Raw genomic sequence first — 72,089 nt, forward strand, 5'->3', positions numbered from 1 at the left:
TTGAAAGTTGTTGAAGCTGATCCAATTGATTGGGTTGTGACACCCAAATCTCACTGCACTCAGAACATTGGGATTGATCTTGAGAAAACTCCAGTTGAGCAAGCTGATGAAGGAGAAGAACAAGGACAGGTTGATACTCAGCTTAATGCTGAAGAAAAAGATCATGCTGAGCTGGATAATGTTGAGCACAATCAGGAGGCACATGTTGAACAAGAAGAAGAGGAACATCAAAGAGAGGATCTGAATGTTGAAGCCGAGGTTGAGGATGCAAATGTTCAAACTGACCCTTCACCTACAAAATCCAAGTCCCTCAAAAGACTGAAAAAGAAAGCTGTCAAAACCCCTCTTATTGATCTCTTGGCTGAGTCTCCATCTTTGGAGCAGATTACGGATCCATCCGAAATCCAGTTCGAGTATTTTTCCCATCATGTTGAGTCTCCTCCCAAGGAACCAGAGCAAAATCAAGCTTTTGTTACTCGTACTGAGGAACATGCCAAGACTCCACAGAATCCAAATCCGCCGAGCAAGTGCTCGAAGATCCAGCCACTCAACACGAGGAGAAAGCTATGGATCCACCTGTTCAACCTCAACATCCTGGTATTGCACCTCATCAAGACCCAATTACTCAAGCTAGTAAGCACCCAACTCCACCACCATCCAGCTCCACCTCCATTCCTGCGTCTGAGCCAACTTACATTGAGCAACATGCATATCTTAGTGCAACTCAGTCTGGCCGTCGAATCATAGAAACGGCTCAATCCCTTCTCCAGGAGTTCACCACTTATGATGCTGCTAGGTCTGCTCATCCTAAGTCAACAAATATCTCTGCCATCACTCAACTTCTTACTGAAATTAAGGGACTCAAGGATCTTATCAGTGTTGTAACCACCGTCCAATCACAGCAACCTAAGCAAGATCACATTGCCAAACTGATTGAGCTATTCCTTCTGATGATAAACCACATGAACTCCCTTGAAGGTAAAATCACAAATCTCTCTGCACCTACTCCAGGATATGCAACTTCGGCTGAGTTAGATCACCACTTTGCCAAGCTGAGAACAGAACTGCCCAACCTTGGGACAACGGCCAATCCTGAGTATGCCACATCTGCTGAGTTGCAGGGATGCTTTACCAAGCTGACTACTGATCTCACTTGTACACGTGAGCTCATTTCCTCCACTTCTCAATGTACAATTGATCAACTCAGTGAAGCCGTCAGTCTTCTAAATGTCAACAAAGCTCAGATGGACGTTGATCCCAGCACCAATGATAAACTTTCACAAGGTATTCTGCAGGCCATTCGCTATGACAGTGCTCAACGCATCTTCTATGATTCTGCCCTATTGAAGATGTATCATCAATCCTTTGCTCAGATTACCAGCTCTCTTACTTGGCTTAGCAAGTCCCATGAGTGTATTATCAACCTGATCACTGGATCCATCCCACTTCCTCGAAACGTTCGAGATGATTGTGTTCCTGTAATCGATGGCTTGAGTGAGAGCACAAAGAGATTACAACGCTATTCCAATGTTATATCCTCTGCTGCATGGAATGACACCTTTGTCTACAAACCCGATGCTGGCAAAACGGGGGAGAGAACTCAAGATGGAACTCAACAAAAGACAGGTGCATCAGGGAGCAAAGTAAAAGGAAAGGGTAAGGTTGTAGAGTGAGAAAAGAAAGGGTTAAGACTGTGCTTGAAGCACAAGTGAATCTTAAGACTAGTGAAACTTTTTTATGACTCTATTTTATGTGAGCACAAGTATTTTGCATTTGTATGTTTTACTCTAAGTTCCAATGAACTGTGTTTTTCATTCTGTTCAAATGCCATGCTTGTCAATACACATTAACATAAGCAAATTGAACAAACAAATACTCAGTATACATAATGACGAGTAAATCAAGCTGAGTATTCAAGTATTTCTGAAAGCTGACCTAGACTCAAAATAAATTAGAACTGAATCTAGTCAGTACACACATTCTTAGTTTGTCTCAAAATAAATCTTGGAAGGTTTAAGAGGTAAATTAACAGATGCAACCCTTACGGGGGAGAAATTTCAGAAATATGAAAAATAAATCAATCATGGGGAATTTCAAAACTGAGTTCCATAATTATGCATTTTGCCAACATCAAAATGGGGGAGTTTGTTGAAACACCTTTCCACAAGATTTTGATTTGACAAAATCATCCATGATTAAGAGACAATTAAATTTAAGTGCTTTATTTTAATTGTACTAATCCATTTGTTCAATGTTGAGTATGAATATAAATAAAGATAAATATAAAAAGTAAGACAGGTAGAAGTCGGCATGAAGTGAACAAAACAAACCAAGTAGAATGAAGGTCAGCATAAAAGCCTAAAGTATCAAGCTGAGTAGAATCAACCTTAGCATCAAGAGACTAAGACATAAAAGTCCAACAAAGAGAAGCGAAATGCAACTCAGCATAAGAAACAGCAAACAACAACTGTCTTACGAAGCTGAGCTTACTAAAAGCATACTTAGCCCAGGAAGTGCCAAAGACAATGATTTACGCGATAGAAGCTGAGTTATTCTTCAGGACAACATGAAAAAGTTGTTTACTAAAAGACAATGATTACCGCCCCTCTGTACCAATAATTGAATCCTTGGAAATACGCAGAAGACACATTCCGAGATGTATGGGTCAATGGATTATTGGTAAAGGACAACTAGCATAAAAAGACAAGCCAGACGCAAGAAGACAAGCCTGACGTCTGAAGGAATGCAGAGGAAGGGAATGGCCGAAACAGTCTGAAGCTGACCAGAATCTGTCCCCTAAAAGAGCCGTTTTAACATCAACGGATAAATCATTTCAAAATGATCCATCACAGATTTTCCCTATTTAAGGACAATCAAACTTCTTGGATCATTGGCTGAACTACAAAAAGAAAAATACAAGAGAGAAAAAAATACAAAAGCACTTAGATACAAAAAGAGATCTTACACCCATCTTCTATTCCTTGTGTAAATGCTAGAGTGATTGCTTGTAATCTTCTAAAGTGTTCTTTATTTGAAAAGGAACAAGTGTTTATCAATTGTAAGATTGAGAGTGTTGTGCTGAGTGTTTGGTTGTAAACATTCAGTGGTAGAGAAATCTAGGTGCTGGGTTGTAGCACTTAGTAGGAGTTGAGTAGACGAATAGAGGAAGGTACTCTTGCATATTCAACTGCCTTGTAATTGGTTTGTGCTCTACCTTTAAAGAGCTCAGTATTGGATTCTAAAAGCCCGGAAGACTCTGGGGAGTGGACGTAGGCGGAGAGGCCGAACCAGGATAAGTGATACTGAGTAATCTCTAAACTCTCTCTCAATATAAATATGTGCATGTGTTGTGTGTGAAGTTTACTCAGCATATAAAATTGTTTAAAGTTGACTCTGAGTAATTTTAAGTGCTGAGTTAGAAGCTGACCTCCAAGAGTGTCAATATCTAACTTATAAATAAAACAGCTTTAGTCAATATCCAGCCAAAGCTGTCTTATAGCATATCTGGCCAAGCTGACCAAAAGCTGAGTTGACAAACTCGCAAAATAACTAAGTCAGCATACAATTAAACGAAAAAGTTATATTAGTTCCTAACCCCCCCCTTTGGAACTAATCACAAGGGACCAACATTATGTTAATTACTATTGTCTTTGAAGAGGTTCCTTAAAAGTATACCTGAATTTTCCCTTTACCAAATGTTTTGTGCCCCACAAGGATATCATGCCGATTATCATGCAGTGCACCAGCTAAAATCTCACTTGCGCTTGCACTCCCCTCATTTATCTGTTTTTAATAAAATAAAGCAAGAACCAAAGTGAAATTGCATTTCAAGTTCCTCAAGATCTTCTCAATTAACTTGCCACATAAATGAAAAAGTAAGAGTGGGATCTTACAAGCACAACAAGCGGATCATGTGCTATAGCATGACCATTCTGCATGTTGATAGGAAGCATATTTCCATCCCCATCAGTTGTGTTCATAAGAGTCTCATCTCCATCTAACCACACTTGAGCAACATAAAATAGTTTCAAGTGAACTGAAATTACCTTCAATAAAGGGAAAATTACAATTGAAAATACAAGTGAGATATGGTTTCTACTAAGGTCCATTTAAATTACAAGTGAAAATCCATAATCAACCAAACAAATAAAGGGATCATTAGTCTCTATCTCCTGTCTCTGATTTTTGGTGAAATAAATCAAAATAACTTCTAAAATAGAAAGTTATAGTGATTAAAAAAAAGAACCAATAAAAAACACACTATCATCATGTGAAACAATATGTAAAAATCCTGGATTAGAATAGCAAAAGAATTCCCAACTTGGAACTGCTATATAATCTTTTCAAACATCCCAAAAGAAGTAAAAACGGTCTTCTAGCTAATATCTACACAGAATGAAAATAGATTTCCACGAACCAAAATATTGGGTGAAGCCTATCCCTACTTTACTTACATTTCAAATGTATTCTATGATCATGTATCCAAAACAGATTCTCCAACCAGATTCAGGCCTAAGAGTAACAGAGAACAAAATATGAATAAATAGCTAAATATGACTCACTACCATTGATTATGTCAAAACCAATCCAATGCCTAAAAGACTATTACCTTTGAAGCCATGGCTAATCAAGTCATAGTTTCAACTTGAAGCCATTCGACAAGAAATCATCTCTAAGAAACAGAAACCAATCAAAATCAACTATGGAATTATATATGCATATGCACATTGTAAGAAATCAAAAGTACCTCTTTTTCTTTCCCTTGCTACTGCTAGCTTTGTTGGAACTTGCTTTCTTGGTATTAGGTTGTAGGGAAGCATTGAGAGGAACAAGACTCCGATGAAAAACATGACCTCCAAATGGATATCCCACATCAGGCATCTCCATAAGCTTGACAGTATTCTCTTTGAGATTGTACCAGACAAGGTTTCTTCCCTGCATTCCCATTAGAAATTCATCTCCATTCTTTGAGAAAGGTAATGTTGTCATACCTTTAAAATTACATGAGAGAAGGTTTGGTCTCACAAAACCAAGTTTACTCCAAGACTCCTTCACTCCATATTCCCTCATCACCCAAATCTCAAAGCCCTTAGGAATACCATAGCTTGCATATATTGCCAGCCTTCTTCCAACATCCATGAAAGAGGTGATAAGAAAGCTCAGTTTTACAAAGTGAACAAAAAACCCTAAATCAATCGAAAATTGGGGGAAACATACTTAAAATGGAGAATCAACAGCAACATGATGTCTTCAATGAGGTCAGGCGACTCCGATCTATATCTGATGGCTCCGGTGATTCCTCGTGGCACCTGTCTATATAGTTGTAGTAACAATAGTTCTCAACAAGATTTGAGAGAGTGAGAGAAAGAAAGAGAAAAGAGAAATTAGTAATATAAAAAAGATAAAGCCCAACAATACTTACCAGATGGATTTGAGAATGGCCGGAGAAGAAGACATCTAGAGATGCTGGGTAGATAGATAGGATTCCAGATTTCAGAGATAGAGATGGAGGGAGCAAAGTGAGATGGATTCTAGAGAAATGGACAGACAAAATGAGAAATTAGGTTTTCATTTTGCCTTTTATATCCCGTCTAAAAGATTGGGCGCGTTAAAATTTTAGGAACTTTTTTCTCCCCCGCTTTCTAATATTTGGTTGCCGCTTTTTTGGTTTTCAGTTAACAATGACAGTCATTTATATGGAGTGTCGTCTGATGATGAAGTGACTTTTCCATCAAAATCGCGTTTTTTTGAGATCACAGAAGACTGTAATCGTAATGTCATCTGAGAATCGAGCGCGTTTTTAATTACGCCTTCAGATGACATAATGTTAAAATACTGTCACGAAAAAAATTCAGACGACACGAAAACAAATGTCTGTCATGTATCTTGTGTCATATGAAAGGGAAAATGACATAGTGATCTGAGAAATAATATTATGAAGTGGACTAAATTGTTGACTTTCTTTTGACCGAATTCAATCCAATTTGATAAAAAAAAATGTCAATAGTTCGGTCCAATTATGCATTTTTATCCTCGATTATTTGATCCAATATTCTTCCTCCGTTCTGAATTATATGTCGTATAATAGATGGAGAAAATTTCTAAATTACAAGTCGTTTTTACTAAATTTCATTTATTTTCTCAATTTTACTCATACTAAAAATGGCCGTTTGTTTCACGTTTTTGTAGATTGGTACCTTGTGGTTTGCCAAATTTTCATTTTTTGGACTAAACTGTTGAGTAACAACTTCATACATTCTGAAGTAAACTCATATTCTTCTCTCTATTGCACTTTTACGTCCACCGCAATCATTCTATGATATACGAGTTATTCAAGTCGCATCCTTAAGTTTTTCCATCGAACTGAATTATTGCTGCAAAATTGCCCGATATATATTGGTACTTTCACGTTTCAATTCTCAGTAACCACTAATTTATTTGAGTCAATTCTGACGATACATAAATCCAAGAGAGGAGTAAGAAAAACATAACTAGAACAACTAAGTTCGAGTAGAAGTCTAAGATGATGATATCAGAAAAGTCAGTGAAATTTTTATAATGAATTTGAGACAGTAACTTTTATTTAACCACAACCAACAAATCTTTTTTCTTAAATCATACATGGCACATCACACATAGTGTATATAAGTAGTGCATATATTACATTTTCCAAAACACGAAAGTTATGAACACAGACAGTCCGCGTCTTGGAGAAACAAAAGGTTAAAAAAATAACATCTGAATATTACTGCCATCATTAGCCATGTGGTTCCATCCCAAAATATATCTAGAAGTGATCAACGACTAATATTTGAAGTTGGTCAAAAAATTTAGGGTTTCAATGTTATTTATAACATTACGAATAAAATTACTTTTGACTAGTAAAATTAGAGATAGTTGTATACATTTCCTTATAGATAGTGTTAATAATACTGTCTGGTTTTATACTATGCAACTTTTGATATACTCTAATATTTATTTTCTGTAAAAAAAATATTATTTAATTTATATGTTAATGCATATTAGAATTTATCGTTATGTAATTAAATGGTGGAATATCCTGAATTAGAACTGTGCACGTATTCTGAAGATACTAGATTGATTGAATATCTGAGAAATAATATTCTGAAGTGGACTAAACGATTGACTTTTTTTGACCGAATTCAGTCCAATTTGATCAAAAACTGTCAACAGTTCGGTCAAATTATGGATTTTTATCCTCGATTATTCGATCCAATATACTTATTCCGTTCTGAATTATATGTCGTTTAAGGGGTGAAGAAAAATTCTAAATTATAAGTCATTTTTACTAAATTTCACTTAATTTCTCAATTTTAGCGTTACTAAAAATTCTTCTTTGATGACGCATTTTGCCAAGAATATGGAAAGTTATAAGAGAAGATTGTGCCACTTTACCGATTTGCCTATTTTAATTGTATTATAATTAATGAGAAGAGAGTGAATATTGTGTGAGAATTAGTCATTAAAAAGCCGATTATAGAGCGGTTTATTGAAGGGTTGCACGTGTTGACTCGAGTGAGCACTAGTTGTTAGAGGCTTATAGCTTGTTAGAAGAATTAAGGATTTCAAAAGTTTTTTACATATTGGTATGTGATTTATCTAAAACATATTAGATTATATATGATAAATATGACTTAAACAAAATAATTCATTTTAACACTTTTAATATGAATTACGAAATTAATATCAAAATTTAACATCTTAATTTACTAGATTAGTAGTTCAATATGCAATTTATGTCTCTCCTTCGTGAGAGCTTGAGTTTGTTTCTTCCTTTATTTGTGTGGCCGGTGAACGATCGCCGGTGTGTTTGCTACCCTAGTTAGCCTTTTGCAATACCTTTAGCCTTTTTGTTCGTGGCAAAACTGCAGAAACCTTACAACCTCAATCTATCTTGCTTCTAAAATAGTGTGTCTGCTCCTCATGGAACACGCACTAGAAGGTCTATCAATCACGGATGATGAAGAAAACGTCCTCGATTTCTCTGATAACATAGTATCGGCAGAAATAAAAGCTCGAGACCTATCCATGATTGGAAGTTTTGTGTCGGACAAAGTAATTAACTTTAATGCAATGAAAAATCGGGTGGCCAGTCTGTGGAGACTAGGGAAAGGAATCGCGACCATTGAGCTGGGACCAAATCTTTTTGAGTTCGATTTTTTTTCATGCTCTGGACCGTGATCGAGTGGTCTTAGGTGGACCTTGGTCCTTCGATAACTACTTATTAGTATGGAGTAACTGGCCTGATGGGGTATTACATGAGGATATTCCGCTTCATTCGACACCTTTCTAGATCCAAGTTTATGACTTACCAGAAGGGGCAATGGCAGAAAGCATAGGGAAGTAGATTGGCAACTATATAGGAGAATTCCAAGAGTATGATAATACTGATGGGGTGGGTGCCAGATGCACCTTTATGCGAATTCGAGTCAAAGTGGATGTAAACCAACCTCTTAAACGCTGCAAAAAATGAAAAAAAATCTCAATAGGAATGGTCTTACATTCATTTTAAATACGAATGCCTCTGCACCTTCTGCTACATATGTGGCATCCTTGGGCATTCTGAAAGGTTTTGTAGTCAGATGTTCAACATGGACACTAAACTGGTCAAGCAGGAATGGGGAGAATGGCTACGAGCCCCCATGAGGAAGGGAGGAGAACAGATTGGAGCTCGATGGCTACGAGACTCTAGTGCATGCATTGGAGATAATCTTGCTCTAGATAACCACATATTCGGACTGTCTAGGGGCTTTGAAGGCAGAAAATAGTCAAGCCCTATGTTGTACACATCTACACACTAAAAGGAAACTGAGATAGCTATAGGTGAAGCTCATCCAACCAGCATAACAAATACTTCAGAAAATATGAAGTTAGAGGAGGATGTGGAGCTGGAACTTATAAAACAAAAGAAAATGAGACGAGGCCGAAGCAACAATGAAAATCACCATAACAAGCAGGATGGAGATTGCAACATCAATCAATTCTGAACTTGAGTCTTCTGAAGGAAACAAGGATAACTCAAGCTCTCCAGGCACAGAAACGGTGAGACCTGCGAATTAGGCTCACCTAATATTATGAGTTGTCTTAGTTGGAATTGTCGAGGTGTAGGGAACCCTCAGGCAATTCGTGCACTAGGTGAGTTACTCAAAACTCACAACCCCACTTTTGTGTTTCTTATTGAGACACTGGTCAACAAAAAAAAGATTGAAGCAATTAGAAGACAGTTTAAGTTCGAAGGATGCATGATGGTGGATTGTATTGGGAGAAGTGGGGGATTAGCATTGTTGTGGAAAGAAAAACAAAGCATTTCAATTCAGAGTTACTCACCTTATCATATTGATGCGATTGTTTATAATATGGTAGGGGGAGACTGGAGGCTAGTAGGCTTCTACGGTTATGCTAATAGGGTAAGACATCAGAAATCATGGCAGATACTTCGTCAACTTGCCCCATGATTGAACTTACCATGGGTTCTGATTGGAGATTTTAACTGCATCACTAGTTAGGAAGAGAAAACGGATGGTATTCCTTTTCCTAACGATTTGATAGAAGCGTTTAGTGTGGCTATTTCAGACGTTGCTCTTGACAAACTTAAATTAACAGAAGGCCTATACACATGGGAGAGAAGTCAAGGAACAGAGTTCTGGATCAGGGAAAAGTTAGACAGAGGGTTCGGGTCAGCAGGTTAGGTCGAGAAATTCCCAGATTACAGCTTTGATATCTTATCATCGCCATACTCGGACCACACCCCCCTTTTGCACCGACAACGGTTTTGATTTGAAACTGCTTGGACCAAAGAGGAAGGTTTTGACAGTATGCTGAAAGATTACTGGTTGGCAGACAGATCATGAGCCATTTTACTGAAATTGGTTGCATATGCAGTGTCAATGGAGAAATGGGGGTGCAGGTTTAAGACTCATTTCACATGCCGTATAGCCTATTTCAAGCGATAAATGTCTTCTTTACGCGATAGAAGTGATCAACACTCAATTGAAGGTTTTTTTGCAGCAAAAAGGTAGTTGGATCACTAGTTGGAGGTTGAAGAAGCCTTCTAAAAACAAAGAGCTAAGGCATTTTGGCTCACAAAGGGCGATGGTAATACACGGTTCTTTCACGCTCAGGTCAAAAATCTTCAGAAACGAAAGTATGTAAAGGGACTGAGGGATTCAACAGGTACTCTACAAACTGATAGACATGAAATGAGCCAGATAGCTCCAGCTTACTTCGAGCAGCTGTTCTCGGGTTCAGCAAATCAAATACTTGACATTTTATTAGTCATGCTTTGGGTAGTCTTGGATGCTGCCAACGCAAGTCACATGAAATGAGCCAGATCGCCATTCAACATTAAAGAATTCAGAACCGCTGCTTTCCAAATGCAGGCAGATAAATCGCCAGGGCGAGATGGCTTATCTCTAGGATTTTACCAAAGGTAATGGGATTTAATTGGAGAGGAGGTTTTTAGTGAATGTAAAGGATGACTTGATAGAAAAGAGTTCCCAGCTGAGCTAAATGACACGATTATCATTTTAATCCCAAAATGTGATAATCTAGAATTAATGTCTGATCTTCGCCCTATTTCACTTTGCAATATGCTCTACAAGATCATCGCTAAGGTACTTACTAATTGTCTTAAACTATTTCTGCCTAACATTATTTCTGAGTCACAATCTGCTTTTGTCCCGGGATGTTCACCGGTTGATAATGTCCAAATTGCTTTTAAATCAATCCACCATATGAAAATAAATACCAGGGGATTGAAGGGAGAGGTGGCTTTAAAATTAGATGTTAGTAAAGCGTATGATCAGGTTGACTAGAACTTTTTTAGAGCAGTAATGGAGCAGATGGGGTTTCATATTACATGGTTTGAGTGGATCATGTTATGTGTTTCAACAATAACCTATCAGGTTTCGAGTAGTGGGGTGTATGCTGGTCCGATTAAGCCAGCTAGAGGCCTACGTCAGGGAGACCCTTTGTCTCCATATCTTTTCATTCTGTGTTCTGAGATCCTCTCTCCGGCTAATTCTGCAAGTTAAAAGTGTAGGATTATTGCATCGTTGCTAAGTTAAAAGAGGTGCCCCTAGTGTAAGCCATATATTATTTGCGGATGATAGTTTCCTCTTTTTCTGTGCAAACATCACTGAATGGCAGGTCATTATGGATATCCTGGGAAAATATGAAGAAGCATATGGTCAAGCTATAAACCACCATAAGTTTGGCAAATTTTTCAGCCGTAACGTATCTGCCGAACTGAAGCAGGAAATCTCCTCCTTTCTGCATGTCTTTAATCCACTAGATACAGGCAGGTATCTTGGGTTACCATCTTGGGAAGTCCAAATCAGCTGTGTTTAGTTTCCTTCGAGAGCGCCTTAAAAAAAGACTTAGCGGCTGGAGCTTTAGATTCTTATCCATAGTAGGGAAGGATGTACTACTCAAATCGATGTGTCAGGCCATCCCTGTATTCTGTATGAGCACTTTTCTTATCCCGCGGGCAATATACGAGGACCTACAGAGAATGGTGAATTCATTTTGGTGGGGTAAAAAAGAGAATGGAAAACAGAATATCCATTGGGCAAGTTGGAAGCGTTTGAGTGTACAGAAGAAACAAGGTGGTCTCGGGTATAGAGAGCTTCATGAATATAATCTATCATTACTGGGTAATCAAGGATGGAAATTTATTCAGTTTCCACACAAATTGGTAAGCTGTATCTTCAAAGATAAATATTATGCCAATGGTGCTTTCCTTTCATCCAAATTGGGCAATAATCCCAACTATGTTTGGAAGAGTATGTGGAGTTCAAAAGCGGTTTTAACTACTGGCATTGGAACGAGAAAGCTGATTAATGTTTGGAATGATCCCTAACTACCTTCAAATCATGATTTTAAAATACACCCAGTTTGTTTTGTAGGGGCAGAAGGAACCTGTGTGTCTGATTTGTTTATTGAAGGATCGCATATATGGAATAGAGGTAAGATTGATGGGATGTTCAATCCGACTGAGGCCATAAATATCTAGAAGCTATTAATTCTTTTCTCAACCCGTGATGACCGATTGATCTGGCATGACACGCGCAATGACATTTACACTGCCAAATCTGGCTATAGGGCGCTATCAAACACACAATTGGAGAATGGGCAACAAGAAGGTTGGGTAGCGCTATAGAAGGTAGATGTTCCGCCTCGTGTGAAAATGTTTCTTTGGAAGATTGGCGCAAATCTACTACCTACCAGATGGAGATTGTCTAATAGACACGTCACACTTGCACCAACGTGCCTTCATTGCCCATCGGACATTGAACACGACTACCATTTGTTCCTGGGCTGTCCGCATGCAATCGCGTCATAGGAAGCTGTTGGAATACCAAGACCTGTGTGTGATATGGAGAATTTTAATGAATGGTTAATAAACACTTGCATGTCAGTTACTAAAGAGCAGATGCGCAGCTATTCCATCATCCTGTGGAGCATATGGCAGCAGAGGAACTTACTGTTATGGCACGACAGATTGGAACCTTGTGACGTTGGTATTTGGCGAGCGACAAGTTGGTTCGCGGAATGGTTATGTCCCACCCGACCCTAAACGACCTCAATCGGCATCGGGCGTGAAATAGAAAGATTATAATTAATACTTAGAAGTCTCCAATTTATCCAAATATCATTATATTACAATTGAACTACCAAATTTCTAACCATAATTCTAATAATAAGCAGCCAACTTCCAAACCTCGCCTAACCGGTCGGTAACCTGCTCTATATCCTGTACTTTCTCACCTAAAAACATTAAAACATTTAAAAACGTGAGACAAAAATCTCAGTAAGAAACTATCAGTTATATAAACCAACTTTATTTAACATAGCTACATATATACATTTATAAAGGGATTTAATCAAAACCTTATAAAATATACTCAAAACTTAAGTTTATAATATAATCATCAAATCTTATAAAATATACTCAAAACTTAAGTTCATAATATAGTCAAAGTAGTAAACCAAAAACATATAAAATATATAATATTGTATCTATTCTTGAGTTCAAAACCTTATAAAATATTGTAATCAAATAAGTGTTTAATCAAACCAACTCGTATTTAATCAAACGCAAAACCTTATATCAAAATCAATCATAACCGAAAACATAATCCAAATAAACTTTATATATATATATATATCTATATACATAAAACTCAAAATATAGTTGATAGTTACTTACCTTGGCTATTAATTGAAAACCACAAACCCGTTCAATTCTCCTCTAAATTCTGTCTAAGCCATTTCCCTCCAAACATTGCCGAAACTCAAAAACTCTTCGGCTAGGATTTAGATCTATGCATAAGGATGCTATACTTTAAATTTCAAGTGATTCGGACGGTCGAATATCCGTAAATCAAAGAAACGGTGGAGAAACGGTCGAAGAACGATGAATTGACAGAAAACAAAAAAAACAGCAGAAAAGAAAAGATATACATCGCCCCCCTCTTCAACTTTGTAAGATATATATATACAAATTTGATAAATATCATATTTGATCCTCCATCTTTCTATAATCTTTTAAAAATTATCCTAACTTTTAATTACACCTAAAACTATCGAATTAACTCCAAACTTTTCTCATGACACCAAATAAAAATCATCCAACTACTAATTGTAATATATATTACTATCAAGGTATAAATTCTAGAAATTTAGACCCGGACGTGACAGGTTAGCTGCACAACAGGAGGCAAAATGCATTGGAGACCCTCAAAACTAGTAGGCCGGCTATGAGTTCAGTGACCTGGAATCCACCACCAAATGGAGAATGGAAATGCAATCTTGATGCGGATCTTTTCCGGAATGATGATAAATGCGGCCTAGGCACTGTTTTACGAGATTCAGAGGGCAAATTTGTGGCGTTGCACAACTTAGTTTGTGCAAGGAACGCCGAGGTGAAGCTTGTCGAAGCGTTGGCCCTAAAGCAGAGCATCCAATGGATCAATGCAATGAATTATCAGCGTGTTTCCTTTGAAACGGATGCTAAAATTGTAGTAGATAACATTCGATCAGCAAGAGAATATTTATCAGAGTTTGGCCAAGTTATTCAGGACTGTAGAACTATGTTATGTTCATGATCGGATTTTTCTGTGTCTCATGTGTCAAGGTTAGTGAATGATGGGGTTGCGCACATTATTGCACGCAAGTCCTGTTCCTTTTGCTAGTTCCTATGTGTCTTTTACACTTGCTAGTTGGTTAGAGAAATTCATTTGTATAAATTATTTGAGTATTGAAAATAATAGTTGATTCTTTATTTGAAAAATAAAAAAGCTGATTATAGGAAAGTATTATTATTTTAACCTTATTTAATAATTTTTTTTTTTTTTTAAGATTTATTTAATGACTTCTTAATTTATAAAAGTTTATTTTAAACTACATTTATTTCAAAATGGAAGAGTAGTATTTAAAGTATTTGTGCCTCGGCCCTATCCTAAATAACATATAATATAACTACCGCCTCTCATTTAAATTTCTAGTTAGCAATGCAGAAAAATTTTAATCTTCAAAATAATTAAGATGAATTATTATTATTATTATTTTAATTAAGATGAATTGTTAATTAGGGAAGTTCTATTTCTAGTATACACAATATATGTAGTGAGTTGAAAATTCGTTGTCTAATAAATTGGAAATTACGTTTTTGGTTATTGTTGGTCAAAGCAAAGTTGTAACTTTCAAATAGGTCAAGCAATAGTAAGTGTACCATGTTTAATTTATTTCATTTTTTTTTAAATAAATTTTATTAATTAATTAGTGACTAATAAGGTATTCTCTACAATTTTTTCTATTAAACTTTATTGGGGATAAAGATTAAGGTTTCGTTTCACAATTAGTTGTTAGTTGATTATTATTTTTACTAATTGATTGTGTAAATTTGTTGGGTAAAACTTAGTTGATTGTTAATAGTTATTTGTATAAAATGTCAAATAAGGACATTATAAAGCTTTTATTTGGGGTTAAATAGTAGTAGTTAGGAGTAAAAATGTATTTCAAAAGAGATGAAACAATAAGCTAATTGAAAAAGCTTATAAACCGGTTTTTTCAAAATTAGCTTTTTGCACTCAATAAGCTCTTTCAAAACTCTCTTCACCAAACACCACTATTAGAGATTTGACTAGTTAAAACCTCTAATGTGGCTCAAACCTCTAATGTTATCCCAAAAAGCTCTTTACCAAACAGGGGCTAAGGATGGCAGGTTGTTCCCTTGGCCAGGACGTCGATGGCGACCTCCACATTCATCGATTTGACTTGCGAGGACATATGATGGAACGTGCTAGGTAGCTCTTGAGGGGCTCGGTCAACCGCAACTTTGCGTTATTGAGGTCAGAGTGGATCCGTTTGCCCTTGATTGCGCCACCAAAACGGGCTACGAATAGGTTCTTGAGCAGGTCGAAAAAATCAACGGATTTGGTTTCCATGCCATTTTATCATTCTTGCGTGACGCCAACCATGGTGGTGGGAAAGACCTTGAGCATGACATGATCTTCCTTGGAATAAAAGGGTGATCATGCTCATGAAGGTGGCATAGTGCTCATTGGAATAGCGTTTAGCATTTAGCGTTTCAGTCCAAACCATAGGAAATATATCGTTTGGTTATTTTCTCTAGAAACTGTAGCGTTCTGGAGCGTTTCAAGAAAAGCTGATATTCGAAGTTTTTCATAAACAGCTCTTTGTAGTTATTTGTTATTGATAAAATTATCCTTCTTATTTCCACAAAATATGTCTATTCTTTAATGTTATTTATATTTCTACAACATAATTACCAAAAGAACAAGGTTTTGTAATAATTTTTTTTATTTTTTATATAAATTATTTTTATTAATTTGTGTAACACATTTTTTATTTTATAATAGAATAAGGTGCAAAAATACCCCTAACATTTATTGTTAGGAGCAATTTTACCCTTAACATTGAAAATGATGCAATTATACCCCTAATATTGGCAACCAAAAGCAATTTTACCCCTAACATTTATAGCTATGAGTAATTTTACCCTTAACGTCTAAAATGATGCAATTATACCCCTAATATTGGCAGCCAAAAGCAATTTTACCCATAACATTGACAAATTGGATCAATTTGAGAAATAATTTATCAAACTGACTTCTTTGTCATGAATATTAACATCCATACTTCACATGTGCAACATTTTATTAGTAACAGATCACATACATATGATTAAACGAGAATTTTTCTAAGAAAATAAAAAATATATATATTGTCTTTTGTAGAAGTTTGACAAAAAAAATTCAAATATTTCGTCGAATATATAAATATTAATTTTCAATTTTATTATTAAATCACAAAAAATATAAAATCTATGTTTTCTAATAATATCTTAATCGACCCAACTTACCAATGTTATGAGTAAAATTGCTTTTGGCTGCCAGCGTTATAGGTAAAACTAGTTTTTGGCCCGTACGATGCATGGATTCATCTTAAAATCCAAAAATATAATATAATAATTACAATTAATGATATAAAGATGCTATATAAATTAAATATTATTATTTTATTTTCACATTTACTTTAAATAATCTTTTTTATAGATAAATATAATAATATAATTAAAAATTAATATATTATATTATATATTTTTATCAGTAAAAAATGAGGAAGTGACAGCTCAGCTCCATCGTTACTGTTTATATTATATATAGATATGCAAAGAATTAGAGAGATTTTAAGGATTAATTTAAATTCTGTAAAACTCTTAGATGTAGTACGGATAAAATCTATTTTTTATAGATAAATATAATAATATAATTAAAAATTAATATATTATATATTATATTATATATTTTTATCAGTAAAAAATGAGGAAGTGACACCCCAGCTCCATCGTTACTGTTTTATATTATATATAGATATAGATATGCAGAGAATTAGAGATATTTTAGAGATTTATTTAAATTCTGTAAAACTCTTAGATGTAGTACGGATAAAATCTATCTTTTTATAGATAAATATAATAATATAATTAAAATTAATATATTATATATTTTATTTTATTTTTATCAATAAAAAAGGAGGAAGTGACACCTCAGTTCCATCGTTACTGTTTTATATTATATTATTATATATAGATATGCAGAGAATTAGAGAGATTTTAGGGATTAATTTAAATTCTGTAAAACTGTTAGATGTAGTACGGATAAAATCTATCTTTTTATAGATAAATATAATAATATAATTAAAATTAATATATTATATATTTTATTTTATTTTTTATCAGTAAAAAAAGGAGGAAGTGACACCTCAACTCCATTGTTACTGTTTTATATTATATATAGATAGATAGATATGCAGAGAATTAGAGAGATTTTAGGGATTAATTTAAATTCTGTAAAACTCTTAGATGTAGTACGGATAAAATCTATCTTTTTATAGATAAATATAATAATATAATTAAAATTAATATATTATATATTTTATTTTATTTTTTATCAGTAAAAAAGGAGCAAGTGACACCTCAGCTCCATCGTTACTGTTTTATATTATATATAGATATCTTAATCGACCCAACTTACCAATGTTATGAGTAAAATTGCTTTTGGCTGCCAGCGTTATAGGTAAAATTGCACAATTTTAGACGTTAAGAGTAAAATTCGTCCTAGTTGTAAATGTTATGGACATTTTGTCACAATTTTCCTTTTATAATTTCATCGTTGATTTAGTTAAAACATGTCAATTTTAGACACTTTGAATCCGAACAACAACAGTATATAATTTTACCAAACACTAGTAATTAAACACCTAATAACAAACAACTAACCGCTTACTGCAATTGCAAACAACTAACAACACCGCATCAGCTATTAGCTAACAGCTGAACCAAACATGTCCTTAATTTGCTGAAATCAAAATCAATTGCTTTTCATTTTTTTGAAGGATTAATACTATTTTCCAATTCTTCTCTTCTTTGTATCTTGAAAATAATTTTTTATTTAATTCTTTTCATATTTTAATACATATAGTTAGGAATCTTAATCCATTTTTATATATTTCTATTTTTACTTCATGAAAATCTATTTTATAAAATACTGTTAGTATATATTTTCACTTGTTTGGGTTTTGAAAAAAAAAGAGAAATATATCATTATGAAGCATTTCTCTAAATTGTTTATCACGGTTAAATATATTAATTACAATAAAATTAGATTTTGTATCATTCAATATGATGTTGAGTTATTTTTATAACTTATCCTTATTATGTCAGTTATTAACATTAACATTAATATTATTATTTTGATTTATGTATTTACTTCAGTTATCTACAAATGAATTACTAACTGGTGATTAGTTATCTCTAATCTTTTTTTTTTTTTGTTTTTTTTTTTGAGAAAAGTTATCTCTAATCTTGGTGGTAAAAACGAAAAGGGTTTTATTTATTTTTAATAATACATAGTATTTTAAATTATCCTTGAAAGGATAAAATAGTCAATTCATAAATCCTACAGCAAGCGATCCCCCGTTATCCTCTAATCCCCTACTAAATTCTCCCCTAAAAAAGTAAATACCGAAATTACCCCTACTAAATTCTCCCCTAAAAAAGTAAATCCTCGCCTTAAGCTTCTCTCCTTCCATGCAACCCTCTTTCTCTCATTCTCTCTGTCAAAACTTCTATATTTATAAGCTGCTAATTATACCTGTTTACTTGTTTTCTCGCTAACATACAACCTCCGGCGAAAGTGGCGGTGGTTTGGCTGAGTCATTCGCCATGACTCGACGGTGTTCGCATTGCAGTAACAACGGCCACAACTCACGCACCTGTCCGACTCGCTCCGCTGGTGCGTCCTCCTCCTCGGCTTTGGCGGCAGCGGGCGTCAGGCTTTTCGGTGTTAGATTAACGGATGGCTCCATTATAAAAAAGAGTGCTAGTATGGGCAATTTATCGGCGCACTACCATTCCTCGTCATCAGCCGCCGCTTCTCCAAATCCTGAATCTCCTTTGTCAGATCATATCCGCGATTCTGGTAACGACGGATACTTGTCCGATGACCCAGCCCATACCAATCGACGCGGAGAGAGAAAAAAAGGTTAGCTTTCTTTGAATTTCCCAAACAATCGATTATTATTACTTTTCAGTTGCTTATATTCAATTTTTTTTTAATTTATATTCGTACATAAATTTCTTGATTCCTGTTAGTAGATGCCCAAATTTCTGTTAATAATACTATGAGATATCACGTTATTGGGGATACGAATTATACTTGTTTGTTGCTTATCAAAGTATTAGGCTGAATCATAATCTGTTTAGAAGGCAGCTATGTGTTAATTAATTGATGTTTTGTAATCTATTCTAAATGAATTGGAATTCAAATCAGAAATTAATAAATGACCTCAACAACTTCAGTTAGTTGTTGATGGATTCTAGAGAGATTCTGTTATGGGACCATATGATATGGCTAATGGTGGCGCTAATATTAAGATGCAATTTCCTATTTTTGTTTCTCCAAAGCTTAGGCGGTCTGTGTTCATAAATTTCTATGAAACATCTGCTTTTCCCTTTTGATTTAAGAAAAAATATTTGTTGGTTGTGTTTAAATAAAAGTTACTGTCTCAAATTGGTTGTGGAAATTTCACTCTGACTTTTATGGGATCATTATCTTAGGCTTCAACTCCAAGTTAGTTGTTTTAGTTATTTCACTCTGACTTTTCTGGGATCATCATCTTAGGCTTCAACTCCAAGTTAGTTGCTCTAGTTATGTTTTTCTTACAAAATTGAATCAAATAAATTAGTAGTTAGTGGGAATTGAAAATTAGTGGGAATTGAAAATTGAAAGTTCCAATCTTTATTAGTTAATTTTACAGCAATGGTTCAGTTCGATGGGAGAAGTTAAGGATGTGACTTGAATAACTCATATATCATAGAATGATGTTAAGAATGATTGAGGCGGAGGTAAAAGTGCAATAGAGAGAAGAATGAGAGTGAGAACAGCTTCACATGTAACTCATTGCCACATCAGTTCTTTCTTCTTTTCTGACCTTTTCTTTCCCCTGCTTTGGCTTCTTTCTAAAGTTGCTTGAGAAATGTTCCTTAGAGCTTTTATTGTTTGGGAAAAATGCTGATTTTGTTTGTCTCTGTCAATCATCAAAGGGTAGATAATAGTTTTGGTTTCTGGAATGTGCTCTGTCATTTATAATAAGTCATTTGTTCTATTTTGACCACAAGGCATGTGGTTTAGTATTATCTTAAATGGAAGTTCAGGAAAGTCGAGCACATTATTATTTATTATTTCCAAGGGAGCAGGATGCACCTGTTTGATTCAGAGAATTTCTTCTTTCCTCCATACCTGGGATTCTTGCTTCTTAATCATCTGATAGGCTTTTGCTGATTGTAACTTACCAAATGAAAAATATATGTTCCCTCTTTGTATCTATGAATAAGAGACATGCCTTTAATTCTAATATAACACTTTTTGTAGATGGAAATTGGAAACTGTTTAGTTTGTATTGAGGTTTTTGGGGTGGAATTCATGAACATTGATTCATTTTACTCGTGGATCCATTGGCAGACATGCATTCTAACTAGATTATTCTTCCAATAAGAGCAAGTATTTGATTGGAAATAAGTCTGCATTCTAAGGTGATTTCTGTTGAAAACATTTAGTTTTCCTTTGCATTTGATGTAGTAAGCCCGATGATTCCCTATGTGTTGGTTGATGAGACGAAAGAAGGAGTGGAGATGAAGTTGGAACTATGGAGGCAAACTCTAGAATCTAGAGGCTTTAAGTTGAGTCGAAGTAAGACAGAATATTTGGAGTGTAAGTTTAGCGGCCGTAGGAGTAGGGAGGCAGGGACAATCACCCTAGATGGGACAGTTGTTCAGGCCTCGGATTGCTTCCGGTATTTAGGATCTATTATCCAAATGGATGGAGAAGTAGATGGAGATGTTGCCCATAGGATTAAAGCTGGTTGGTCGAAGTGGAAGAGTGCTACGGGTTTCCTTTGTGATTCCGGCATGCCTAATAGATTGAAGGGAAAATTCTACCGGACGGCAATTAGACCAGCATTGTTATATGGTACGGAGTGTTGGGCAGTGAAACACTGCCACATCCATAAGATGTCGGTGGCGGAGATGCGTATGTTGAGATGGATGTGTGGTCACACGAGAAAGGACCGGGTGCGTAATGAAATAATTAGGACAAAAGTAGGGGTCACATCTATTGAGAATAAAATGAGAGAAAACCGACTAAGGTGGTTTGGCCATGTGAGACGTAGAGCGCTTGATGCGCCGGTTAGGAGAACCGAAGAGTGGCAAAGGGATGTAGTGGTGAGGGGTAGGGGAAGACCTAAGCAAACTTGGAGGAGGGTGATCGAGAGTGATATGAGTTTATTGGGAATTGAGGAAAATATGGTAGTGGATAGGACGGAGTGGAGGGAGCGAATCTGTGTCGCTGACACGACTTGATTTTCACGGTTTTATATGATGGTTCATGTTAGCCGACCCCGAATCATTTCGGGACTAAGGCTTTGTTGTTGTATGCTACTAAACAATGCACAATTTTCTCGCTAATAATTGTTTTTCTTCAGTGTTTGACCTTTTGTATCATAGGAAGTTAAGTGGTAAAAGGTGTTGTATTTTTTCTGGTTTTGCAATTGTGGTGGTTATATCATTATGCATTCAACAATTTAAGAGTTGGTTATGCAGTGAGACATGTCATATTACTCTTGTATTCTATATGTTAACTCATTTATCTTTATATTGGATTTTAGGTGTCCCATGGACAGCAGAGGAGCATCGACTATTTTTAGTTGGTCTTCAGAAATTGGGGAAAGGAGATTGGCGTGGAATAGCTCGAACATATGTGGTTTCTAGAACTCCTACTCAGGTAGCAAGCCATGCTCAAAAGTATTTCATCCGTCAGAATAATGCCATTCGAAGAAAGAGACGGTCAAGCCTTTTTGATATGGTTCCTGACATGGTATGCTATTTTTTCTTTTTCTACTTTCTGTACCTTTTTTTTTTCAATTACTTGTTATAAACATATTTAAACACTGGTACCTGGCTTTGCATGTTGTGATTCAATAGAATGCCAATAACAATTAGCTTTAACCTGGCAGTTGGGAGTTGGGATTCTGAAAATACAAAATTATTCAAGTAAACACCATATTGCGTAAAATCCAACTTATAATTAGTTGGCTGTGTTTCATCAGAGTAATTGTTATTTGGTGCCCTTGGGATAAATGTGCTATCTAATACAGAAACTATTGTCATGTCAATATCTGGTAGCACCAGATGGAGATGTATACTTATGTTATTTGTACTGTCTTTGGACGCTGAATTGATCAAATTATGTCTGTGATTGACAATGTGTTTGCAGGCCACTGAACCCCAACCAGTACCAGAAGAGCATGAGTTGTTGCCACCATGTCATGTAGAAAATGACAATGCAGATCTGCTGCCTTTGCTGAACCTCTCTTTGAAGCCAGAATATGAACCCATGGAAACACAATTAGAGGAACCTGATGAAACAGTAGCAGCTTCCAATGATTTTAAAGAAACTGTTCCCCAATTAAATGAATATGCACCAGCAGTTACTCAGTTAAGTGAATTCAAATCGTTTGTTCCTGGGTTATACCCTGCATATATGCCGATCCCTTATTCATTTTGGCCTCCAAATGCAAACCCTTTTGAAGAGGTAAAAAGTTCAGAGACTTCAAGTCACGAGGTCTTAAGGCCGGTGCCAATGTTTCCCAAGCAGCCTGTCAATGTAGATCAACTAGTTGGGTTGTCTCACCTTTGTATAGGTGAGACTGAAAGAGGCCACAGAGAGCCTTCACCCCTGTCCTTAAAGTTAATAGGAGAACCGTCGAGGCAGTCTGCCTTCCATCCTAATGCTCCGGTAAGCGGGTCAGAATTGAGCCAGCGCAAGGGTAGTCCTATACAAGCAGTTTAAATTGAGTAAAATGAGCAGTTGAACCGTAGATTTAGTTTCTTCTCGTGTAGAATCCAATTTTCTGTCGCCTTTTTTCCTTTCTCACAGCGTCAAGTTTTTGTGGTTCCTTGTAGCATATAGGGTGAATTTGGTCTCTGATATTTTATTCTTTCTAACTGTAATCAGCTAGAAGTGTTAAATAATTGAATGTGTATGGCAACAAATTGCCATTTCTTTTTTCTTGTTTTTCATCGGTGTCAAAGGTTGAACATGGATACTCCAGAATTACTGTAATGCAGGTGTTAGGATTACTGTTCCCCAAATGTATGTATTCTATGGAGTTGTAAGTTATTCATCAGAAGTTCACAAAACTTTTTAGTATCTGTTTCTAAAAACTTTAAATTCTTTTTATGACTATGAAAAACTAACTACACAAAATATATGTTTTATAATTGGACAAGTTTAAGGGGTAAATTGTTACAATTGAAAGTTGAGGGGGACAGTTGCAACATTTGGACGAGTTCAGGGGGTCATTTGTGTATTAGGCCATAAATAATAGTCAAAGTAATAACAGTGTTATCTTAAATAACAGGTAGAGCATTAATGTGATAACTTGAAAGTCAATAACAATAACAATGTTATTAAATACAATAATAACGCTATTCACACATGATAATAACATGGGAATTTAAATACAATAATAACGCTATTCACACGTGATAATAACATGGGTATTTGGCTTACAAATTAGTGAGTTCCAACCCATCTTCTTAAAAAAAAAAAAGTTAGCCTTACATTTGCAAAATTGTATGCACTTCAAACTGGGTGTTAAAAAATGGATGGATTATTACCCATCCAGCCCACTTAATTTCATAAATGGATTATAGATGGGTCGAAAAAAATAATAAAATTTGATATTGATGAGTTATTATTAGGGATGTAAATGAGCCGAGCCGCTTATGAGCGGTTCGGTGTTCGGATCGATAAAAGTTCGGTTCGATTTGGCTCGATTTGTAAACGAGCCGCTCGTGAGCACGATTTATTGGTTCAGTTTGTAAACGAAGCTCGGCTAAAAAGCTCGCGAATAGGCTCGATTAGAACATTTAAGAACAAATTTTGGTTCTGTAGAAAAATATATAGTTTTGTGTTAGTTCACAAATATCTAAACTTAATATTATTTCATTTGCTATTAGATTAGTTCGTTCACAAACATAATAAATAACTAATAGACGAACTATTTGTAAGCATCTTGTTTATTTATTCACGAACTTTGCTTGTGAGCTTGTTTATGTACAAAATTAAAGAGTTATTTGCGAGCAAATTTCACAAATATAATTAATGATTTACTCACAAACAATTTATGGTTAGATAATTTTCTTAATGAACCAAGTCCAAAGAGAATTTTGGGCTCGAAACAAGCTCGAAGCTCGGCTCGAGCTCGTTAATTTTATAGCAAGCTTAGCTCGGACTCGAGCTTGATAATTTTATAGCGAGTCGAGCTTGAGCAGGTCAACAAAGCTCGGCTCTGCTCTGTTCGATTACAGCCCTAGTTATTATAACCGACGCAATGAAATCATCTACCTCACCAGATATATGTTCTCTACCCATTTTTCCAACTAGTTCTATGGGATCCAACCAAAGTATAATAATAGAGGGTAAACAGTATTTAGAACTTAAGGTTGCGCATAGCACTAATTAGTCCTATCATTTTAGAAATAGTTATAAGGTGCCTCATTTTTAATTCTGTTAAATTGTTTAGTCTTTATACAAGTCTTCCGTCCATCCATATGTTACTCAACAACAAGAAAGGTTTAATTAAATTTCGAAAAGGCAAAAATGCCTCTAGCTTATTTGAATAAAAAAAAGAAATAGAACATAGCAAATAAAGTAATAGCAATGCTAAAAATATCATAAATTCTTCGGACACTCGACAAAGAACTGCAATCAATTATAAAAAGAGATTGACATGCTGCTCGAGGCTCTCGCCTAGAGTTGCCCACAAAGCGAATAACCACCAGAGGCCTCACGAGCTCTTAAAGAGACATGAGGATTCCAAGAGACCTTGCTACCAAGGGGAAATTCAAGTCATAAAGGAAGGAGTATCTATTTTCTAAAAGCAGCTCCTCAGGCAAAAGAAGAAAAAGGGTGCATGATAGTCACTAGCCATCCAACCGTCTCTCTACACCCCTATTCTGAAGCATTGGTGGTCACACTAGCCATCATGAACTTCAATATGTATATAATTCTAGTGGACACGAACAACTCTATCAACCTTTTAACTGGAGAGCTTTAGAGGGTGATAAGTGAAGTATATTATGTGTTCTTAAATTTTTATACCATGATAGTTCGTCAGTTTAATGCTAATGTCTAAAATTTCTCTCTGATTTTGGTGGGGAATTTCAGAAACTAGGATATTTTTTTAAATAAGTCATTATTCACAAACTATCTTTCCCACACACCTATAGAAAAAAACAGCATTTCTGAAAGAAAAACAAGACACACCGTTGACACTGTTTTAACCTTATTGGCTTATGCTTTGCTACCTCTGAAATTTTGGAATTATGCTATAGTGCACACTACTCGTTTATTTAATCTTATGCTAACTAAGGTTTTAATGTTTGAATCACCTTTTCAAAAGCCCTTCAAGAATAAACTTGAATTCATTAAACTTCATATTCTTGGGAGTGTTATCTTTCCCTTCTTTCTTCCCTATGACCCCGCACATAAATTTGAATTCCGATCAAAACTATGTGTGTATCTTGGTGACTTTCTGAATTACAATGGTCACTTCTTTCTTAATATTGAATCTAATTTGGTCTACATTGCCAAACACATTGAATTTTGTGAACATGTTTTCCCATTCAAGGATGTAAAGGCAAAATCTCCTGCATCATCAATGAAATCTGTATCCACATCGTCTGTCTCCGCTGGCATACCATCTCTACTCGGACCTATCTAGGTACTGTCTAGTGCTAATAATTCTCTCTTCCTACAGTCTATACTAAAATGAAGACCTTCATTTTGTGTTATGTGAATGATATTTTGAGACAGGAACTAGTCCTGGATTGATTCAGACTACCATAAAGGACATTTGAATAGAATTTCCCATTCGTAATTTGGGACGAGCATCCTACTTTCTAGGTTTTGAAATTCATTACACACCGGAAGGGATTCATCTATCTTAAGTATGCTGGTGATGTTTTTGAATGTGTGAACATAGTTGATTATAAACCATGTTCCACTCTGATGGCCACTACTCCCACTCTTTCTCGAGAGCTCGACACTAAGTTGAAATCTAGGGATTAATATCACATTATTATACGGGCATTGCAATATCTTACCTCACTCGTCCTGAAAAGTATTCTCTATCAATAAGCTATGCCTGGTTCTTCACTGTCGCATAAATGAGCATTCGAAAGGAGTTAAACGCGTTTTGTGCTATGTCAAGGGCTCTTAGCATCCAAGTCTTGGAAAGGAGTTAACTGTTGATTGTTACTCTGACAACGATTGGGGTGGATGTCTTGATGATAACCAGTCCACTGGTGCGTTCTGCATCTACCTTGGCAAAATTTTAATCTTGTGGTATACTCAGAAGTAACCCACATTTGCTCGATCTTCCACTGAAAGCAAAAATAAAGGCATTGCTAATGCTACAACTGAACTTCTCTGGATTTGGTCCTTACTTAGTGAACTTCGGTTTCCGATCCCTCAACCAGTTCAATTGTGATGTGACAACGTGGGGGTCATTTACTTAACTTACAACCTAGTTTTTCATGCTCATAAAACATATTGAACTTGATTACCACTTTGTTCACGAGCAAGAGTGTCCATTGGTTTTCTTGTTGTTCGCGTTATTCCGACAGTTATTGAGTGCTTGTTACAGTTCTATCGTCACCAACTTTGTGTGGTCCTCGTCTTGTAGGGGGCCGTTAGACATAAGAATTGAACTCTCAAACTTTATCCTTTATCTCTCTCTTATTACCGTAGATTATATTTGGATAACACTTTCTATCCTTCTCGAACTCCTAATTATAGTCTACTTGTATATATCTCGGTATATACATTGTTTTACTAAGGGAGTTTATTTATTTATTATCATTATCAAACACAGTTGAAGGGCTATTACTTTTTCATGTATTCTGGTTAGTAACATGGTAGGTCTATGGTCGTTTGTTTGTTGCTTCCATGATTAGTGTAAGAAGATGTTTAGGATTCTTATTGGGACGAGAAGAATTGATACTGTAAGAATATAATGTATGAAAAGCAACCTTAAAGCAAGTATTTTTCTTGCATGATTGCATCAGTCCCCACAAGTTTTTAATTATTCTTGATCATCACTCTAAAGTTTTATTTCTTCCGGAAGCTGCCCCTCAACTACCCTTTCACTCAGAGCTGCTGCCAATTCTGAAATTGCTCATCTTGCTTCCAGGATTAGTATTTTGGATCAATACATCATAATCATTATTCATTTGAATTTAGTGAAAAAAGAAAACCATTGACCCCTTAAATTTTAAGCATATCCGTTTTATAGTATTTCAAAAGTGATATCAAATGCCTCTTTTGTATGACGTGGTACCGCAAGTGGAGTAACAGACATTATAGACGTGTGAAGCAGAAAAAATTGTCCAGCAAAATTAGAGGTGATAATTTCATGTTTCGTGTCAAAATCGTGTTATCTCATATATATGTTCCATATGGTTTTATATGTTACAAATATTAGAAAAATGAGTTTCGCATCAATCGTATCGTGTCAGTCGAGTTGTCTCTATAAATCATGTTTTCGTGTTAGAAATTGTCACTCGTAACCAAAATTATACCTTACCCTTGTAATCTAAATGTATCGAATAAGCCTTTTCGTGTGGCAATCTCGTAGAGCCACTGGAAGGCTTGTCCTTTTGCGGATCATAGTTCTCAGACCCAATTTGTAGCTCAATTGTCTCAATGAAATTAGAGCTTCTTCTCTTTTGAAGCATTTCCTGCTTCGGCCACAGTGGGAATCCTAGCCCCCGCTAACTCATTTGCCCTGGCCGCAGCTTGAGCTTCGACAATAACTTCGTCTGAGGTAGCCAACAAAATTATCCTTATGTAGCATAATTCCTAAAGTAGGCCCAACAGAAGCCTCACCAAAGCCCATGGCTCAAAGTAGGAAATGGGAACAGCTGCAATTGGCCCATCCCACTCAGCAAACTCAGTAGCTTGAACCATGACTATAACACAATAAAATGAAGTATTAGAGCACTTATCTAAAAGGTAACTGAAAGAAAAAAAACTTCAAAAACTCACAAAAGGAGTAGCACCCATAGATCTAACCAAGCCCGAAGGAGTGGGTGAGTCTGTTAGACCACTAGGTAGTGAAGTGGAAGAACCACAAACTATTTTAGCCTCCTCTTCATTAGCCTTTCTGTTGGTCCCTTGTGAGGTTAGATTAGTTCCAACGGGGGATGGGTGAATGGAACTATTGGTTAATTTTAACCTTTTATAAATTTCTCACTTGGCATTAAATGGGTAGCACGGAGGCAAGCTTCAGAGTCAAAGGCAAGTTCACTTTATTGAGTGAATCAGTCTACTGACTTTGATTCTGCTTCTGATGAATGCACTCAGAGGACAACTCATTTGGTAGAGCTTCTGACTTATTCTCAAAATTAGTAGTTTAATTGGCTCACAATGGTCAGATCTTATATGTGAGATAAATAGGTTAGAGCAAGCAATATAATCAGAAGATATAAAGCCAGAGTTAAGAAATATGTTACTCAGTAGATTTATACTTATTCGGCCTCTCGCCTACGTCCAGTCCTCAGAATACCTTATTCTGAGCTTTAATCCACTAAAGCACTCTTTAACGGGTAGAGCACAAACCTTTATACAATAGACAAAACTTCTATAAAGTATATTCCTTTACATTCACATGCAGCTATCTATCTCTCTAGTTATTCGCCTATAATCGAAGCAAACAACAGAGCTTCTTATTTACAAATAGAAAGTTGGTTCTAATATAGAACATAGTTGAAGTACTATCTCTCTATTGGATTTACATAAATATTGAAATGAATGTGTATTACAATATTATTCTAGCTTTTCACTTGAAAGTTTTTATCTCTTTTCAGCGTTCATGATCAGTTGTGAAATGAGCTTGGTCTTGACTTTTATAGTAGAAGCTTTATGGAAAGATCCGTTTGATATTCAAACTAGTCGTTTAGAGGGAAACAACTTCTGTCCCTGTCTGCTTTTGACTTCTATACCAGTTACCCAAAAAGGTTACCATTGCCATAGTTTAGGCTCTATCTCTTGAGCCATGTGTTCTTCTGGCTTTGGTGTCATAGGCTTGCAGTCTGCATTCTTTCCATTTTCGATAATAAAGAGAGATGTTAGGGGACATGGATTCTGTCATCTGTCCTTTTTGCCAATTTGGGAAAGGTGTGATTTGACGCGATGTCAACGCCTTCTTTATTCCAGTTCTGGCTTCTAGGCTTCCTAATTTTGGGCCAAAATTAAGGCTTGGGACTTTAATCTTTCTAAGGCCTTTTTAGTTTGTCTTTAATTTAATGCTTAAGTTATAATCAACATTCAACAAACTAATTAGCATAAATCAAACTTAATTTAACTCTGAAATTAAATATTTTGGGGATCTAATTTTCTTAGTAATTATTTTTGTCATAATAAAAAAACTCGATAAAATTATTAGGGGATCCTGGACTTCCATGACAAATGGAGGACCCCCAATACACATTTGAACACATGTAGAGTGGACTTATATATTTCCACTTTTATATTTTTTAGTGGGGTAACAAAACACATGTCCAAATGTGATAGAAGATCTAGACCCTAATATAAGAACTCCAAACATTCATGGAAATTGTGTTTCAACACTTTCGTGCTGACAGTTGACGAGGTAGCAATTTTTTCCATACATTACTCATGTTAGAACCTACACACACAGGAATCAATAGATAAAAAAACAACAAAAAAGCATTGATTCCAAACCTGCAAATAGACGGGTGTATGGGGCTGTCCCCTCTCGGTGAACTTCACCCTCATCGACTATTAGCAAAAAAGGTCTATTCGTTGCTATATGACTCAACATCTGCTCTCGAATGAAAGTAAATCGCAAACCACTCAGATATCAAACATGTGTTGTTTAGCGACAGAAAAAGGAGCCACTTCACGAAAGTTATATTTCTTCATCACGACCTGTTTCCATGAGCACCGAAAGGGAAATTCAATGGGATAAAGTGAGGTCTCCAAAGTGTCACCACTTTTGTCCTTCAACAACCCTATTAGAAACCAACGTGGTTTGAAATTTTAGTTGCTGGAAGGTCTTTTTGAAACAAAAGTCGGAAGATGGGTATGAAGTTTAGAGATCCATAAGGAATCACCACTATCCCTCACGGTAGGAGTCCAAAGGTGATGAAACAAAAGGCCAATCAGTACGAAACCCAAGTGTTCACATAATTTAACTAAACCTAGAAGGTCCAGCCAACCGTTTGGTGATAGTTGCGCATGGCATATCTCCAGTTCCTCAAGAATGTTAAAAATGTTGTTAGAAAATGGGAGATGAGCCCCGTTCTCTAAAAAAATCTCATAAAAACCCAAGCATCCCTCGGGGACAGTTGTTATCATTTGGTCAAGAGTGAGAAAATTAACCCTAAGTGGGAGAATTTGGGATAACGAGACACCAGCTTTGTTAGTGAAATCTCGTATAGAGTATAGCGCTGTTCATGATTCCGAAGATTGGGAACTATGGGTTTTTAGATTCCCCGACATTTTTACCCTTATTTGTTTGAGACATTTTCCCTTTCCAGTTTGGAATTTCTTACCTTTCCTAGCCAACAAGCTCTTATGAACAATTACGAAAAAAGAAGAAGAGAATAAACAGAAAAAGGAAGTAATGACTTACTTAGACAAGATATTAACCACTTCCGTGAAAACAAAAAGATGATGTAGAATAAAAAAGCCAAATCAATCTCAAAAGAACGAAAAGAAGGAGTGAAGAAGATAGAGAGAAAGAGTGAGGAAAACAGAGAGAAATGAAGTGAAAAAGACAGATAAAAGCTTAAGAAGTAAAACTAACGGAAAATGAAGAGATGATAATAAAATGAAAGAACGGAGCAATTAAGGCTTATCATGAAGTCAACCGCTTTCTTATAAAGTGGGCCATCAGTGTGACATTCTAGATCAGGTGAAAGCAGGACACATCAGCCACGCATGAGGTAAGATAGCTGGAATTAATAGAAGTACGGATTTAAGTACAATTGATAAGGAAAAATCATAAAAAGGTCCTTCTTAAAAGCCTTTTATATCCTTAAAAGTACAAATCCTGAAAGAATATATAAAAGCCAAGAAGGGGGGAGGGGGACATCTGATATTATGTAAAATAATATCATACGTGTGACGTCAACACCACCCCCTTGAATTTTGAAGTCACATGCAAAAGAGCCTTTCTCAGGACACCGCTAAAGGCTTTGGACTCTTCCAGCAAATGAACCTTTGAGAATCCTACATGACAAAGGATTCCTCCCAGGACTTAGATTTTTTTAAGGAACATGGATATCTAAGTTCGTAAGGATTCTTAATCAATTGAAGGATTTAAGCTAAAAATACTATATATAAACAGGTATAGACCCAAGATATGGTACATTAACTACTATCTCACAACTTATCCATACCCTTCAATCCGATCTAAATCACAATCTCACTTAGGCATAAGAGTGGGTTTGCTAGACTCTGGCCCTGTCTGACCTCTGTTTCTCTTTTATAGGTTAATACGACGACAGATTACTAAGACGATTTGGACACGTAGGCAAGATCACATACTTGGTTAGTAGAAACAAAATGGCTTAATGCTTCTCCAGCCCCCTTAACTTGTCCAAATTAGTCATTTTACCCCTCAAACTCATCGAATGTCCTATTTACCCCTTTAACTCCATAAAAATGGTATTTCCACCCACTTAACTTGTCCAAATTTATCATTTTACCTCATTCTCAACTCATCGAATATCCTATTTACCCCCTTTACTCCATAAAAGTGGTATTTCTCACCACTTATGATCCTATTTATCTTCTTAACTTCATAAAAATGGTATTTCTTATCCCTTTATAGTAGTCAAAAAAATTGAAAAGAGAAAGAACGAATAAAAAATACAAATAACAAGAACATTAATATAAACAAGTTAAATACATTATATGTAGGGATAATGTACCAAAATAGGCCTATGATTTTTGGGGAAGTATCAATTTATGTTCCACTTACAAAATAGCATAAATATAGCTTTAACGTTTAAAAAAAGTTATCAATTTAGGCTTCGATAACGGATTGTAAGGGGTGAAAAATACCACTTTTATGGAGTTAATGGGGTAAATAGAACATTCTATGAGTTGGAGGGATAAATGGACAAGTTGAGGGGGTGAGAAATACCATTTTTATGGAGTTAAGGGGGTAAATAAAACATTCGATGAGTTGAGGGGGTAAAATGACCAATTTGGACAAGTTAAAGGGGTTGGTGAAACATTAGGCCAAACTAAATTGATGATAATAAATAATAATTAGAAAAAAACTAAACCTTACTTTTTTTAAAAATATATAAAATAACACTTTATTAGTCAATAGGTGTAAATTTATTAGTCACAGTCAATATTCAATAGTCAATATTCAATAGTCAATATGTGTAAGTTTATTAGCTTTCCTTGTTTAGGTTTTTACATCTTATATAAATACCCATAGCTAATCAATAATATGCGAGAAGAACATTTTTCAATCTCTCTATTGTTCTTTGTCATGGTATCAACGTCCTAAATTGGATTCAGAAATAAAAGTTCTCTAAAATGATTGGTAGTGGAAAAACCCGACCATCACTACTACTGCCACCGCCACGACCACCTCGACTGCCACAACCACCGCTACCAGGTTTCACCACAGAACAATGGGCGAGTTTGTTAGATTCTTTCGACCCTACTACTACTACTACCCCTAACCCATTGCATGAGTGGATAATTAAGACAGAATCTTCACACCATGTTACTTATGATGAATTTTGTCTGATGAATGTTAGGAAAATTTATCCATGCCCCATTAAGCTTCCGAATGGTGATACTGTGGTTGCTACTAAGGAGGGTGATGTGAAAATGACAGACACAATCACACTTCTTAATGTTCTTTTTATTCCTGAATTACGTTGCAATGTAATTTCAGTGTCTCGATTGAGTGATGATAGTAATTGCTTTCTCCAATTTAACTCTGACTTATGTACTATACATGACCAACTTTCAGGGGAGGTGATTGGGATGGGTGAGAGAAGAGATACGATTTATTACCTACTAGGGAGTTCAAACGTGGATTGGACGGTTTATGAGGATTGATACCCAACCCATGTTTGGACACTTCCTAATGATTTGGATGAGTTATCATAAGGTTGAGATGAGTTGTATGAACTTTTTTAGATGGGTTGGATGAGTTGGGTTAATTAGTTTTATTTCTAAGTTTCGATTTGGTTTATTTTGCATTTTTTAGGGCTAATGATTATCCTATATCTCAGTTATCTTGTAACCATGTACTTTTTTAAATTTAATTTTTGTACTTGAAAGGGTCAAGTAATCCTATATGAGAGTTTTCTTGGATTTTGTACCTTATGTTGAACTTTTTTCTCAAGTACCTAAAAAGTAACTTTATATATATATATATATATATATATATATATATATATATATATATATGCATGGCTATAGGAAGTAAAAGAGATAATACCATAATCAACATGACACCACATTATTGACAATAGAAATTGAAAAGTAATGTGCATTTGAATTAGGATTTGCATTAAAGTGTGTGTGTGTATATATATATATATATATATACTTACAAGACACTACAACAAAAAGAGCTATCACCGACGCATAAAATCAGTTGGTGATTGCCTAATTTGCATCGGTAATCGTGATCACCGATGCATATTGATGTGTTGTCGTTGACCTCGTAACTAACCAGCTGCGATAATTTTTCTACCGACATAAGAAATCAGTGACACAATTTTAAGTCGGTGTTTTGTGTCGGTCACTCTGGTAACATCACCGGTATAATATGAGTTGGTGATATTATTTTTTGGAATACTATTTAAATAATTTACCGACAGATATTGGTCGGAAACCGTAAATTATATTCAAAATAATTTTTACATTTTCTTTTTAGTCTATTTATTTGGATTGAAGGGAACTCATATATATATATTGCAAAATATATAAAAACTAAGAATTTGGTACAAATCGAAAGATGTTCTAGGCTTATCACACAACCATGGACATGATACAAACTTATATGCCAGAAACAAAAAATTATCTTATAAAAGACAACGTGTTATTCTATAAACATTCTCCACAATAGCCTTCACTTCAATAATTCTATCTTAGTCCTAAAACTGCATAAAGGTTACGGTTTCAAAGCGAAGATCAATAAGCTTATCAGCAACGGTACAAGTAATATCATCACAATGTTTTCATAATTTCATATTCTCTATAAAAAATTACATATTCATATTGACAGAACGTATCTTGAGAGTTACATATTTTTTTATATCAAATGAAAAAAATTTAACATAAGGAACACTAATGTGTGGCCTATTTGCATAAAAAGAGCATCAATGTTTGAAAGATTAGACAACTTCCGTCTAAATGTTAAAAGAACTAGGCTCCATTTGTACTTCCATAAGTCAAAACATGAACACAAAAATAACACTCAACATCATATGAAAAATAGCATCTCTAAACCATAAATAAAAGAAGAAATAGATTAATATAAGTAGCTCTTTGTGAGTTTTTTACATAATGTTTTTTTTTCTTTAAAAGTATATTGATTTCCTATGAGAAGTAAAAAGTAGATGTTTACATATTCAAAGAGTTGATTTTTGTAACTAGAAAATCCCATAGTCTCCTCTTCACAACTTGTTCAAGCAAAGCTTCTTACTCTGCTTCTGTGAAACCTTACAACAATTTCTGATATATCAAAAGAAGGTCCATAGTTTTAACATAACAAAAAGAGAAAAGAACGTAATATATAAATGGGTTAATACACATATTTACCCCTGTATTTTCTCGGAAAAACAAATTTATCCTTATATCAAATAAAGCCACAAAATCTCCCTAAACTTTTCCCAAACCTGCAATTATACCCTAATCTAACAGACTTGGGATTTGGCACAAACTGTTGAAACACATTTCCACAATGATTTTGATTTGACAAAATTATTTAAATTAGATTTGAATTCCTATGATTAAATATTCCAACACATTAAATTTAAATGCTTTGATTTATTTACTACTAATGTGTTTGTTCAATGTTGAGTATTTAAATTAATAAGAATTACAAGACATTAAAGTTCAAGGCTCAAAAGCCCGCAAGAGAAGGTCAAAGCCCAAGTCAACAGACCTGACCCAGTTGAACAACGCGGCCCAGCAGGAAGAAGGATCCAAAAGGCATTCCTAACAACTTCGTACCGAAGCTGCTGAGTCGAACGGATAGAAGCCAGGTCAGCAGTTGACCTGAACAACTTTGAGATAAAGCTGTTCCACTTTGGGAAAGATTCAGATGTCGCAGAAAGCTGTCTAGAAGACTTTACCATAAGTAGAGAGACAATCTGACTCCTACCGACCGGAAGTACCTGCCACCTGAATCAGACAGAAAAGGCAACGTTCTCACTGGCTGAAGACACTAAGTACTGACGAGTGAAAGCGACAGCAAGCCGTTTCCCTCCAACGGTTATTTTGAAATTCGAAATAACTGGTGCCTCATATGTCACTATAAATAGGTCTCTCATTTGCTTCATTCGATGCAGATCTTCATCAAGTCGAAACGCTGGCCAAATTGCTACTTGAAGTTCTATGCCAAAAGCAAAGCAAAGAAATCTTACACTCACTCTTATTTTGTGTAAAAGCCTAGATTGTAAATCATCTAAAGTTTTCTTTGTATTTAGAACAAAACCTTTACCATTTCTAGAGATTAGAAGGAGATACTGAGTTGCTCGTTTATAGCACTCAGTGGTAGAAATAGTATTGGGTATAGGATATAGAGGAAGGTACTCTGTATACTCACTGACTATTGTAAGAGGTTTGTGCTCTACCTGAAAGAGCTCAGTAGTAGATTAAAGCTCGGAAGGATTTCGGGGACTGGACGTAGGTAGGAGGCCGAACCAGGATAAATCTGCTGAGTAACATTTTCTAACTCTTACTCCTTATATGCTTGCTTTAAACTGTGCCTAGTAAAACGTTAAAATATTTATATTGAGTTGTGTGGATTGAGTACTGAGTTGATGAATAGACTTAAGTGCTATCTCTTGACTCAACGATAGAAGCAATCTTAGTTACTAGTTAACTAAACCTGCCTCTGATTTCACTCAGTACCACTGTGCTAAACGACTAAGTAAAAGCCTTATTTAAAAAAGAAGCCAGCCTTAAAGAGAAAATTTTTAAATAGTTCCTAACCCCCCCCTTAGAACTAATTCTCTCACGTTACACGGGACTAACAAGTGGTATCAGAGCCCAGTAGCTCAATGCACAAGATAAAACTATCTTGAGCTGATCCCTGTAATGGCTACAAACAGCAGTCATTTCCTTCCTTGAAATGAAACAACTCAGATACTACCTGAGGGTTTATCTATCACTAGGCCTCCCCTATTCTTTGGGTCAAACTATACCTTCTGGAAGAATAGGATGAAAAATTTCATTCAGGCAACAAACATGAGTGCATGGCTAGCAATAGTCTAAGGCCCGTTTGTTCCCTATGAAACTATTGACAACATAAAAGTTGTCAAGGAAGAGGCAAAGTGGACTGAGGATGAGCTCAAAAAATTGCAAAACCATATCTCGGCTATAAATATGCTTCACTGTGCTCTAGATTCTGCAGAGTACAATAAGATTTTAGGTTGTGAGTCAGCATAAGAAATCTGGAAGAAGCTAGAGGTCACCTACGAGGGAACCAGCAAGGTCAAAGAATCAAAGGTGAATCAGCAGATGAGGCTGTATGAGCTGTTCGAAATGAACAAAGGTGAAGGAATCTCTGAGATGAACTCAAGATTCACCAACATAATCAACAAGCTCAAAAGACTTGGCAAGAACTTCTCTGAAGAGGAGCAAGTCAATAAAATACTGACAAGCCTCCCCAAGAGTTGGCAAGCAAAGAAAACTATCGTTGAGGAAGCTCAAAACTTGACCACCTACAAGTATGACGAGCTCATTGGATCTTTCTTGACCCATGAGATCTCAATGAAGAACTTTGAGGTCAAGGAGAAGTCTGAGGAAAAGAAGCAAAAGTCTCTTGTCATGAAAGTAGACTCTACTGACGACAATACATCAGATGATGAAGATATGGCCATGTTCACCAAAAAGATGAAGAGGCTGTTCCGGAAGAATGAGAAGTATGGTAAGAAGCCATTCTGGAAGTATGACAAGTACAAAGCTGAGTACAACGAGAGCAAAGGTAGAAAGGAGAGCTCAAAGCCAATCACCTGCTTCGAGTGTCATCAGCCTGGCCATATCAAATCAAACTGCCATACTCTCAAGAAACATAAAAGAAACAGCAAGAAGGCAATGGTGGCCACTTGGAGTGATAGTGACGAGTCATCATCCTCTGAAGCTGGTTCCATTGAGTCAGCAAACATCTGCTTCATGGCTGATGAGTTTGTTAAGCCTTGTGTTTCTGAAAAGGGTGAACCCTCCTACGCATCAGACAATGAGGAACAAACCACTAAGGTAGGCCTGAGGTGTGCTGAGAAGTCAAAACTGTGGTACATGGACAATGCATGCTCAAGGCATATGACGGGTGATGAAACTCAATTCATTACACTTGTGCACAAACGTGGAGGAAACGTGAGTCTTGGAGACAACAAAAAAGGTAAAATAGTTGGGTCAGGAACCGTTGGTGGTAACCCTACTATTGAGTCAGCCTCCCTAGTCAGAGGACTTGATTATAACCTACTGAGCATAGTTCAGCCGTGTGACAATGGTAGGAAAGTTATATTCGATGCCTTTGGATGTCAAATACTCGAGGGCAAGAACAATGAGTTAATTCTAACTGCCCCTCGTGTCGATAATGTCTTTATGCTGAATTTGGAAAAGAAGTTTTCAAAAGATATATGCTTAGTGTCAAAGGAAGAAAATTCCTGGCTATGGCACAGGAGACTTGGTCATGTAAGCATGGACCTCCTGGCCAAATTAGCAAGAAAGCAATTAGTTGAGGGATTGCCCAAACTTAAGTTTGAAAAAGATCAATTATGCAACGCTTGTCAGTATGGAAAACAAACTAGAAAATCTTTTCAAAGCAAAAACATTGTCTCAACCAAGTGTCCATTAGAGTTACTACACTTGGATCTCTTCAGACCAGTCCACCCGCTGAGCTTGGGTGGTAGAAGTTTTTCCTTAGTTATTGTAGATGACTTTTCTCGATACACTTGGGTCATCTTACTCAGTAGCAAGGATGAAACATTTGAGATGTTTTCAACACTGTGCAAAAAGCTTGAAAATGATAAAGACCTAAAAATCGCTCACATCCAAAGTGATAATGGTGGAGAATTTAAAAACCAACTGTTTGATGAATTTTGTGAAGCCAGCGGCATTGACCATAATTTCTCTGCTCCTAGAACTCCTCAACAGAATGGGGTAGTTGAAAGGAAGAACAGAACTCTGGTTGAAATGGCCAGGACAATGTTGAGTGAGAATAGGCTTCTGAAGTATTTTTGGGGAGAAGCTGTTAACACAGCATGCTATATACTCAATAGGGCTCTAGTCAGACCTATACTGAGGAAAACCCCATATGAACTTTGGAAAGGACGAAAACCTAACATAAGTTTTTTTTGTGCCTTTGGTTGTAAATGCTTCATTTTGAATACTAAAGACAATCTTGCAAGGCTACTCAACAAACAGCAAAGCATATAGAATTTTCAATAAACGAACTCAAGTTTTAGAAGAGTCTTTCCATATTGAGTTTGATGAAGCTAACCCTGCAGAGAAGGTCAATCAGACAACTGAAGATGATCCCAGTCCAGCACCTGCTGACTTGAGCGGAACTACTGAGTCACTCCCTTAAGGACTGACTAAAGGTAAAAACGAAACCGAAATCATTTTCACTGACCAATCTAAAGCTGCAGACCTCGTTGAAACACAACACACTGAAGACATTACACTGCCAAGAGAGATCAGAATCCCAAGAGGACATTCTGAAAGCAACATTCTCGAAGCTGTTGAGAATCACCTCATGACAAGGAATCAACTTAGGAGGTACCTCAGCAACGTAGCTTTCGTCTCAGTTCTGGAACCAAAGAATTTTTCAGAAGCTGAGAATGATGAATTCTAGATGGGTGCAATGCAAGAAGAGCTTGACCAATTTTGAAGGAATGAAGTTTGGGATCTAGTGCCACATCAGCAAAGTCAGAAGACAATAGGAACAAGACGGGTCTTCTGCAACAAACTTGATGAGTAAGGAAATGTTGTGAGGAACAAAGCAAGACTCGTTGCTCAAGGCTACAATCAGCAAGAAGGTATTGACTACGATGAGACCTTTGCCCCAGTGGCAAGGCTAGAAGCTATTAGAATACTGTGTGCCTATGCAAGTTTTATGAATTTTAAACTGTTTCAAATGGATGTCAAAAGTGCATTTTTAAATGGAGTTATAAATGAGGAGGTATATGTTAATCAACCTCCAGGGTTTGAGGATCCAAAGTTCCCAAACCATGTTTATAAGCTTAAGAAGGCTCTGTATGGTTTAAAACAAGCACCACGTGCTTGGTATGAACAATTAACAAGCTTTCTGCTGACCGAAAATTATGTCAGGGGAAAAGCTGATACAACCTTATTTATAAAGAAAAAGGGTAAAGATACACTACTGGCACAAATTTACGTTGATGACATCATATTTGGTGCTACTAATGAGTCTCTTTGCAAGGAATTTAGTAAGCAGATGCAAACTGAGTTTGAAATGTCTATGATAGGAGAACTCAACTTCTTCCGTGGACTTCAAATCAAGCAAGGCAAAAATGACATTTTTATCAGCCAAACTAAATACGCAAAGGAAATATTGAAGAAGTATGAAATAGACAACTGTAAGTCAATATCCACCCCAATGGGCACTGACACTGTCCTCTCTGCCGACGAAAATGGTAAGTCAGTAGACAGCAAGTTATACCGAGGTATGATTGGCTCTCTACTCTATCTTACGGCAAATAGGCCGGACATTCAGTTCTCAGTATGTTACTGTGCTATATATCAAGCTAACCCAAAAGAATCTCATTACATAGCTGTAAAAAGAATCCTTAGATACTTGCAAGGCTCAGTAAATGCAGGTCTATGGTATCCCAATACTGCCGAGTTCACACTTCTTGGATACACTGATGCTGACTATGGGCGAGACAAGCTGGAACGCAAAAGTACCTCAGGAGGATGTCACTTTCTCAGAAACAGTCTTGTATCCTGGGTCAATAAGAAGCAATCATCAGTAGCCCTGTCAACCACTGAGGCCGAGTACATTGCTGCTGGAAGCTGTGTTGCCTAAGTTCTTTGGATCAAGCAACAGTTGGATGATTATGGAGTTAAAATGAAAACAATCGAAGTCAAATGTGACAACAAAAGTTCCATTGACTTATCAAAGAATCCAATCCAGCACAGCAGGATGAAGCATGTTAGCATAAGGCATCACTTCATTAGAGATCATGTACTCAAGAGTGAGATCAAGCTGACCTATGTCCCAACAGATGAGCAACTTGCCGATATCTTCACGAAGCCACTGGCTCGTGAGCAGTCCAGTATATTGAGAGAATCCATCGGTATGTTTAATCCTCTTCAATAAATTCAGTGTGCTATGCTAAGTGATAAAACTGCTTTGTATATGCTTTGTGATGATAGTGAATAGACGTTGTAGGGTTTGCACGTGTACTAGGGTATCATGATTAGGGAACCATGCGCCGTAATTAGCATTAAATGTCAGGATAACTCCCTTGAGTGGGTCGAATTCCCACCGTTACATTGACCTATCAAATCACTTCCTACTAGCTATAAATAGTGGAGCATTTTTACCCCATTAATTTTTACGCTTGAAATTTGCACTATTCACCTTCTCTCCCAAATCCCATTCTCTTTCTGGAAATCCTCAAGAACTTGAAGAACATCATGTCTTCTGAATGAAGCTCATCTAGCAGAACTGAATCGTATGAGGATAGATCCTTTGATATAAACCCCTCCTCACCGAAGGAAGAATAACAACTAGACCATGGGTACTCCCCTGAGCACCAGTCCATCCATGGCCAACATGATCAAGTCATGGCTGAGGCCAGCATTCTAGAGCAACAAGAACAAACTAAACATGCTGAGTCCTCTAGACCAAAGAAGAAGAAGAAGAAGAAGAAGAACAAGGCTTCGAAAGAACAAACCTTCAGCCTAGCGTATAAGAAGTTAGTGGACCCTAAGGTTAATATCTCAAGGTTCTTGTCACCAGACTTTGTTAAGACCGTTGAGCCCTCCTGCTAGTGGATTGCTGACAGCGGTTGGGAAACACTCTTTGGACTACTTGGAACCACTTATCCAGCGCTTGTTACTGAGTTCTATCGCAATCTTATCATGGCTGATGATGACATTGACTACATGGTGACCTCAGTAAAGGGCACCAAGATCTTCATTACCCCAACCTACTTGGCTAGGTTACTAAATCTAAAAGCCAAGGGTACCAAGCTTCGAAGAGTGGGAGATGAACAAGTCATTAAGTACAACAAGGAATATTATAAGCCGAAAGGCTTTATCCGTGAAGTTTCAGCAACTTCTCTCTCCCAGCCTCAGCGTCAGGCTCACTACATCCTGACAAATTTTCTTTTCCCCAAAGTCAATTCCATAACATCTGCCTCAAACTCTGAGCAGTGTTTTATTTGGCACATGTTGGAAAACAAACCCTTGAACATGCATGTCTTTTTGATCGGAACGTTCTAGTGAAGCACGGGACAACTCAGGATGAGGTCACTGATCACGGCCATCCTTGCTGACCATACGGTAAGCTTTGAGAAGGAAGTCAGTGAAGTTGGGACTAAGATCATGGCTAAGATTCTCAACAGTCTCAGACACAACATACCTCAAGTGCCAAAGAACTAGAAGGGTGAGGTTGCTCAAGATGCTGAGGGTGACCAACCCAACAAGGGGAAGAAAAGAAAAGCTAAAGTGTCTCAGGCACCTAAAGCTAAATCTCCCAAGCCAGTAATTAAGAAGGTTAGAGTCTCATCAAGTGTTGAGCGATTTTCGCAAGTGCACGGTTTTGCTTGTAGTAATAAAAAGATATCGATCCCACAGGGAACGTTTTTCAACAAAAACTTATTTATGTGTAGTTTAAATACGACTTAAGGTTTATAAAAATAGATAATCGTTATTTGAAATTGGTTTTGAGATTGATTGAATAAGAATTAGGTTAGAATATGTAGAATGTTAGAAATCAATTCTGTTTTGAATATGAATTACAAAACAGAAACGTTTAGTGTTTAAAATAAGAGAATGATTGTATTTGTTTGCATTAAGCAAAGAAAACAACTTTAAACTTCGTATCAATTATAAAAGTGTAATAACGTAAACTCCTTCAATTAAAAGGCTTTGAACCGCAAACAATCCTCCTACGGTCGGGTTTAGATTGCTACCTTAACCAAATTAATTCTCAAAGAATGAATTTGCCTAAGTGTTCAACAAAGTTTCCTTGTAAAGGTATTGAATTTAACTACGTTTTAATGAAAACACCAGAACTCACTTCGGATCATTTACAGAAATGCTACATAAAATTATATTGAATTGCATGAACTTTATTAGATGAAGTGTGAATTTGATACAAGTTTATAGAGAATAAAAAGCATGGAAGCATTCAAAACGACATGGGAGTTCCGGGTCGTCAATCTTTTCCTCAAACCTCGTTAGAGTTTGTCAGGCTCCGGGTCGAATCCGCTACTTAATCTTCTCGCTGAATCTTTGGAATAGAGATGGTTCTTCTACTACCAAAATGTAAACTAGTTTGAACAGATCTTAATCTAAATCTAAATGCTACTGTGTTTGTAATTAATTGGTAAACAATGTGTGTACATCATATCGTTTTTACAAAATCGAACTTCTAACTCTGAATCGTTCTTGACTCAGAATTTCTGCATAAATTCTGTACTAAATCTTAACTCTTAATTATCATATTTCAACTCTCAATCAACTCTTTATTTATAGATGTTGAAGAGTCGTGTCTAGGGGACGTGTCTGCTGTGAAGAGACGTTTTTATCCAATCGAACGGACGCGTTTCTTTGAAAACGAACATGTGTATGTTGTGCTAACAGAAAATCTGAAGTTACCGAGATTAGGAAATCTCTACCGAGATTAGGGGAGTAAAATTTTAGTCTTCGGACGCATGAGGAGAAGTGATTGGGCGACGCGTGTCGCAACCGAGAATATGGAATCTCGGTCGCGACACGGGTGATTTCTCCCCGTCTTGACTTCGTTTCCCATCCTCGTTTCGGTGCGTTTGATTTTCTTCGTCTTTGACTCTTTTTGTAGGGTTTTTCCTTCGTTTTTGATCCGTTTTCGCTCCTATTTGGATTTTACCAAATATTTAGGTACCTTGCATGAAAGAAAAACATTCGGACGTAAAAGTACTCTAAATAGATATAAACAGCACAAATTCGTAGCAAAACTGATATAAATATTGATGATATTTTAGGTATATTTTGGGCTTAACATCAAGCAACTCTGAGCCAACATCTGCTGAGCAAACTCAGAAAAGGGCTGCCACTGATGATCTTCCTGAGGGTGATCAACCTCTGAAGATGAAGACTACCTCTAGAGTTAAAGGACTAAATCCAACTCCAATGGACTTTGCTGTTCCTGAGGACTCATTCTTCCTCTAGACACAAGGAGTAACTGTTGAGGAAACTCCAGCTAAAACCTTTGCACCTGAACAACAAGCCCTTGCTGCCTCCTCCATTCCTTCCTCTACTAAGCCAATAGCTGATCCGATCCACACCGAGGAGCGGATTGAAAGTGAAGGAATACGAGCTCCTGAGGAGGAAACCTTAGCTGCTGAAGAGCAGCTTGAAGGTGAAGGAATACGAGCTTCTAAGAAGCAACTATCTGCTTAGCAACCTGAAATTCCTCCCCTCCAATCATCTGATTCCATTCCTACTAACTCTTCCAAACATCATAAACATCATCATCATTGAAGCAGTAGAGAAAAGAGGTTCAAGAAGAAGTCAAGCAGAAAGTTTACCCTCTTGATGATGAATCACCTCCTTGTCAAGATGTTGTTGACCCCAAAAACATTGAATTCATCTTCTTCACCAACACACCTCTTCCTGAGCAACAAGCTCAACAAAAAAATCCTCTGTTTTTGGAGCTCAGGAACAAGCCATCTCTGAACCCAACATGGGCCCTCAACCATCCAACACCGCTGCTCCAACCATCCACTTTCTGAGCAAGTGATTGATGCTACTACTGCTCAACTCAATACTGAGCAAGTAAATGAAGAGACACCTGCTCTTAATCAATTTGATATTGAGCAAGTGATCAATTTGGTTGCTGCTCCATCCACTTCCATTTCTAAGCAGACAGTACCCGAGTCCTCTGCTGCTGCTACAAACACTTCAAATATTGAACAACAAGCACATATCGACTCTCCACCTCCTGTCCAGTAACCTTCAATTCCAAATCAATCAACTGGAATGGACAAGGACAAGGCTGCTGAGACTCCAATAGGCCATGAAGATGCTGGCTCAGACCCATTGTCTTTCCTCAATGCCTCTGAGAGTGGGCAAAAGATAATCCACTCTGCCTTTGCCCTAGTCAAAGACATGGACATGTCTCAAGCCTCAGCTTCAGCCTCAGCTTCAGCCTCTGCCACACCTTCTGCTGAGCATACTCCACTGAGTGAAGTCATGCAACTTCTGAGTGAAATCAAGAGCATCAAAGACCTAATGCATGAACTAACTGCCTTAGTCTCTTAGCAGAACAACAAGGCATTCACTGATAGAATGGCTGAACTACAACTACTGATGGTCCATCACATGGATTCCCTTCAAGGACAAATCACTACCATCTCAGCTGCAAGTTCTACTGCTGCCACATCCGCTGAAGTAACTCAACACTTTCAGCAGATGACCACTGAGCTCTCCAAGGCTCAGAATTCTATCACATCTTTATCTGAGTGCATAATTGAGCAAGTTGCTGAAGCCATTCGGCTACTCAGCATCCATCGTGAGACGATGAAGACAGAAGAAAAGAAGATCTCTGCCATCTATAACTTTTCGAAAGATATATATGAGCACGTCAAACATCAAACCTAGCAGCGTCATATTTACGATGCCTTCATACTGAGACTACACCATCAATCATTCGCCAAGATTACTGACACCATCACCTAGCTAGGAAAGGCACTCCAGTTCATGCTGAGCTGCATGAGTGTAACTGGCAACGTTCCAGCATCAAATATGGATGGTGGCTTGAAGGTCTTCAAAGGCCTAAAGGAAAGTACGAGTAGCCTACAAATGTTTTCATCTAGACTCACTCGTGCTGTTACAGCTAGTCAGTTTTTTGCTCCCTCTCCTGGACCCAGTTCTGATGCTAGAAAAAAGAGGGAGAACGAAAAGGGAAAGGGTACGCAAATGGAAGAACAAGGAACTCAATAGCAAACAACTCACCCCACTTCCACTGCCCCAAAAACTCATCAACAAGGAACCTCACAGCAACCTAAAAAATCTAATCAAGTCACCTTCAACACAAAATAGATAGATCCTTAGTCTAGTGACTTAGATTCTTCTTTTTGTTCTATGATAAACCTATTTTTGCTGTGCTCTTGCTTACTGTGTTATATATATGAGAATTTATCTTTCACATATCACATGTTGACTCAATACTCTGTCTATATTTAAATTGCTTATGTCTCTAACTGCCATGTTGAACTTATCTTAATCATTCTCATAATGTTTATCCTTCTAAAAATCATTGAACAATTAAAGAACATAAAATTTATACAAGTATAAACCACTGAGTAACTCCACTCAGCAAACTTTAACTAACTCAGTACATCTTCAACTCTGATAACTGAACTCGTTTAAAAGAATCCATTCAACAAGTATCAGAACTGAGTATAGTGAATATGTTCTCAATACTGACCTATTTCTAACCTTGAACTCAGTCTTACTTGATTAAACCTTAAAATGTTTAAAGTAAAGCTAAGTCAGTAGTCCAACCCATATGGGGGAGAATTTCAGAAGTTAAGGAAAGGTCAACAATCATGGGGGAGCTCAACACTGAGTTCCTAATTTAATATTTTTGCCAACATCAAAATGGGGGAGTTTGTTGAAACACATTTCCACAATGATTTTGATTTGACAAAATTATTTAAATTAGATTTGAATTCCTATGATTAAATATTCCAACACATTAAATTTAAATGCTTTGATTTATTTACTACTAATGTGTTTGTTCAATGTTGAGTATTTAAATTAATAAGAATTACAAGACATTAAAGTTCAAGGCCTAAAAGCCCACAAGAGAAGGTCAAAGCCTAAGTCAACAGATTTGGCCCAGTTGAAGAACACGGCCCAGCAGGAAGAAGGATCCAAAAGGCATTCCTAACAACTTCGTACTGAAGCTGCTGAGTCGAATGGATAGAAGCCAGGTCAGCAGTTGACCTGGACAACTTTGAGACAAAGCTGTTCCACTTTGGGAAAGATTCAGACATCGCAGAAAGCTGTCTAGAAGACTTTACCATAAGTAGAGAGACAATCTGACACGTACCGACCGAAAGTACATGCCACCTGAATCAGACAGAAAAGGCAACATTCTTATTGGCCGAAGACACTGAGTACTGACGAGTGAAAGCGACAGCAAGTCGTTTCCCTCCAACGGTTATTTTGAAATTCAAAATAACTGGTGCCTCATATGTCACTATAAATAGGTCTCTCATTTGCTTCATTCGATGCAGATCTTCATCAAGTCGAAACGCTGGCCAAATTGCTACTTGAAGTTCTATGCCAAAAGCAAAGCAAAGAAATCTTACACTCACTCTTATTTTGTGTAAAAGCCTAGATTGTAAATCATCTAAAGTTTTCTTTGTATTTAGAACAAAACCTTTACCATTTCTAGAGATTAGAATGAGATACTGAGTAGCTCGGTTATAGCACTCAGTGGTAGAAATAGTATTGGGTGTAGGATATAGAGGAACCTTTTATCAAATGTCCAAGACCCGAAATAGGAATATTAGGGGATTGTATCGAGGGTTTTCTTCGCTCGTAATGCAAGAAAGAACCAACATTAAGGGCCCTTAATGTTGTAGTACATCTTAGAATCTTAAGAACACACGAAAGTTGACTTAAGTGAGCTTTAAAACAGAGACATTGACTTCACTTTATGTCATTCATGAATAAACAGGATGTGTAGAGGCTGAAAGTAACCTGTTCCGCTGTGGCCTAGCCTGTTCTCTCTTTTTATCATAACCAAAACACATTTTCTGAGACTGAATCTTTATCATTAGTATTTCTATTCACCATATCAAATCATTTCTCAACTAAAGAAAATTACACACCACGAACACCCTGTTCTGCAAGGTTTTTCTAGTAAAATTTGGTCATCAATCCCTGAGGAGACGATACTCTACTTATCATTTTATTACTTGTATCTAGTGCACTTGCTAGAGTCTGTTTTGAGGACAACAAGTTTTTGGCGCCGTTGCCGGGGATTGAAAGGAGCAATTTTATTTGAAAATTTCTGTGAAACAAGGTGTTTTTAATCTGTTTGTTTAATAGTACAGCCTTTCCTATCGATCTTGAGTTAGAAAGAACGTGTAGAAGGAACTAGGCAGCAGCTAGACGAGCAGGACAAAGAAGAATGGCTGGAAGAGTACCAGAACAACTTGTTCAAGAAGAAGAAGGTGAAAACAATAATCCACCAGTCATGAGAATCAGAGACTATTGAAGACCTACCACTGAAGGGAACTCATCATGTATTGTGCTGCCTAATGAGGGGAACAACCTGTTCGAAATCAAGCCATCCATGATACAAATGCTTCAAACTGTTGTTCAGTTCGGTGGATACCACAATGAAGACCCTAATGCTTATATTCAGGATTTTGTTGCAATGTGTAACATTTTCAGAACAAATAGGGGGGTAGCCGATGATGTTATAAGGTTAAAGCTGTTTCCTTTCTCTCTAAAGGATAAAGCAAGAGTTTGGTTGAAGAACCTTCAACCCGGATCAATAACTACTTGGCAAGAGATGGCTAGTGCATTCTTGATGAAGTATTTCCCACCAAGGCAAGCTATCAAGTTGAGAAATGAGGTTTCTCGTTTTATGCAAGAAGAAGATGAGTCGTTAGCCGAGGCTTGGGAACGTTACAAGGAGCTCTTGAGAAGGGTACCAAACCATGGCATTCCCATGTGGATGCAAGTTCAGAATTTCTACAATGGAGTCACCAATACCTATAAAATTCAAATTGAGTCCATTGCAAATGGTAGCCCTGAAGATCTTGAACCACAAGCTTTATATGATCTCTTTGAAAGGGTGGTCAACACAAGTTACAATTGGCACTCGGTGAGGAGTGATAGGAAGAAGATTTCAGATTCTGATGTTGTTTCAAAGCTGACAACTCAGGTGGAACAGCTTGTTAAGCAAATCAGCAAGATGAATGTGTCTTCCATTCATAGCGAACCTTCATTTTCTGATGAATGTGACTTTTGTGGTGGTCCACACCTCGATATCAATTGCCCAAGAGTTAAACCGAGCGAAGCCAACCAAGAACAATGTCATTATATTAGGTACAATTAAAGAAATCCACCCAATCCGTACTCAAACACGTATAATTCTGGTTCCATGAATCATCCCAACTTTGAGTGGACACAGCAGCAAAATCAGCAAGAACAACCTAGGTACCAGCAGCAACAAAGAGAGCAATACCAACAACAACCTCAGCAACAGTACAAACAGCCTGTTCAGGCTAAAGAAGAGGTTGAGCCAGATTTGAAAACCATGATCATGCAATTCATGAAGCAAACTCAAGCTTCCATCAAGAATCTGGAGACTCAAATGCATCAAGTGGCATATTCATGCTCATCCAAGGGAAAGGGTGTCATTCCAAGCAATACCGAGCCTAATCCTAAGGGAGATGTCATGGCTATCACGCTGAGGTCTGGTAAAGAACTCTCTGCCCTTACTAAAACTAAAAATTTTGTTGATGTTGCAGGTACCTCAAAAGAAGCTGAAACTGTTAAGGAACAGACTGTTCCAGAGGCCACCAAGCATATTGCTAAAGAATATGAGCCTATTCAAGTTCAGGAGGAACCTGGGGAGAAGTATATTCCACCTCCTCCCTATGTACCACATGTTCCTTATCCAGCAAGGCTTGTGAATCAAAAGTTGAATGAGCAAAACTCCAAAATCCTTGATACATTGAGAAAGTTACACATCAACATTCCATTTGTGGAAGCTCTGGCTCAGATGCCAAAGTATGCCAAGTTCTTGAAGGATATTCTGTCCAACAAGAAAAATCTTGAGAACATCTCCATGATCCAACTGAATCGAGACTGTTCCTCAATACTGCAGAACAGGCAGCAGCTTCCTAAAAAGCTCAAAGATCCAGGGAGTTTCTCAATCCCTTGTTCCATTGGTAAATTGAATATTGAAAATGCATTGTGTGACCTTGGAGCTAGTATCAATCTCATGCCGTATTCTATTTATGCTAAGCTAGGCTTGGGAGAACCTCAACCTTCTAGGATGTCGATTCAATTAGCAGATAGATCTGTACGTTATCCTAGGGGAATTGTGGAGGATGTGCTAGTTAAAATAGAGAAATTCATATTACCCGTAGACTTTATTATCATGGACATAGATGAGGATTTGCATGTGCCCATCATTTTAGGGAGACCATTTTTAGCTACGGGTAGGGCCTTGATAGATGTTGAAAAGGGACAATTGTTTTTAAGGATAAATGGTGAAGAAATAATTTTTAGGATGAATGAGGCCATGAGGCGTGCTAACTCAAGTGATGATACATGCTATTTTTTGGATGCATTCCATACCTCGTCTATTTTGCAGGACTATCACCAAGACACTTTGGAAACACTGCTGGGGGAAGAAGTAAATATCTGTGAAGGAACAGGCTGTTCCCTAGAAACAGCAACAAAACCACCATTTCCACCAAACACAACTGGGCCCTCACACAAAGAACCACCTGATATACCCACCCCCAAAAGGTGGCGTGATAAAAAGATTCAAGGTAAGGATTTCCATGAAGGGCAGAAAGTGCTCGTGTATAATTCCAGGTTGAGGCTGTTCCCTGGGAAATTGAAGTGCAGATGGTCTGGACCTTACATTGTGAACAAGGTGTTCCTTCATGGGGATGTAGAAATTTTTAAACCAGGAGTTATTGAGACCATCCATTTCCAGGATTCACCATGACTCAAAGAGAACAGTGTGTTCGCTGCAAACAACAATTGCAGCAAACTAATTGGGCAACCCCCAATTTATCTATCCCTTAGTTAGATTTGTGTTAAATTCCTTTTTAATTTTGTTATTTTTATGCACTAACATGACTAATGATGAATTTTGTGGTTCTTCCTAAATTTTGTTGGCAAAGGTTTTAAATTTTCATTTCCTAAAATTAGGTTGGAGTTTGAATTTTTACCAAATTAATTTGGGGGTGTTTGCTGTCTTCCTCTTTCGGTAACGAATCTAACCCTACTTCCAATTTCCTGTTTACTGCATGCTTGTTGATAATCTGCAAATTTCCACTCTCATGGTGATTAAGTTTAACATTGAGGACAATGTTATATTTTAATTTGGGGGTGGGGAAAGAAAATGAATATCTTGATATATTTGTTGTGAGAACGGGATAAAAGCCCTAAAATTTTGATGAAAACTATGATTGAAATGTGAAATTAGCTTGTGAAAATTTGAGGAAACTCAAAATTAAACACTTGCTTGATATGGTTGTTAGTGTGTCATTCGAACCCCAAATATTGTGTCATTCCCTTTCGTTTTTCTGTCTTGTAAATGTTAGTACATGTTCATAGTTTTATTAATTCCTCGTACTTTGTGTTAAATGTCTAAAAATTATGTGTTGTTCTCTGTTTCTGAACAGCATGTTCTGTTTCTAGTTTTTGCTCTCTGTTTTCCCTTTTTTTCTGTATATAGCAGCAGAATATTATATATATTAAAAAAAAGACTTTCAATTGCCAATGAATGATTGCATGCTTGCACCTCAAATTTAGTGTGTGGTGAACCCAGTAATAATTCAATTTTCAAAAGATAGAAGTTCTGAAAATTTTGGGTTTTAATTCAAAATTCAATTAGAGGACCTTAAGCCCTAGTGCATGTAAAAGCCCTAAATTGTGAGAGCTTGAGCCTACATTAGCATGTAAAGCATTGATTCTTTGTGAGAGGGCTAGTACATATTGTCTTTAGGTAGGTTTTGCTTTGGTTGCCTAGTCAAAATGGTAAAATTTTGGAAGAACATAGGCTGAAAAAGGCATTTAGATCCCAAATTCACTCCATAAAAAGCTTACCCGTGCATTGCACTCACACTTTTAGGATAACCAACTTGTGCCTTAGCCTATTCTTTCTGAAACACTACTTAAAGGAACCAATTCCCTTCACTTTAATCCCAAAACGCCTTGAATTTGTCTCATGCCTCAGAACAAGCTGCTCTAGTTAAAGAAAAATACATTTTTGAGAAAATTTGAGTGTATAATGATAAAATTGTTGAAATGATGACATTTGAGGGATGATGATGGAGTGAGGACCACTTTTTGAATAAGGTTAAAAGAAAGATAAAAAAAAATAAAAATCCCAAATAGGAATTTTAGAAGATAACAAAAATATGTTTGAATAAAGTCTTTTCATTTTCAGGACACATGTTTATATCTTGAGCCTGAAATGAAATGTTTGGATGGTTGTATTTTGTGTGTTTGAAGAATCGTTCAGCCAATGTTGTGAAACAGGCTGTGTAGAGTGATTAGGTTGAGTAAGAATTGCTCAGCGTTGAGAACTGAGTATGGTGAATTGCATTGCATGTAGACAGAATTCTTACACTTAAATAGCCATTCACTTCCATACCTTAGCCTTAGCCTAACATTACAACCTATGTTTAAGACCTTTTGACTATGTTTGGATAATTTTTAATCCGTGGAGATAGGGCCAATAAGCAAAATCATAGCCTATTGATGTGTGTACTGAGCTGAGGAGTGAAGTTCCATTCCCTTCCTTGTGGCAACAAAGGCCATTTGAGAGTGAGTGAAAATTCCTTCCTTAGTGAGGCACTTTGGGGCATACATGTTGTTGGATTGAATTTTGAAGCTCAACCTTACGCTTTGACGAATTTCTTGAATTGGAATGCATGTTTTAGATCTGGTCTAACCACATGGTTATCAAGCTCTTGTGTGCTAATCAAAGGTTGAGTTAGTTGAAAGTTGAATAAAGTTCTGCTGCTATTGCTTTTTCTTTTTGTTGTCTATTATCTCTTCTAGATCTGTTCCAGTTATTGTTCTTATGTTTTCTCCATTGCCTTGTTTCTATGTCATTCCCTTTTCTTTTTATTTTCTTTGCTTTTCCCTTTTTGTTGTTCTTTTCTCTATTTTCTGTTGTGTTTGCTTGAGGACAAGCAAAAGTTCAATTTGGGGGTATTTGATGGGTTCATAATTGACCCTAATAACCATATGTTATTTCACTAAAAATGGGCTTATGGGCTATTAATTGTTATTAATTTAGGACTAAAGAACACTTATTGCAGATTTTGTGAAGAAAGCTGTCAAACAGCTGTCAAACAGCCCGTTGCAGGAAAAAGAAAAGAAAAATCTATAGACCAAAGGGTAATTGCGTGTAAAGAGTAGGAAGACAGCCAAGCAAAGACATGGGACCAGTGGAGATCTAGCTTGTTGAAGAAGATTTGGGCCTTGAAGTGTTCAAGTGGCCATAATCTGTCAGAACGGTCTATTTAGTGTACTTTTTAGTATATTTTTATGTTTCTTTCCTCCTAATTAAATAGATTACTATAAAATGAGAGAGAGAACTTTTTGGGAGGCTGAAACTTCATCTTCCAGGGGAGTTCCCTTTATTTTGGAGACCTAACTCCATTAATGGGGAGTTATTGCAATTTCTGTGGTTGTTCACTCATCATTATGAGTGAGTAGTCAATTGAACGGGCTTGGCCAGCAAGGGCTGGTTATGTAAGTCTTCTATTTTTCTTATTTATGAATGAATGATGCTATATGTTGTTGTGCTTGATAAAGCTTTCACTCTATTGCTAAATGCATGTATCTTAGTGTTAGATGAATGATAGGAAACTGCTTCCATCTTCACGGAACCTTTTATCATACGTCCAAGACCCGAAATAGGAATATTAGGGGATTGTATCGAGGGTTTTCTAAACAGAAATGCTGTTTCGCTCGTAATGCAAGAAAGAACCAACATTAAAGGCTCTTAATGTTGTAGTACATCTTAGAATCTTAAGAACACATGAAATTTGACTTAAGTGAGCTTTAAAACAGAGACCTTAACTTCACTTTATGTCATTCATGAATAAACAGGATGTGTAGAGGCTGAAAGTAACCTGTTCCGCTGTGGCCTAGCCTGTTCTCTCTTTTTATCATAACCAAAACACATTTTCTGAGACTGAATCTTTATCATTAGTATTTCTATTCACCATATCAAATCATTTCTCAACTAAAGAAAATCACACACCACGAACACCCTGTTCTGCAAGGTTTTTCTAGTAAAATTTGGTCATCAATCCCTGAGGAGACGATACTCTACTTATCATTTTATTACTTGTATCTAGTGCACTTGCTAGAGTCTGTTTTGACGACAACAATCTCATTAGCTACAAACTTCATCCATTCACTGAATCCATGCTCTACCAAAGCCTATCAAGATGAGCGTGATTGACATTCTAACAACAGTTGAATCGATCTGCCAGAAGTACAACAGATATGACATTGACAAGCAGAAGGATCTCAATTTCTCCAACAATGATGGCTTAGCTCGCCTCTATGCCGCCGTTGATGCCGATATTGAAGTCGTTCTTCAGGTCATCTTTCAATCTTTTTCTCTTTTTGCTTATTTAGTCTCCATTAATTGCTGCTAGAATAGAGAAAGATTTTACGAAATTCGAATCTGCTGTGTTGTTTGTGAAATGCGGGTGGATTCAAGTCAAGTGAGTGTAGAACTTTGTTAACTTGAGGAAAAATCCTTGATCGGAGCACTTCCCTGTGAGGTGCCGTTGGGATCGGCCGGGGACACTCCGATGCCAAAGTGAGTAAGTGGGATCAAGGAAACCAACGGAATTGACAAGAATGGTGAGAATGTGTGTGTACCTTGATAACCTAGGGGATCAGGCTATATATAGCTGGGAAGTTGTAACCTTCAGGTAACTAGAAAGTCTCCATTAATGCCTCATTAATGGCGGTTACGGGTTATTCTGAACCTGGCGGATTAGCTAATTAATAACTCATTAATGATCTTTTATGGCCGAGTCAGCGGCCAACCATTGTAGTGGCGAAGGGAGAGATTCGCCCTATAGGTCCGCCAGCGGATCTCTCTGAGCTGATCTGGGGAGATCCGCCAACCAGCTTCCTTTTGGAGACCACTACGCGGCGTACTTTGAGGTGAATATCCCTTTTGGTCCTCAGGATAATATCTCAATGTTATCAGAAGCCCCCCCAAAATGTCCTTAAAGTCCTTTAGGGCTTTTGAACTTCCGCGCGCCGTCATAAACACTCGCATTAATGAGCACATTGTTCAATGCCATTGGATGACTGACACGTGTAGTGGACACACTGTCCTAGGAAGAAGAAAACTTATTTCTTCTTCTTACGCTTTCTCTTTCTTCCTCATTTGCCCATTTTTCTCCTGCGCTCGAAGCTTTTCTGGGATTTCTTCTGGGTTTTGCACCAAGCTTCCGATTTCTCATGTAAGTTTTTCTTTTCACTTTAACTTTTCCTGGATGTTTAGAAGTTCGTCTTCATCTTCTAGATCAACTTCAGAACTTTTTAATTCTTCTTCTCCTCCTGAAATTGAAGTAGATTTTAGCTGGACTACCTCGTCATCGGAGAACTCCCCTTCTTCCGAGGACACGGTTAATTCCGATTTAGCTGAGTTTGATAACTCGGCGCGTAATCATTACCAGACTCGTTCCACTAGGAATCCCTCTCTTTTTACTTCTATCTCCGGTGCTGCTCCGGCAGGTGACCCTAGGTGGTTCCGGGGATCAATGGCCTCTTCTTCGATTCCTCCCAAGAAAAAGAATCCCCGAGCGGAGTCCACTCCGTCTCGCATGAATGCCGCGGATCTAGCGAATCTGGCGTATCGCTTTCCCTGGATCAAAAATTATGAGACCCAGCTCGCCGCATCTCATCAACGTCCATCCTGTCCGCCTAGCGGCTTCCTCACAGTGTATAGTAGTCATGTGGAGAGAGGGTTCCGACTTCCTCTTCCAAAGATGATGGCGGACATCCTCTCTTACTTTGACATCACAGTCAGCCAGCTACATCCTAACTGCTGGTTGGACATTGCTTTAGACTGCTACCTTGCCTCGAATTTAGGAGTTGTATACACGGGCCGTATCTTTAGATCTTTTCACAAACCCTCAAAAAGGAAGTCCGAATCTTATCTCACGTTCGCCAAGTTCGGAGCTTATTCGCCTTTTAGCGAAAAAATGTCTAATGTTCATTGCTGGGATGAGAAATTCTTCTACGTGAAGATAAAGGATGGCGAACCATTGGGCTTTCCTTCAGTCTGGAATCCCAAGCCGCTACATATAGCGGGTGACGTGCGAATTTTAACAAACAGTGATGAGGAGGTGGCGGAGCTCATGAAGCAGATTAAGGCGGATGCATGGACTTATGCAGATGCCTTAGCTTTCATGATGAGTGATATCCCATTGATTCGCCGGGAAGAGGATAAATTTATTTACTCAAAGATTGCGCAATTTGACCAAGGTACCCTTCATTTCTTCGTGAACTTTGATTACTTTAATGTTTTCTTTGGCAGGGGTGTATCTAAGGCCAATCACGCTCTTGCAGAGACACGCAGGAAGTTTTTGGAGGCTGAAGCACGCAAGAAAGGTCAAGCGGTGAATCCTCAAGCTGATACTGGTAAACGTCCCGCAGAGAAGGTAGTTGATCCCCCACTAAAGAGGAGGAAGCCCAACACCACTGGGGGCCTTAAGCTTATGGCGGACGCCATGAGGTCCGCCAAACCTGCTAAGGAGATTGCACAGGTAGTCTACCTTTTGATTTCCTTTCGTTCATCAAGTTTCGGACCGGAGTATGACTCTTTCATGTTTGTGTTAGACGGCGAAGCCTGATATTGGTGGATACTGGTCCGCCAAATTGGGAGCCCAAGGTTCTTTCGAGAACGAATCCATCCTAAATGTTCTGGATGAGGCCTTGGGTCAGGTGGGCGAAGTGCAGAGGAACTATGACCAGATTCCTGGTTCAATTCATGCCCAAAAGGGGAAGACGGAGCTCCTTTCGGTGAGTTTCTTTTAGAAAAGATGTAGAAAGTATTAGTTCCTTAGTCCTTTTGCTTTTTGATTGAATCGTTTGTTTTTTACAGTTGTATGCTCGCCTTCGCACCATGGAAAATGAGCTCCTTCAGAATGTGGCGGATAAGGCAACTATTGAGAGGTTGGAGAAAGAGATAGTGGAAGCCAATTCCACTATTGCTTCTATTAATGCAGGTCTTGCTTCTGCGAATGCAAACCTTGCTTCTGTCACAGCCGCCTTAATTCTCAGGGATGAGGAGATTAAGAGTCTAAAGGCAAAGATTGCATCTGATGCCAAGAGCCACGAAGACGCCCTTGGAGAAGCTGAATACACGGCGGGTGTGCAAGCTTTTTATTACGGCGAGATGCTTATGGCGTACTTCTCCTTGGCGCATCCTGAGATTAACTTCACAGATCCACAATTCGCCGTCCCTGAACCGGAAGATGTGGCGAAGTTCAATAAAATGCCAGACGCTAAGGAGTACCTCCGTGATTACGTTCGGAGATGGATGAAGGGACCTATGGAGGAAACCAAACCCTCTACTACGGTCTTGGTGGATGAGCTTGATGAAGTGCCCCTTAAGGCGGATGCAGAACCAATTCCTGACCAGGCTCTTCCACTTGGTCCCGCATCTTTGGTGAATAAGGAGGTATCTCTTGATGGCGTATCTGCGAATGTGGAGAAGGAGGATCCCCAAGCAAGCACCGTGGGCGAAGAAAGCGCAAAGGAGGATGCTCCTATTGTTGTTTAGCTTGCTTTTATTTGGGATATTGTAAAAACATTTCTAAGTACAATTTGTTTTGATCCTTTATGGAAACTATGTTATTTTACCTTTACGTTTGCGTAAGGAAATATATAGACGCCTAGGATTTGGAGTAGGTGGCCAGCCATACTCCACTGTATGAACCTTTGTGAAGGTTTGAAAGCTGTTCTATTCCTTCTAGAGGAATTAAAGCTGCCCAGGGGATCGATTTGCTACCTATCTTTGAGGTGAAATGATCCGCCCGTAGGACTTGTGAATTCCTTTCTGGGAAGGATAAGAGAGTGTAAAGACCTTGCGTCCAAGGATCGTTTTAACTCTATTGGAGATTGGGATCCACCTAGAGGCGGATCCGCCCATAAGATTGATCCTCTTATGTTTTTAAGGGCATCGAGGACATATCTCTAAGATAGCGATACATTGCAAATGTCCTCTTTTTAAGACTGGAATATTGATATTGCTGCAGTAAACAATAAAAAGAACATAGATAATAGAACAAATGATGTTTATTAATGGGAGAAACCTTATTACAGCAAGTAGGTCTTATAAGTGAGCCTCGTTAAAACCTTTAATAAGAAAAACCACATGGGAAAAAGCTTATTAAAGGAAAAAGAGTACTCAAGACCGTGTATACACTTCATTTTCTGACAAAGTATTTGCGGAGATTTTGGAGGTTCCACGTGCGTGGCAGTGTATTGCCCTCCATGTCCTGTATTTTAAACGTGGCTGGTCCAATCTTGTCCACTATCTGATATGGACCCGTCCAATTAAGTCCTAGCTTGCCCTTGCCTTCTTGAGATTGGACTTTATCAGCTTTACGGAGCACGAGATCTCCCACATTTAGATCCACAAGTTTGGCGCTTTTATCATGGTAAGCTGCAATCCGCTGTTTGTATGCTGCCATGCGTACATAGGATTGATCCCTGCGATCTTCAATTTGATCTAGGTGCTCCCTTAGTCGTTTGCCGTTGTCCTCTTCACAATAAAAGGCCACTCGGTCACTGGGGACCTGTATTTCGACTGGAATAACGGCTTCAACGCCATGAGAAAGGGCGAACGGTGTTTCCCCTGTAGCCGTCCTTGGGGTGGTGCGATAAGCCCATAAAACACTTGTTAGTTGATCCGCCCATTTCTTATCATGCTCTCCCAATCTTTTCTTTATCCCCTTCACGATCGTTCGATTGGTTACTTCGGTCATTCCATTGGACTGGGGATAATAAACGGAGGCGAATCTGTTCAGGATGCCCAACCCCTCACAGAAAGCCTTGAATTCGCCACAGTTGAACTGTGTTCCATTATCGGTAATGATGGTATGTGGAACACCGTATCTTCCTACTATGTTGTCTTTGACGAATTCCACCATTCGTTCTGCAGTAATGGAGGAAACAGCTTCGGCTTCTACCCATTTGGTGAAATGGTCCACTGCCACTACCACGTACCTTCTTTGTCGACGAGTCGGGGGAAATGGGCCGACAATATCTATTACCCAGAGGGCGAATGGACGTCCTTCTATGATTGGCCTCTGAATGTGTTTGGTAGTATGTGATTCATTCGCATGAATCTGACAATTGTGACAAGATTCTACCAATTTTTGGGCATCCAATTCAGCCGTGGGCCAGTAGAAACCTGCTAACCTGGATTTTTTCAAGATGGCGGCGGATGCTTCATGTGCCCCACATGATCCCTCATGTAGCTCTTTGAGGATCTGTTGCCCTTCTTCCGGTAGAATGCATTTCAGCCAAGGATGACTAAAGGACTTTCTGTAAAGGCCATCATTGATCAAGGAGAAATATGCTGCTCTCCTGACTATCCGCCGTGCCTATTCCTTGTCTTCAGGTAAGGTTCCATTTAGCAGATATTGGCGAATGACCGATCTCCAATCATCTTCTACCGTTGTGAGTAGGGATACCTCCTCTGAGGCAAATGCTGGAGCTATTTTAACTTCGAAGGGACAATCCGGATCTGTCCCGTTTTCTTCACAAGAGGCCATTTTGGCCAAATGATCAGCCTCTGTGTTGGACTCCCTTGGTACGTGAATCAGCTCCCATTTAGTTTCCTTAGGTTCAAGGTGATCCAGCAACTTTTTGACTTCCGCTACGTATTTGGCCAGAACCTCATCTTTCACCTCGTAATTCTTGATTACTTGGTTGACCATTAGTTTAGAGTCGCTATAGATTACGATCCGCTCCGGAGTGATTTCTTGGAGTAGGCGTAATCCCAGTATCAGAGCTTCATATTCAGCAGCATTATTAGTGGCATGGAAATTTAATTTTGCTGTGTATCGTAATTTTATGTATTGGGGACCTTTGATGACAACGCCTGCACCCGCTCCTTCCGCCGAGGAGGCTCCATCGGTGTACATTGACCATTCCTCTATCGGAGGCTTGGGATGATCTATCCATTCGTCAGTGAATTCATTCACGAAGTCCGCCAGGACCTGACTCTTTAAAGCTGACCTGCTTTCATACCTCACATCAAATTCACCAAGGCGAATTGCCCACTCCATCAACCTTCCTGAAGTGTCTGGTTTCTGCAACACCTTTCTCATTGGTATATTTGTTCGAACCACTACAGTATGCGCCTGAAAATATGGCCTAAGGCAGATTGCCGTGGTTACAACAGCCAGTGCCATTTTATCAAGCTTTGAATACCTGGTTTCGGCGTCTTTCAAAACCTTGCTCACGTAATAAATCGGAAACTGCTGGCCATCCTCTTCTCGAACCAGTAAACTTCCTCAGAATGGTGTGAGAGTTGGTCTTTCATTCAACTCGTCTAAGCTTCGAGGGCGACCTACTCATGACCGTGCATACAACTTTGTCTGTGACCGATACATACATGTAGAGATCTTCTCCCTTCAAAGGTCGACTCATCATGGGTGGCTCTATGAGGAACTGCTTGATTCTTTCGAAGGCTCTTTCACAATCCTCATTCCACTCGAATGCCTTTTGTTTCTTGATGACTTCGTAAAAGGGCTGGCATCTGCGAGCTAAACAAGAGATAAACCTGCCCAAGGCTATGATACGCCCATTAAGGCGTTGTACCTCTCTGATATTCCGTGGCGCTTGCATTTCCAGGACTGCCTTAACTTTGTCAGGATTTGGGCTAAGTCCTTTTTCGCTGATCATGAACCCTAAGAATTTTCCATAGGTTGCCCCGAAAGTGCACTTCTCTGGGTTTAACTTAATGTTGTGGCGTCGGAGTACGTCTAGTACCTCCTTTATATCATCTGCATGCTTTTCTACGGTCGTACTTTTGATGATCATATCATCCACATAGACAGAATAATTACCCCTTTTACTATCTGCGAATATCTTGTTCATCATCCTCTGATAAGTTGTACCTGCGTTCTTAAGCCCGAAGGGCATAACTTTGAAACAATAAGTGGCTTGGTGTGTTACGAACGAGGTCTTGATTCTATCTGAGGGCTCCATAGGGATCTGATGATAACTTGACTTCACATCAGTAAAGGAATACATTGCGTGACCAGCGGTTCCATCTACAAGCATGTCAATACATGGTAAAGGATAGTTGTCCTTGGGGCAAGCTTTATTGAGGTCTGTAAAGTCAATGCACATACGGTAAGATCCGCTAGCTTTTTTCACCAACACGACGTTCGCCAACCACTGAGTGTAAAGTACCTCCTCGATGGCATCCGCCATCTGGAGCTTGGCGATCTCTTCCTCAATCACCTTCTGCCTTTCTGGGCCATGATTTCTCCGTTTCTGAGCCACAAGAACTGCATCCTTATCATGTTGAGTTTGTGAGTGATTACGTCTGGGCTGATTCCGGGGAGAATTTCATCCTTCCATGCAAAGACATCCTCCGCCTCACAGAGCACTTTGGTGATTGCATCTTTAATCTCGCCTTTGAGCCCCTTAGCCATTCGCACCTGCTTTCCATCCGCCATAAGGTACATTTCGGTCTCGCCCAAGGCCATTGTGACGCGCTCCTCTTCATCTTCCTCCTTAGACTGGGGGCGAATCATTAATGATGCCGAATACGTCTCTTGGGCCACCTTTTGGCTACCTTTGATCATTACACCTCCCTTGGCCGTGGGAATGTAAAGCGTTAAGTGGCGAATGGAGATAAGAGCTGCAACTTCAGAGATAAAAGGTCGTCCGAGGATGATATTGTAAGCTAACTGACCATCCAAGACCGAAAACTCTAAATCTCCCCTCCAAACTTGATCATCGTCTGTAAGCTCACAGTCCAAAGTAACTTGGCCTTTTGTTTGAATAGTATGTCCCGTTATTCCCAAATCGACCACGGTTGGCTCTACTTGAACAGGATCAATCCTGAGTTTGGCGAAACCTCCTCGGGTAATGACATTGCATGAACTTCCAGTATCAATCATTACCCTTTTCATCTCCCAGCCTTCAACCATCATAGTGACGACCAGAGCATCTGCATGGGGTGGTATCTCAGGACCTGCATCTGAAAAGGGGCGATTTAATGACGTCCTGTCAAGGGCAGTAGTCCTTGCCTTTTTCAACGTTGGCTGGTACCCAGGTCCGCCTGCTATGACATTGATGGTACCCTTTCCTTTCTTCTTTGGGTCCTCCTTGGGTCTGTCACCTTCTCCTCTTTTGCCTTCTGTTTGGATGAACCGATCCAATTTGCCCCTTTCTATGAGACGCTCAATTTCTCGAGCTAATTCCCAGCATGCATCAGTGTCATGGCCATTTTTCCTGTGGTACTTACAATAGTTTTTAGGGTTTTACCATTATTGGTATATTCCCCCCCCTTTGGTTCGGGGTATGAAATGCTCTGCTTGTGTTGGCTGTTCTCGATCCACATAAGAACTTCACTCTTAGAAGCATTGAGAGGTGTAAAGGAGGTGACAAACGTTGATTTATTCCTAGAATCTCTTCGCTTGCTTCGGGAGGAAGGATCCTGACGCTTGTCTTTGTCCCGATCTCGAAGACGAGATTCGCCCCTATCTCTTTTTGGCGATGATGGTGAACCTCGGTGAATGTCGTCCACCTCTATAAAATCTTTACAACGCTCCATCAGCTCCGCTATGCTGGTGGGTTTCTTTCGGATGAGATCTTCCTGCAAACTCTTGTAGGTAGTGTTTCTTACGAAACATTCCACAGCTACGGAGATATCCACATCAACGATTTGTATGCACAATTGGTTGAAAGTGTCCACATACTCCCGAAGGGGTTCATTCGCTTTCTGCTTTAACTCAAAAAGCTTTCCAGATTTCACCACTGCAGGAATACAACCGGCGAATTTAGCACAAAATTCCCTGCTCAATTGATCGAAGCTGTTTATCGAGCCCAGAGGTAGAGATTGAAACCACAAATAGGCTGGGCCCCCCAGCATGGTGACAAACATTTTGCAGAGCACGGGCTCGGTGGCTCGGTTGAGCCTGACCAGTATTCGATACTTTCGAACGTGAGCTTCTGGATTATCTTTGCCTGTGTATATTGTGAGATTGGGAATCTTAAAAGCTCTTTCTGTCTCCTCCGCCTCAATCCAAGCTGCAAAAGGTGAATCTCTATTGGCGAACGGGTTGTGCCTGGCATTTTCTTCATTCATACAGAGCACCAGGGCTCTTACCCTATCATCAAAATTTTCCGGATCTGCCCTGGGACGGCCTCTTCGTGGTGATCTGCTTGGAGAAGAAGAAGAAGAAGAAGAACTTGAATCAGACGATGGATCTGATGGCGAACGTCTTCCTTCATTACCGCGTCCACTTCCTCCTCCGCCTCCTCCTCCACCACCACCTCTCCCTCCATTTCCTCCACCTGGGGGAGTCGGACCGCTTCCTCCCCCCTGGCCTCCTGACGGGATGTGTCTAACAGTTCCTGAAGGCGCGGCGGTGGTGGTCCACTTGCATGGGATGCCTTTTCTGGCCTTTTACTTCGCCTACGGCCAGTAGATGGGGGCGATCTGCCACGATGGGAGGATCTTGCTCGTCGGGGCGAAGGTGACCTTATCCGCTTATCCTTCTCTTTTCTATGCTTCTTGCGAGTTGGCCCTTTAGATCCGCCAAGGGATAAATTCGTCCGTGGACGCCTGGGTACATCGGACCCACCAAGATTCAACCCCGGACCCCTAGATCCGCCAGGAAGGGTCGTATCATTTCTTTGACTTCCTTCACCAGGGAATAACTCCCGATTAATTGGTCGCTCGCCACCTGATATCGTGGCCGTTAACATGGAATCCGTGTTGTGAGCTTGAAGGAATGAGGAGCTATGGGCACCTGGTCCAAGGCCAAAGTTTAACAAAGGCAAAGATGAAACGGTTGAAGTAGACGTCGTACTCCAACGCGGAGGAAGAGTCATGTATGTTCGAAGGCGATTTCCTATCTCGAGTCCATATCGCGCCTCGATATCTTGTGCACACATATTGATAAAAGCAGCGGTAGGCATGTTATTGTCAACATGTGTTATTGGAGCGGTTGTATCGGTGCGACCAGGACTAGATGGTGCAACTAACGGTGTTTCAATCCCTGAGGAGGGATTTTCACCTTCGTTGGTCATTGCGTTTTCAGCGTGAACGAAAAAACCCTTTGTTTGATTAAGGATTCCACGATCACCGCACCAATGTTAACTTGAGGAAAAATCCTTGATCAGAGCACTTCCCTGTGAAGTGCCGTTGGGATCGGCCGGGGACACTCCGATGCCAAAGTCAGTAAGTGGGATCAAGGAAACCAATGGAATTGACAAGAATGGTGAGAATGTGTGTGTACCTTGATAACCTAGGGGATCAGGCTATATATAGCTGGGAAGTTGTAACCTTCAGGTAACTAGAAAGTCTCCATTAATGCCTCATTAATGGCGGTTACGGGTTATTCTGAACCTGGCGGATTAGCTAATTAATAACTCATTAATGATCTTTTATGGCCGAGTCAGCGGCCAGCCGTTATAGTGGCGAAGGGAGAGATTCGCCCTATAGGTCCGCCAGCGGATCTCTCTGAGCTGATCTGGGGAGATCCGCCAACCAGCTTCCTTTTGGAGACCACTACGCGGCGTACTTTGAGGTGAATATCCCTTTTGGTCCTCAGGATAATATCTCAATGTTATCAAACTTGATGTGGACTTTGTTAAGTGGAGTTTAACTAATGCGAAGTACAGAAAGGGGAGCTTGCTTCGAGAGAGAAAAATAAGGAATCGGTTTTTTTATTTGAACGTGGAGATTCATAGAACGAAAGTAAGATTGCAGGAGGAGGTTCCTAAGTTGCAGAAATTGGCTGTCAAAAAGGTTGGTGTTCTTCTCTTTTTCATGATCGTAGAATTAATCAGTTTTATAGAGGAATGCAGAAAATTAGAATATGAGGAGTGCATTCGAGAATTATCAGACTGGATCGATGCAGTTTGTCTAAATATATATATGGATCAGAATAGTTAATAGTGTTTTAAGTGGCACACTGTTTGTGACAAATTCCAAGTCTGTTAGATTAGGGTATAATTGTAGGTTTGGAGAAAGTTTAGGGACAATTTTATGAGTTTATTTAATATAAGGGCAAATCTTCTTTTTTTGAGAAAATATAGAGGCAAATATGTATTTTAACCCTATATAAATTATAGTTAAGGATTTCATATATTGGGGTTTTCATCTTAGGCTTGATTCTTTCGATGAAAAGGAAAACCAAGTATATGGTTTTGCGGCACACAATCTAATAAAAAGCTGTAAAATTTCATGAACTATCAATAATATAAAAGAAGGATCAACTAATTGGACAAAGCTTTTATTAGAAGATAAATAAAAATAAATATAAACATTTATCTCTAACTATAACTGTAACCTAATTAATAACTAAGAAATAATTAATGTTAATTATCTCTTGCATCCCCCGTTGAATTAATTTGTAGTGTTTAAGCTACAATCTAGCCCAATCCCAAAACAACTAACTAATGGGTTGGTTGTTAAAAGCAATTCAACTCATCAACACTCAATGAGAATGAGTTGGGTTGGCTTTTAATTCAAATATTTAGATGTTTTTTCTATTCTTTTTTACTTTTTAATTAAGATAAAAGTAAAAACATATTGTAATTTAGGCCATTTTTTTGTTCGATCCAACTAAAACATATAATAAACATTTTGGATAGCGGGGTAGTCAAGTTGACCCGTTTAACTCTGATGTGAATTCGTCTAGAGGGTATAATGTGTGGATGAATATATATGGGAATGGATATAAGTTGATAAGTGTGTGTGCTTTTAACTCTACTAGACGCTACTACGTAGAGGCAAGTGTACCACGTCGTATCAAGTAATAATCCGGTTAAGACCGGGTATCGAATCCGCGGGATTTATAACTACAAGTATTAAACTACTCGGTTCTATTCGTTATCTAAGCGGTGAATACTTTAGGTTGGTTTGGGTGACTGATGGGAGTTACGCCTAGTAGGTTGTGAATAAAGTGTGGATGATGGGTGAGAATATATAAGTGTTCTTAGACTCTACTAGACGCGGCTACTTAGGGGCAAGTATACCCCGTCGTATCAAGTAATAATCCGGTTAAGACCGGGTATCGAATCCACGGGATTTATAACTACAAGTATTAGACGACTCGGGTTTATACGTTATCTAGGCGGTGAATACTTTGAGTTGATTCGGGGAACAACTACAAACTACTCCTAAATACGGTTGAGACAAATTTATATAGCAACAACTCTACGAAATGATGCGGATGGCGGTAAGTTATAAATATGACAAACAATGACTCCTAATATATATATACGTTTAACGGTTTACTCTTGCAATGACGACTACGTGTAGTGTGACCGACCCGTGAAGTACTTAGACTACGTGGTTCCTAGTCAAGGCGTGTCTAATGCTCGGGATCAGAAATTAGGGCCCGTAAGTTCCGTGGCTTGTCAATTCCTACAGTTTCCGGAGCGTCACTTCCGGTAAGGCAACACCTATATGAATCCCTAAATATAGCCCGAATGGCGTCGGAAATCGTGTTCTCCTACACAATAATCAATTACGAGTATCAAAACAAGCAATAAACATCAACACGTATATAGAAACGGAAATTGCAAATCATATATTATAAATATGGAAAGCGTAAATACGGAATACAACCAAGCCTAGTACATAGGAAGAGTGCAAGCTAGTTAGCAAGTAAAAAGGGAAGAATCCACCCTCGGAACTAGCTAACCGGACTCAAGGCCGTCTCTTAGGACTTGGAGGTGGAGCTTTCGAGCTTGGTGAGCGGAGATGGAGCGGAACTTTGATGGAACGCCGGAATCAACGAACAAGCTCTCAAGGTGGAAGAGTTTTGCTCTACAAATACAATCTCAAACAAAAAATAACAAAAGCTTTAAAGTAAAATTGTATCTCTAAGGTGTGTGGTCTAAGGTTAGGTCAGCTCCTATTTATACACATCAAGCTAGGGTAGATTTGTAATTTCACAAAATACAAGCATGGAGGAACATGATTTTCTGCAGATTTCCCATGATACGCCTCGCGTATGGTGGAGTACGCCCCGCGTATTTGCCCATTCCGTCAGAAATCTTCTGCATGTGGACCAAATCCAGATCTTGTTGTCTCAACCACGCCCCGCGTATGGGATGCGCCTCGCGTGTTTGAGTTTTTGAGATTTTATTGCTTGAATTTATCATTTACGCCTCGCGTAGCTGAAGCACGCCCGCGTAAATGAGTCTCTGAGCTTTTTGGATTGAAGAACTTCCTTACACGCCCCGCGTGTCCCGCGTAGGGTAGTTGACTCAGGGAGACCATGCAGTCTGACTTTCAGGATTAGGCTTATCATTTTTGACACATGTTCCACGCCTCGCGTGGTTGTTGGTACGCCCCGCGTATTGGTGACTAGATTCCATGTGGTGTCTGTGGATTGAGCAATTATTTCTGACCAAGTGTTTCGCGCCCCGCGTGAAGGGAGATACACCCCGCGTATGTAGATGGAATTTTACTCCTTGCTCGTACCTGAAATACAATTCTCGGGAGCCGAGTTAGCTTGACGTTTTTTATTTTCTAAATTAATCAAAAATAAGGAAAATTAACCAAAAGTACGGAATTTATTTTTATTTCGTTATTTTATTAAAACACTCTATTTTTGCAATTAAACTTATTCATTTCATCTAAAATTAAACCGTAAATCACGCTAAAAGATAGGGACGAAACACCCCTATCAAACCTCCTCGGACTTTAAAGTTTTACTTGTCCTCAAGTAAAAGAAATCGAAAGACAAGGGATTGAGATTTTTAAGAAACAAACCGTCGGTTGGTTTTACCAAGTGCGTGATTCCGAAGCTAAAGTTTTATGCAAAGTTTTTGGCAAGTACCTACGCAAACAAATGAGTGACCAAAACTTGTTTGAAACCTCCATGATCAAATTTAATAGGCAATATTAACAGGGGTCGATTATCTTTTGAGAACCCGAAAGTACCTCACCAAGGGATTTCACTCTTACGCTCAAATTTTGGTGGGTCGGTGTTTTTGCACTCTTCTTTGCACTTACTCGAAGTCACTTTGAATTTGCATTTTCATCCGGGTTTTTGCTCATATGTTATGGTCTAGTCAATATTAAAAATGAACCCGGAGGGGGCTTGTAATGTGGGTGGCTTTTTAGTGGTTAATTTTTAGAAACTCGAGTTTAAATACCATTTTGGTGATCGCACCGTGTTTTTATTTTGGCCTTGGTAGGTTCGTAAAATAATCTCGAAATTGATCGGGTGGAGCTTGAGAATGCCTTTTGCTCTTTATTGTGTTTTTCTTTTTCTTTTTGTTCTGAGAGCGGCACAAAAACGATTTCGAGAACTCATGGTGCTTACTTATCAAGGCCTTGGCTTATTTCGGGTGCGATTTGATTTTGTTGGTATTTAAACAAGAGGAAAAAGGGTTAATAGTTAAAAGGGTATTAACAAGAAAAGTCGGTTAATAGGCTCGAGGGGGTTTCCTAGAGGTTGATGAAAACGAGAAAAATAATTTAAGAAAAGAATTAGACTAAGTGAGTTCGTTTTATCATCTATTGCCATTTTAACCAAAATAAGTGTACTTAACCCGGTATTAGGTGCAAACTCTATGAGTCGAGTGAAGTCAAAGCTCTCGAAAAATTGTGAAAGAAATAGAGTTCTCGTACGAACTCTTTTAGGCTCAAAAATATCTCACAAGATTTCGGGTTAAATTGTGTACGTTCAAGTTCTCGTCAAATTTTCAACTATCCCGTTTTTATTGCCTTTTTAAATTTCATTATAGAGATAACCTTTGGGTTAGGACTCAATGCTTTTGTTTGGTACGAGCCTAGGTTTCGCATAAATTCTAGAGCTTCAGAATTAAGACTAAAAGTTCTTACTAAAACCGGTCCTTTGTATCAACGTCTTTTCATTTAAGAACAAATAACGGAACTTTTAATTGATTTCCGAGGGGGTAGTGTGTCGGAAAAATTAAAGAATCAATAAATTAGTTTAATTATTTTGTTGTTTATTTAATTTTTATTTTTGTTTTTGTTAGTGCAAAACAAACGGTAAGTGCGGGGTTGCACGGCCTTCCGCGTTATTAAAATGACGTCTATTCCAAGAGCGTCGCAAAAGAAAAGAAAAACAAAAACAAAAATAAAGATGGAATTTAAATTAAAAATAGGACCCTTGAAGGTCAGGTCCTACGCGAGGCGTGCCCAGGGGGGCGCCCCGCGTAGGAGGTACGTTTTAAGTGCATTTTGACCAGAAACTCAAATACATGGGGCGCACTACGAGGGACGTCCCGCGCGAGCGCGCGGGGCATAAAAGTGAGTACGCCCTGCGTGAAAGTTATTTGGATTAGTATGAGATTTGTTTTTCCGTTAATTTTAAAGAGATAAACGGATATATACAAAGGGTGTGAGGAACGCAAACCGAGGCTACGTTTAGAGTCAGAGTAGCTCGACTTTCTCGTGATGCGTGCATGCTTACGGTGTTTGGAGGAATGTGGCTTCGCCGTGTTGTGGAAGAGTGCCTCCGCAGTATATTTTCAAACGGTGGCCGTTCACCCGGTGGGTTGCGTTGTCGGAACCTTGGATGTCAACTGCTCCGAACGAGTGGGCATCAATAACGGTGTACGGTCCCGACCACCGACTTTTTAATTTTCCTGGGAACAGGCGGAGGCGAGAATTATATAGGAGGACTTGGCCTCCCTTGTTGAATTCCCTGCCTTGCACGTGCTTGTCATGCCATTTCTTCGTACGTTCTTTGTAAATCTTGGCATTTTCGTACGAACCGAGACGAAGTTCATCAAGGGTATTGAGTTGGAGGAGACGTTGGTCCCCCGCGGCCTGCACATCAAAATTTAAAAATTTCAGAGCCCAATAGGCCTTATGTTCCAATTCCACCGGTAAATGACACGATTTCCCGAAAACTAAATGATAAGGAGACATCTCGATAGGCGTTTTAAACGCCGTTCGGTAGGCCCAAAGAGCGTCATCGAGCTTTAGGCTCCAGTCTTCCCTAGAGTAACTAACCGTTTTTTCCAAGATACGTTTCAGTTCGCGGTTAGAAACCTCGACCTGTCCACTAGTTTGCGGATGGTAGGGGGTGGAGACTCGTGTTGGAAATTAGGCTAAGGTATAGCAGCGGAAATATAAAATTTTTAACCTATTTCCATTTAACCCTAGGATCCGTTAATCGTTATTTCATATAAAGAAGGATAAGAAGAATTACCTTTTGATGATCAATCTACCGTTGTTAATGAAGTGCCCACAACTCTTCTCCGAGTTCCCAAACACGAAATAAAACACAGGAAGATTAATTTAGAATCAACCGTTGAATAGCAACCAAAGTAGATTGCCTCTAACTAATCAACACAAGATCAAGGATAAAAGAAATAGATGAAATCAATTGATCGGAAGGAAGCCATAGAAAATCTCGTCTTCGAACTAGGGGTGTCGAAATTTTCTCTCTCCCGGTTGCACTGAGTATTTCGAAAATCTCAATAGGGTTTGCACTAGTGGATTTCGAAAATCCTAGGGGGGGTATTTATAATCTCTTGTATCTAATCCCTAGTTAGATAGAATTAGTTTACTGAATAGGAATTCAATTCGGAATAGAATTTCTAATTATTATCTCATTATATATATCTAATATATTAAGGATAATAATAATAACCTTATTGGATAATAATAGGAGTATTATAATCTAATTAAAACTCCTAACTTATTTATCTCTTAATTAATTTAATTCATAATCCTAATCTAATTAGAATTAATAAAATCAAATTAATCATTCATGTATTTTATCTACATGAATTTCGACCCCCCTTGGTCCATGGGCCTTATTGGGCTCAATTAGGCTTCCATCAATTAATTAACATCTATCTCTCTTTTAGGTTCCAAGTCTTATGTGTGACCTATTAGGTTCTTATTGCATCTAGCCGTATGCAACGTTATTAAATAATTTTCAAAGAATTATATTTAATCTTTGCATAACTGAATGATGTACAGAGTATGTGATTAGCAAGTCCGTAATCATTCCCCTAGAGCTATAAGAAGACATGTTGATTCTGTCGTTAACCTTTCCGTATTAGTTACAGTATAATTTGATCCTTTATTAACTACATCCTTGAACTGAATCTTATGACTATGGATGATGTCAAGTCACATATAGCGAGACGTTCGTTTTACTTGTACAGGCCGAGTCAACTCAAATAGATAGGTTAAGTGAAATCTGTATTTCAAGTCTTAAGCTATCACCTTGCAAGGATTTAGAGTCGAGTCTTCCACAAGTGATCCTTGGATGTATCTCCCATTTATCGGGAGTGATAAATGCTCAATCCAATATATAACGATCCCGCAATCACTTCCTGTGATACCCAACGTCTACTGTTCACACCCCAGAGTGATCTCTGTTATGGATCGTGTTACACCAGAGTCAAAGCGTCACATTCCGTAATCCAGAATACCAATTAATATTCCTTTGAGTCTGAGGATTAGTTATACCTATTAATACCAATGAGATGAACAGGTGACAAGGATGAATCTACCCATCCAGTTATCTCAAATCGGATCCCCAATCCTAATGAACTACTTTTCATCGGATCCATGTAACTGTCCAGATATCTATATATATGAAGCTTGTGAGATCAGCTTTGTGTCGGACAAAAGACATTGTTACATGCAAGTCTCAACAGTGATACATCAATCCTAAACATATCACTTGACTTGGGGTGGTTTTAAGTTTATTAGTTTATTATAAAGTTTTGTCTCACTTCATGCTTGTATGAACACTTTATAATCACTTTAAACAAACTTACGGATTTCCTTTTATTAGACTTTATTTAGTGCTTAAAAGGGATTGCCTTTATATAGTTATAAAACATATATCTCATTAAAACAAATGATATAAAGAACAATTCATTTATATTAAGTTTGTATCCTAGAACAATTGTCTATAGGACACTAAACCCCAACAACTCGGTGTGCAACCCCGTATTTTTGTAAGAGTTGGTCGAATTGGCGATTGCAAAAATAAGAACCTCCGTCGCTAATGATAGCTCGAGGGGTTCCGAACCGAGTAAAGATATTTTTCTTTATAAATTTCCCTACCACCTTAGAGTCGTTTGAGGGTAAGGCGACGGCCTCCACCCATTTGGAAAAATAGTCAACCGCCACGAGAATGTAGGAGTTGTTATGCGACTTAGGGAAAGGTCCCATAAAGTCTATCCCCGAAACGTCAAAAAGTTCGCAAACTAGGATCCCTTGTTGGAGCATTTCATGTTTACGGGAGATGTTCCCACTCCGTTGACAAGCGTCACATGATTTGACGAAGTCTTGGGAATCCTTGGACACGGTAGGCCAATAGAAGCCACATTGTAAAACTTTTGCCATAGTCCGACTAGGGCCGAAGTGGCCCCCCGGCTCTTGGGTGTGACACATATGCAACACATGGTTTACCTCTTCTTTCGGTAAACACCTACGAATGATATTATCAGCACAAGATTTAAACAAGT

The 72,089-nt window shown here is 38.2% G+C and overlaps 1 protein-coding gene and 1 non-coding gene across 2 annotated transcripts; one reads left to right on the forward strand and one right to left on the reverse strand.

Annotated features, from left to right (window-relative positions):
• Nucleotides 1-18,623: 18,623 nt before the first annotated feature.
• Nucleotides 18,624-23,287, forward strand: LOC136223690 (transcription factor MYBS3). The gene is made up of 3 exons (XM_066011818.1): nt 18,624-19,091; nt 21,772-21,980; nt 22,380-23,287. Exons 1-3 carry the CDS (start codon nt 18,773-18,775, stop codon nt 22,953-22,955), a joined length of 1,104 nt encoding a protein of 367 aa, XP_065867890.1. The 5' UTR covers nt 18,624-18,772; the 3' UTR covers nt 22,956-23,287.
• A 24,938-nt stretch (nt 23,288-48,225) lies between these two features.
• Nucleotides 48,226-48,332, reverse strand: LOC136225274 (small nucleolar RNA R71). Its single transcript, XR_010686998.1, has one exon. It is a non-coding gene; the product is annotated as a small nucleolar RNA R71 (small nucleolar RNA).
• Nucleotides 48,333-72,089: the final 23,757 nt, after the last annotated feature.

This window comes from Euphorbia lathyris, chromosome 3 (assembly GCF_963576675.1).
Source record: "Euphorbia lathyris chromosome 3, ddEupLath1.1, whole genome shotgun sequence".
Taxonomy (NCBI): Eukaryota; Viridiplantae; Streptophyta; class Magnoliopsida; order Malpighiales; family Euphorbiaceae; genus Euphorbia; species Euphorbia lathyris.

What these genes read in the sequence shown, in the direction of transcription:
- LOC136223690 (XM_066011818.1), top strand. Translation starts at nt 18,773, where the DNA reads ATGACTCGACGGTGTTCGCATTGCAGTAACAACGGCCACAACTCACGC. An exon ending in ACGCGGAGAGAGAAAAAAAG is followed by an intron (nt 19,092 to 21,771) that starts GTTAGCTTTCTT and finishes ATTGGATTTTAG; the next exon opens with GTGTCCCATGGACAGCAGAG. An exon ending in TTGATATGGTTCCTGACATG is followed by an intron (nt 21,981 to 22,379) that starts GTATGCTATTTT and finishes ATGTGTTTGCAG; the next exon opens with GCCACTGAACCCCAACCAGT.